Source organism: Ictidomys tridecemlineatus, unplaced genomic scaffold (assembly GCF_052094955.1).
Source record: "Ictidomys tridecemlineatus isolate mIctTri1 unplaced genomic scaffold, mIctTri1.hap1 Scaffold_143, whole genome shotgun sequence".
In the NCBI taxonomy this organism is placed as follows: domain Eukaryota; kingdom Metazoa; phylum Chordata; class Mammalia; order Rodentia; family Sciuridae; genus Ictidomys; species Ictidomys tridecemlineatus.
In genome coordinates, this window is record NW_027521268.1 from 601,622 (window position 1) to 673,710 (window position 72,089).

The 72,089-nt window shown below is 43.7% G+C and overlaps 1 long non-coding RNA gene across 1 annotated transcript; it reads right to left on the bottom strand.

Annotated features, from left to right (window-relative positions):
* Positions 1–49,690: 49,690 nt before the first annotated feature.
* Positions 49,691–60,134, bottom strand: LOC144372664 (uncharacterized). Its single transcript, XR_013432601.1, has 2 exons — positions 54,474–60,134; positions 49,691–54,071 (listed from the first exon to the last, which is right to left on the bottom strand). It is a non-coding gene; the product is annotated as an uncharacterized LOC144372664 (long non-coding RNA).
* Between the last annotated feature and the right edge of the window lie 11,955 nt (positions 60,135–72,089).

The following is a 72,089-nucleotide window of genomic DNA, read 5'->3' on the forward strand; positions in this document are numbered from 1 at the left end:
TCAGGAAGGGGGTTGGGGGGAGTTACTCCTAGCACAGTTTGGTGAGGATTGGGGACCAGGGGAATTCATTGACCTTTTACTCCTTTTCTTTTTTTAATAGAACAATCAAAATGGTGGTCCTTAAGGAATCTTAAAGGAAAAGTTGCTTTATACAGCAAAGTATCATTGTCACTCCCATGACTGGGAGTCACTGATGGAGCAGCTGTAAGAACATGGACTTAGGACTGGAGTTATGGCTCAGTGATAGAGTGCTCACCTAGCATGCATAAGGCCCTGGGTTCAATCCTCAGCAGCACATACAAATAAAATAAAGATATTGTGTCCACCTAAAGCTTACAAATAAACATTAAAAAAAAAAGATCATGGACTCAGGGAAGCCAGACCTGGGTTCAGATTCCTTGTAACCTTTTATCAGCTATGTAAGTTGACTCTATTGATGAGTTTCTTCTCTAAAGCAAACACGCCCAGCTCAGTGCAATGGTGCACACCTGGAACTCCAGCCACTTGGGAGACAGAGGCAAGAGAAACACAAGTTCAAGGCCAGCCTGGGTAACTTGGTGAGACCCTGTTTCAAAATAAAATTTTTAAATAGGGGCTGTGTTAGAGCACCCCTGGATTCAAATCCTGGTACCAGAAAATAAATAAACCAATACAAAATAAAACAAGCTGGAGATGTATCTCAGTGGTAGAGGGTTCTTGAACTCAATCCTTAGTACAAGAAAGGAAGGAAGGAAGGAAGAAAGGGATGAAGGAAGGGAAGAAGGAAAGGAGGGAGAAAGAGGGAGGGATGGAGGGAGAGGAAAGGAAAAGAAGAGTAAGAAAAACAAAAAAAAAGGAAGAAATAAGGAAAAATTTTAACATGCCCGGACCATAATCCTATTGAATAGTCAATAATGGCTCATTCTAGTTGTTTCTCACTAACTCTGTGCCACTGAAAATGGATAGCCTAGGGAGTGGGACAGGAAGAGAACTAATGCCTGATTTATCCTAGGTTTTAAATATTCATTCATTAACCCTTCTTGCCCCAGTGGGAGGTACTGTTAGGATTCCTGATGTTATCCTATCCTGGGGTGGGGGAGGGGAGAGTTTTGGAAGTTTGCATCCTGGGGCCAAGATGGCTGGTCAAGCTCCCCCAGCTGCCCCCTTTTCTCAGGGAGAAGTTGAACAGATAGACCATCTGGCTGCAGTGTTTCTTACCTAGAAGACAACTTTATGAAGCAGAACACTCTTAGGAGCAGCAGCAGAAATGTTAACTCTTATACAGATAACCCAGAGTCCTGTGCACACCTGGCAACAGGTATTTCTCAAGCTTCTTCGGCAGGGAAGCCTCCAAAAAATGCAACAGGGGGCGAGTTTCAGCTGAGTCTAAGTGAGAATTTTGCAGAAACTGGAACCCCATAATTTGGAAGGGAATGAGCTCCCCATCACTGTAGGTGTGTGAGCAGAGGCTGCTTCACCCAGAAAGCAAGCTAGGGAAGGAGATAAACCAGGAGTGGTGGTGCACACCTGGAATCCCAGCAACTCACGAGGCTGAAGCATGAGAGTCTCATGCCAGCCTCAGCAACTTAGCAAGGTCCCAAACAAGTGGGTGAGACCCTGTCTCAAAATTTAAAAAAAAAAATTGTCTCAAAATAAAAAAGAACTGGGAATGTGGCTCAGTGGTTAAGGTTTAATTCAAAAACCAAAACCAAAACAAACAAACAAAAACCTTCTGCCAGGGCAGGGTTGCTTAGCCTAGAGGGAGCCTGTGAAGGAGACTCATGAAGTGCAAGGCCTTCTTGAAATGGCACAAGACACTTGGAGTACTATGCACTTTTCTAGGAAGTGCACTCAATGGCATTGTTTAGGTTGTTCAGGGTGTGCAAACCCCAGCCTTACACAGGTAAGGCCAAGGAACTTTGGAAGGAGGAATACACTGGCTCCAAATTCTCAGCTTCCTAACCAGGGTGAGAAAGGAATTTGGAGGGGTACAATAAAAAGATAGAATCTCAAAATATAAGCTCCCTAGAGCCATTGGAATGCAGGAAATGCCTATGAACCTTTGAAATGCAAAATAAGCATCCATGAGCAACTGCACTCCTGTTCTTAGCGGGCAGCCTTGGCTCACACCCTTGACCCAAACCCTGGCCTGGGAAGAAAAGTAATTTAAGGGAAATATGTGAGTGCAGGGAAATCTGGTGTGAAATTGTGTCATTCTGTCCTGACACCACCTCTACTTCAGTGCCTAGTAACTGTCTCTCTGTAAATTTTAACACCCCAGACTAATAGGTTGTTGACTGTCCCTCTGGAGATGGCCCATATGCTCTCGTGAATGTGTCTCTGATTTCCTGAATCAATCTGTATCTCTGCCTGGTGCATGCTGAAATTCTTTTCTGTTATCTATGCCAAGGACCCCACTTGTCCTGAATCAGATTTCCCTTTCTGGGAACTTCTCCTATGACTCACCCAAACCTGTCACTATATATGCAAAATGTGATCCCCACCTAATGTAGGTGTCCCTTGATTTTCAGGACCCCTGATATGATGAGGCAATGTTATTGGTATTTTCCCGAGAAATATACGGGGGCACAGAGAAGAGAAGGGCCTTGCTAGGGTCACACCATCTGATAGAGGATAAGACAGGACTAGATCCCAGGCTTCTAATGATTGTTTTTTCTATACACCATTTTTTGTTCTTGCTTCTGGAAGGATAACTGGCAAAGTTCCCTCCAGTGGGATTTGATGGTCCTGCTCTGGCCTGCCAAAGGCCTCATGGTACCCCCCCCACCTTCTGTTTCCTTTAGGGTGAGGTTCATGCTAAATTTCCCAGGCTGACCTTGAACTTGCGATCCTCTTGCCTCTGTCTCCCAAGTAGCTGGAATTCTAGGTACACGTGTACACACACACACACACACACACACACACACACACACACACACACGACTGTGTTCTTCTCCCATTGTATCTTTGTGGAACTCAGAGAGAGGCAGATGCCCAAGGACATATGTCCTCTGCCTCTCCATCCCTGGCTGAGCAGTGAAGCAGCATGCTGCCAGCCTCTGACATTGGCAGCTATAAAGAGTGGAGCTTGGCAACCAGAAAGAAGCTGGCAGAGTGGGTCTTCTGTGCAGGGAGCAAGGCCAGTAGGTGGGATGGTGGGTCAGTAGCCAAGAGGCTCAAACAACAAGGGCAAGGGCAGTCCCTGGACACTCTGTGGCCAGTAGTATGGACCTGCATCTGTATGGGAACCCAGAGAAGACCTCAAAGACTAGGGCCCTGTCCACATGACAAGTAGGGCCATGGTCAAAGCAGACTGCTCAGTGAGGAAAGCTGTCTCCAGCTAGGCAGGGAGATGCTGCAAGCCAGCAGTGCCCTTTGATTCTTCTTAACAAGTTTTATCCCTGTGCACTTTGTTTCTGCTTACAAAACCCAAACATACTCCTAGTGGAGAAACTGGAAAATCACAATAAGGACAAAGAAGGAAAAACATTAACTGTGTGACCTGGAGCAAATCACTTTGTCTCTTTGCACCTCGGTCTCCTATATGTACAATGGGATAATGTGATATTTATTTTGCAGGGTGGTTGTAAAGAGTAAGTCTATATAAATGTATGTAAGGTGCTGAGAAGAGTGACTGGCCCATCATCAGTGCTGTACAAGTGTTAGCTTTCATTATCATAATTCACTAAAATCACACACATAGTCAGATGCCATGAGCAACTGGTTGATTTCCTTCTAGCCTTTCTATTTGAATATTTATAATTTTCCTAAAAAAAAAAACAATCAGGGCTGGGCATGGTGTCACACATCTATAATCCCAGTTACTCTTGGAGGCTGGGGTAGGAGGATTATAATGTTGAGATTAGCCAGGGCAATTGAGTAAGACTCTGTCTCAAAATAAAACTTTATAGAGGGCTAGGGGGTGAAGCTCAGTGGTGGAGTTCTTGCTTTGTATTGCAAGGTCCTCGGTTTCATCCCCACTACTGTACCAAAATCCATTAAGGATCATGCTGTATATGACTTGGTGTTCTGCCTACTTTTTTTTAGTTGTCAATGGACCTTTATTTTATTTATTTTTATGCATTGCTGAGGATCAAGTCCAGTGCCTGACATGCTAGGCAAGCACTCCACCACTGAGCCACAACCCCAGCCTGTATTCTTCCTGGGACATTTTAACTGACATTATAGCATGAGCATTTTCCACATCATTATACATCTTTCAAAACATGCTTACAAGCTGTACATATGTGGTTTATTTATTGTTTTCTAACGTTGAACATTTAAGTTATTACTTTAAAAATATTTTGTTTTTTAGCTGTAGTTGGACACAATACCTTGATTTTATTTTTATTTGGTGCTGAGGATCGAACCAGCACATGCTACGCAAGCTCTCTAAAGCTGAGCCACAACCCCGGCCTCTTAACTTAGTATTTTTTGATGAATAGCTTTTATGTTTGTGTTAATCCAGATTTGCAAATGTTACTTGAGTACAGATTCCTGTAACGATCATTATTGCATTAGAGTGTAGACCTGTTTTAAAGCTCTTGAAACTGCTCACTGAAAAGGTGACACCAATTGACACTCCCACCAGCAATGTGTCAGATGGTTTCTCTCTCTGCCACCTTGGCTATTATTTTCAATTTTTATTGCCAAATTTACAGACAAAAATTTCCATTGCCTATATTTCACTTGGCTGGGGTTAGCTATTCTAAGTGCACTTAGCCCTGTAGGTCACAGAGTGGCCTGGATGGACTTCCCCCCTGGGTAAGGAAGCAGCAGGGACAAGAAGAAAAGATGAGGTCATGTGGGGTCACCCTCAGAAACCAAGGAAATCCCATCTCAGAAATGAGGTCCAGCCAGATGATACTGCCAGTCCTTATAGTGGGCCCAAAGGCCTCCCCCAAATAGGTGTGGAGTCTCCCCGCCTGGCCAGACAGGATAATTATAATGGAAATTGGGCTTTGGAAATGCAAATGTAAACATCCAGCTGGCTGTTTTGACGTGGCTTCTGAATACTAGAGGCCTTGGGGTATGGCTCTCCAGGAAACCTGGCTGAAAAGGAGTCCCAGGAGCCTTAGGAGAAACAGAAGATGTGGCATCCATATGGCTCTGAGAGCAGCTGGGTAAGCCCTGGCACAAGGCACACCACTGGAAAAGAAAGTTGCTCCCGAAAGATGGAAGGCCATGGTGCTCGGACATAGGTGGCTTTTTGCTAGGGCAGGGCATGGCGACAGGCTTCCCAGAACTGTGCAGGAGCAAGCTGAGGCCTGTACCTCATTGTGCAGACTCCCAGCCTGGGCAGTTGGAAGGCCAAAGAGTCATGCTGTGGGTGGGTGCTTGGGGTATAGGAGTCTATGAGCAGAGCACCATCAAGATGCAGAGGAGAGTCTGGTGTAGGGTGACACCTGGAATCCCAGCAGTTTGGGAGGCTGGAGCAGAAGGATCACCAGTTCAAAGCCAGCCTCAGCAACTTAGTGAGGCTCTAAGCAATTTTGCTTGGCAACTAAGCAACTTGGCCCTAAACAACTCAGGGAAACCCTGCCTCTATATAAAATATAAAAAAGGGCTGGGGGTGTGGCTCAGTTGTTGAGCACCCCTGGTTTCCATCCCTGGTACCAGATTGGATTAGGGCTAGGGATGCATCTAAGTGGGAGAATGCTTGCTTAACATGGGTGTGGCCCTGGGTTCCACCAGGAGAAAAACAAAAATTGCAGATGAATGTTATCACTGGACTATACTTCTGTTTATTGAGCACCAACCTTTTGCTAGGCCCTGAGTAATACTTTCCATGGGGGGAACTGAAGCACAGGGAGTTATGTCCAGGGTATACAGACTTCTGCTAGAGCCATAACCTGACTCCAGGGTTCTTGTTCCCAGGTCCCTCTTACCTCCCTTGGGTAGAGTTGATGGTAAATTCTCCCCACTCTTGAGTATAAAAGCTTTGCTAGTAAGGGCCCCTGAAAAGAAGTTATCTGAAGGATTATGAGAAGTTGTTTGTATGAAAACCTAGAGGCAAGAAAACTACACAAAAATGAGTTTTAGGAGCTGGGGCTGTAGCTCAGTGTTGGGGCGCTTGCCTAGCATGTGTGAGGCACTAGGTTCAATCCTTAGCACCACATAAAAATAAATAAAATAAAGGCATTCTGTCCATTTACTTCTATAATTTTTTTCTTTAAAAAAGGAGTTTTAGATAGCAGCAAGAAGGATTTGGGATGGCATTAGGAAGAACTTCCTCAGAATAAGGCTTTTTAGGTACAATGGGTAACCAAGGGAGGTCCGAGTTAGTGCCTCTCTCTGATATTCTCAGCACTTGCCCTTTTCCTCTTGCAATATCCTATCACCCCCAAGGCATTCCTTCCTACCACTAGCAGGATCTGAAACATAAGGTCACCTGTGACCAACAGAATAATTGGGATCCAGCTCGAGCCAGGGATGGTCAGAACTTTTTCCACCTACACCTCTCTTTTGGTAAAGGAGGTACTGGGAATTGAACCCAGGCACACTTAAACACTGAGCTACATCCCCAGCCCTTTTTTTGTATCTTATTTAGAGACAGAGTCTCATTGAGTTGCCTCAGGCCTTGTTAACTTGCCGAGGCTGGTTTTGAACTCGTGATCTTCCTCCTGATCTGCTAGGATTTCAGGTGTGTACCACTGCACCTGGCTTCAACCTGCTTTCTGAGTTCCCTGCTTGATCAAATGTCCTCCCCATCAAGCCAGAGAGTGGTTTAGGAAGGCATCACAGAGAGTTAGACAGGAGTGGGAAAAGCAGATGGGTGTGTTGAAGCAAGAATGGATTTGTGTCACAGACCAAAAAAAAAAAAAAAAGATCCTAATTCTGACTGTCCCATTTTGTGCTGTGTGGATGCAGATGAGATTGTATATTTGGCTAATGACTGTAGCTAGACTACTTCTGCACTGCCAAGCACAGTGGTGGGCAACAGAAGGGCACACAGAGAAGTAGGAGACCCACTCCCTGATGCCAAAGCATTCCCAGCTCAGTAGTCCAGGGGGAGCTCTGGTGTGGAACTGCACTCCCAGCACCAGAGGTGGCCCAGAGCAGAGGCCCAGCAGTCCTGGGATCCTAGCTCTGTTTCACGCAAGTGCAGTATTTATGGTCCACGGAACACTTTCCATGCATCATGTCATGTCATATTCACAATAGCCTCAGACAGTCTGACACAGTAGTCCAGACCCTTCATGCTGCAGATGGGGAAATGGAGGCCCCCAAACATTCTATACCTTGCCCCAATTTGTATAGATGGTGAGTGGCAGGCTGCAGGCCCCTTGGTGCTCATGGGAGCTCTTTCCACTGAGGCCTTCCAATGCTCCCTACCCTCCATCAGTCCACTACACTCTCTGTATGTACAGTCCTGGACACTTCAGCCTTAGCTATGTCAATGGTCCCCCAAGACTCCCAGCCAGCCACCTGACCCCTCTCTGGTTCTATTTGTTTCTATACTGGGGATAGAACCCATGGACTACTAGAACCCACTGAGCTACATTCCCAGCCCTTTTTACATTTTACTTTGTGATAGAGTCTTGCTCATTGCCTAGGCTGGCCTCAAACTTGTGATCCTCCTGCCTCAACTCCCCAAATTGCTGAGATTACATGTGTGTGCCACTGTGCTAGACCTAGCTCCATTTTTTATAAATTCATCAAATTTTGCATGAGCTACAGGACAAAATGCCCCTCATGTCAGCAAGCTTAAAGGAAGAACCAATTCACAATAGACAAAATACCCTGTTTTTTGGGGGGAGGGGGGAGGGATGGGGAAGGCTGTACTGGGGATTGAAACCAGGGTGTTTAACCACTGAGCTATATACCCAGCCCTTTTTTAATTTTTATTTTGAGACAGGGCCTCCTTAAGTTGCTTAGGGCCTCACTAAATTGCTGAAGATGCCTTTAAGCTTGCGATCCTCTTGTTTCAGCCTCCTGAGTCAATGGAATTACAAGTGCACACACCACCATGCCCAGCTAAAGCACCCTTTCTTAGGACTCCTACTTGAATACATCTAGCATCTACACATATGTGATGAAATTTCTTAAGCTTTCTTAGTGGGATATACAGAGTGTATCTTTAAAAATCCCTGTATTGTGAAAATGTTGGAAGAGGGGATTATCTGAGTCCCTAGAGATATTTCCAGGCCTGTGGACAAGAGACTGTTGAGTTCATCTGAGCTATATGGTATGAATAAGGATCTATTTCAAAAAGATTCCATTAGAGCATCATAGCTGGAGGTGTAGAGTATGGAGGTTGAGAACAGAATGGAGTCAGCGACATGGGACAGTTATTTAATCCATCTGGGTCTCATTATCTTCATCTTAAAATTGGGATAATATGAATTGCCTATGTTATGTTATAGGATATTTTTGAGGTCAAAAGAATGAGTACATGAAAATTTCATACAGCTACATGAGGAAGCACCATATCATGGCATGTTTTAATTTTCAGGATCAGACATCAGCAACAATGATTGACCCTTAGGACCCCACCACTGCATTGATGTCCTCCTGTGTCTATAGATGCTAAATCAGCCAATAAATCAAGCCAGTGCTGCCACAGACTCTATGACATAAATGACCTCAGTCAAACACTCATCCTCAAACTTGTGTAAGTCCCTCCCTAAGAATTGTATTCCTGATCCCAATCCCGAACCCAGGGCAAGGCCTTTGTGTATAGAACTTCCCAAACTGGCACTTAGTGATGTCACGTTCAGAAGTTGAAGTCAGCCATCTTGGGAGTATTTATACCATAGTAATTGTCAAACACTGCAAATCGGGGCTTTTTATTCTCCCAGTGAGCAATTTACTAAATATTTACCAGCACACCATTGCTTAAACCAACTGATTCATACCTCCATGTGACACTCTAGGGCTCTTCCTTAGATAACCATTGCTTCATCAAGACACAAGATCCACCTGTAGCTGCCTTCCTGCCACAAGAGTGTCCTGTCTCATTTATATCTCTTTGTAAGCTCAGGCCCACTGTTGATTGGGTCCCTGCCCTTTGACACTAAACTTTGCGCACTAGGAAATGATCCTTCACTGCTTGCCAGGCCTACCCCCTAGCTGCAATCCTAAATGAGTATGGAGCCTTATGTCAGAACGCTGTCCTTTCTTCTTTGCCTGTTCAGTGTTGCCCCAAGAAGCCATCAGCCTCCTATGCAATTCCTAAGCAAGCCACAATGAGGCAGATGCAGTAGCTCTGTGGAGCAGAGTCTAATGTTTATCAAGTTCTGTTATTTGCTTTTCTAGGGAGTAGGTGGTTTGGAGGGGAAACCCAATCCAGGGCAATAATTACTCTCTCTCACCAGCTGAGTGGGCCCATTTATTTATTCATTATAATAACAGCTATATGAGGGCAGAATTCAACATCTATTTGGGTTTGGGTTGTGTTCCCAGCACTTGGAACATACTAAGTGTTCAATAAATCCACCTTGAATAAATGAATGAACAAAATTGCTCATTCCATCCATGTTCCCCTAAACCTTTGTTCTGTACCAGGCCATTTTGAATCCTGGTGATACAAAGAACAAGATATGGCCCCTGCTCTCAAGAAGCTTATAGTCCCATGGGCCAAGAAATTGGATGTTTGGAAGCATGAGAGCCACTACAGGATGGCTTATGAACCCTGGTGCTGATGGGAATGGGAAACAAAGGTTCACTGCTTCCAGGCTAAGATCGGGTGCTTTGTGGACCAGAGAAGCCCCGATATTTGTCTGCACTTGCTCAGTGGACTGTGCAGGCTGCAGACTGAGGTGACTTCCCAAGGTCCCTTGAATAGAACACAGCCTCACTCCCTCACTGGGCCCTACCCACCCACCAAGGAAGCTGATCCCATGGCCAAGAGAGAGGATTCAGGCAGGGAATCCCAGCCCCTCCCTGCCCTAGTCTGGGCCAGAAGGGCCTGGCATGCTTTTAATATCAAGCAGCAAATTTAATCCAGCAGATGAGAATTCCTATTATTTTAATATATTTAGAAGAGAGTTTAAGGTGGATTTTGTTCCATGCTGTATATTTTTACAACATGAGATCAGGCCACTTTGATAAATGCTGTAATGAAAGCAAGAGGGGGCCTTGGGAGAGGGGGAGGGAGAGAAAGAGGAGAAACAGAGACAGAAAGAAAGTCATAGAGATGGAGAGAGAGGCAGAGACAGTGGGAGGAAAGGAGAGAGAGTGAGAGAGAGGAGAAAGAGGAGAGAGAGAGAGAGAGCAAGAGAGAGAGAGAGAGGCTGTGCATCTATGGAACTATCTTGCACATATGTCTACAACTCCATGTGTGTTTCTGTGTCTGTTTGTTGTTTGAGTAGACACATCCATTTGGGGATAAATAGGATGGTTTTCCACCTGCAGGAAGCAAGGCAGCCAAAGGCTGATAGGAGCTGTTTTACTCTGCTGCTCTCAGAAGGCCTTGGGCTGGTTCTCAGGTTGCTCCTGAGGCCAGACCCTGGGCTCTGCTTAGAAATTGAGATGCAGGCTGGCTGCCAGAAAGGCAGGGGCAGTCCAAGGAGCCTTAAAGGCTCTCCTCTAAAGTGATCCTCAACAGGAGAGGGGACTTGCTCCCCAAAGGCCCTGCTGCCCAGCTGACTATACCAGGCAGCTCCTTGTTCCCCTTCTCTGGAACATCCTGACCCTGCACTCAGAAGCAGGCACACATGGCTTCAAGGGCCCAAGGCCAATGCCATGGTCACCCACTAAAATTTTTTGGAAACCAGAATGCCTGAGCTTGTTGGGAGGGATTTGTTAGCCTGGCTGGAGAAAAATGGCTTACAGCCTGGAGGCTGGGGAATGGATAAAGTGACTTTTGGAGAACTTCAAAGGCACAGGAACATTTGACTAAAAGCTTAGGGTACGAGAATGGGATGGGGTCACAGTTTCTGCAGAATTTTCCTTGGTTTAGAGTCCCAGGGAAGAACCTTAAGTTCTTGAAATTGGTGCTCCAAATCCCCTGCCATAGTCTGGACCTCACAGGTGACCTGGGTTGCCACCAAATCCATCCTCCTGCTTCCGGGCAGGTACACACCTTCAAAAAACCAGCTCATGTTCACCTACCCATTAAGACACTTCCCAGGGTTCAGGTGTTGTCTCCTGCAACTGCGACACCCTGGGGCCCTTGAAAAAGGGGACCAGCTTTTCCCCCTTTCCTCTAGGAGAGAGCAGGAGAGGGACTCTACCCACCACCTCTGCCTCCCTTCAGGGCCCCAGAGGAGAGCCAGTTCACAAGAAGGACAGGTCTGCCCTAATGCTCTCTGTGGCCTAGCTTGGTGGCTGATTTTTTTTTCTTTTTCTTTTTTTCTCTGTTTTTGGAGGAAGGCCAGGAAATGTCCACATAAAGAGCTAGCGGCCAGGGAAAGTGAGAATGAGAGAGAGAGGAGAGAGACAAAGGCCACATTGTCACCTCTCTCAAAAGAATGTCTGACAATTCAAAGCAAGATAATGGGCTGGGCTTGTGGTTGCCTCTACCTATGAGTATAACCTTGGGCTGGAGTTGTCAACCAAAAAACAGAGTGTCAGTGTTGGAGAGGTTCTGCCTTTTCTCCTACTGCTCAACAGGAGATGACCAGCTGTTCTGTGGCTCGTTCCTTCCTTGTGCTCTCCAACCTGACCTCATCCTCTGGATCTGGCCTAACAACTACTTCTCTGAGGGATGCCAGGCCAGGTCATGGTGGGGGGTGTTCTTGGACCCCAGGGAAACTTCTGATTAAGGATTCGAGGTCCTAGGATCAGGAGCTCCTCAGTCTTATCAATTTCTGTTATAGCATCAACAAGTTTCCATGGAGTGTGTATTGCATGCATTGGGATATCAGGAAGGGGGTGCTGTCCTAGGGGGAACAAAGTGCTTTACAACTAGAACATATGAGGGAAATCTCTCCAGACAGAGAAAGGACCCAGGTGGTAAGCTGAGGTCTGAAGCCAAATCAGAGCAAGACAAGGACCACACAAGATTCTGTGTGGCCGCAGCAGAGTGCTTGTGGCATAAATCACAAAGCTTCATCTAGGAACCAATGAAATGGCTCAGAAAATGAATCATTGTGGCAGGAACCATTGTGGGGGACAGCAGAAGAAGCTGGGATACTCCTTAGCCTGGCCTGCTGTGAGGCAGGTAGGAAGTTTCCTCTCACTTTCCACTATTGTGGCATGAATGGGAGAAATGCTATCTAGGCTGTCAGGTCAGTGTGGGTGGGGGAGGCTGTGCAGTTGGGCCCAGGCCAAGACATTGGGACCCTGCCTGAGAATGGCCCAGAGGCTTTCCAGGTTCTTACCCCAGCAGCCTGGGCCATTGATTTGCAGAGAGTGTGAAGTATGTATATATTTGAGGGGCAGCACTGGCCATGTGTGTACCAAATTCATGTCCATGCACCAAAGTGGGGTAGGGCAGCAATCCTTTGCCTGCAGCTCCCATGTCTGTTAAAGATGAGGAGAACGTGTAGGTGCCACCCCCTGCCCATTCAGCCCAAGGCCAAGCTTATCTCTTCTGAGAAATCTTTTTTTTTTTTTTGTACCAGGAATTGAACCCAAGGGCTCTCAACCACTGAGCCACATCCCCAGCCCTTTCTGTTTTATTTTGAGACAGTGTCTCGCTGAGTGGCTTAGGGCCTCACTAAGTTGTTGAGGCTGATTTTGAACTGGTGATCCACCTGCCTCAGCCTCTCAAGTTGCTGGGATTACAGGAGTGAGCCACCATGCCTGGCTCTTCTCAGAAACTTTTTCTCTAAAGATGGTCACCAAGGAATAAGTCTCCTAAGAAGGTCTCTCTCACCTTACTAACCTCTGAGAAAACCAGAATCTTTCTGTCTGAATCTCTAGGTCAAATTCTGGACTTCAGACCAGAATGTGCTCCCTGGAGACCTGGCCTGCCATGGTTCATTCTTTTGACACCCTGAGATAAGTAGCATTCTTCCCAAGGCTCCTAATATTCTTTTCCTCCCCAACCCTCCACTTTTCTGCTGTCTCCTGTCTTTTCCAGCTAATAGCCATTCCCAGAAGCCCTTCCACCCTCAGCCAAGGTCCTGCAATCTTCTAGTTTGGCACCCCAGTTTCTCTAAGTGGGTTCCACCACTTTCTTTCAGCCTCTTCAAAATTATCTCTTGGCCTTCACTTTTGCCAAATTCAATTCCTCAAAGATCGCCAAAGTCTAATTGCTCTGGCAATGACAGTGACTGCAGTTAGTTCTCAGTCCTATCTCCAGAAAAGGAGGGAAGAAATGACTTCTCTCCAGGTGGTGACAGATGCATCCCAAGTTATCTTCATCTCTCTTGTTATGTCCTCCCTGTAGAAGGTGGAGCTTTGTGCTAGCAAGTCCTGAACCAGGAGATAAAGGCTCAGCTCTGTCACTCCATCCCTGTGTCTTATCTCCGAATTCTCTGCTTCCTCAGAGGTCAACATATTGGTACTAGGCTCAAGCATTTGCCAGGGTCCTTCCTGCTCTGAGACCGTCTTAGTATGTGTGTGCATGGAGGGAGGATGTGCTGGTCTTGCTGTGGCCCCAGACTTGACGGTTACTGACAGTGGTACATCTAAGTCTGGCTGGCTTAATTCCTATGGAAAGACCCCATGTGATGGTTTGGATGTGAGATGTCCTTCAAAAGCTTATGAGTGAGACAATGCAAGGAAGTTCAAAGAAGAAATGATTGGGTTGTGAGAGCTTTAACCCAATCAGTGATTAATACCCTGATGGGATTCCCTGAGTGGTATCAGGAGGTGGGGAGGCATGGCAGGTGTGGCTTTGGGGTACATATTGTATTGGGCAGGTAGAGTCAGCTTCCTGAACATCATGGTAGCTGCTTCCCTCCACCATACTCTTCCACCATGATGTTGCTGGCTGTATGTGGACTGAGACCTCAAACTGTGAGCCTCAAGATAAACTTTTCCTCTCTACAGTTGTTCTGGTTGGGTCCTTTTAGTCACAGCAGTGAAAAAGCTGCCTGAAACACGCCCCCTCTACCCCTTTGTAAATGCTGAGACCTGTTTAGGGATGGGAGGGCTCTTTCCCCTCCTGAAGTCACTGCTTTCTGGTGTTTCACAGCCAGGAATTCCTTTGGAAACAGAACCTGGCAATGCTCCCATCTTTTGGGAATTGCTGACCCCAACCCTGTCTTCCCAGCTATGGATCCCAGGCCTGCAGCAGGTGTGTGTCAGTGTCCTGGCTCTGGAGATCTCTAACCTGTGGCAGGAGGGAGTGCTATCTTTGGAAGCATTTCTTCTGTCCTCAAATGAAAACCTGTGGCCAGGGGAGCAAACAAGTAGGGAGAAAGCCACAGACCTCAATGGCCCCTGTCCCCACTGCCAGCCACTCTATTTCCCCCTGACCAGTATACCTGCTCCTTCTCCACAGAGGGCATATCACTCATTCTTTTTAATCTCTCTTCCCCTCTCTGGGTCCTGCCCTTTCTGTCATTAAAATGTCTTGTGTGTCTCCACCATCTCCCTTCACTCTCTGTTCCTGAGCAGCCTGTCACCCACAGTGTCACCACAGCGACCTTCCTGAAAGGCAGATCAGATTACACCACTCCCCTACTCAAGGGCCCTTATGGGCTCCCTGTGGCCTGCTGAATCAAATCCTAACTAATTCACTTGTTATTCAAGGCTCCAGCTTCCTTTCCAGAAACATCTCCCACTATGGAAATGCAGGAATCCCACACTCAGGGCACACAGGGCTCTCCTTGTTCACCAAAATGGGAGCCTTTCTGGATGGCCCACAAGCACCTTGACTTCTCCACATCCACGACAAAACACCCCATTCCACCCACCTTTCCCTCCTCCACAGTGCTCCAGAGCCAGCATTTATGTCTTCCTTGCTGAGCGCCTCACTTTCTCTCACACCTGACATCCATTTGGGGACCAGATTCTATCAAACTGTCATCTGTGCCATCTCCTGACACCACTCTATCTCCACTGCCACCCTTCCAGAACAGAACCAGCTCATCTCTTGTTGCCTGACCTTCAGAAGCCTCTGCCTTCCAGCCTTGACTTGCAAGGCTCTCCTTGAACTCCTCATTACTCTGAGCTCCCTACGATCTTAGGACCTGACTTTCAATGCCCTGTTCCCTGGTGATGGCTTTTCCTCTTGCCTTCACCTGGAATGTTCTCTCCCAGATCTCTGCCTGGTCCAGCTGCCTGCAAGGCTTATCACAAGGGCTGCTTCCTCCAGCAAGCTTCCACTGAGTTTCCTGCTGGAAAGAATAGGTTTCTCCTCCAAACATTCTGCCAGCTTTCCTGGCCGGGGGTTTTGGTTTATTTGTTTTGTTTTCTTTTTGCAATAGTGGGGGTGCAACATTAACCTATATCCCTAGCCCCCTTGATTTTCTTTTGAGAACAGTCTCACTACATTGCTGATGCTGGCCTCAAATATGCAATGCTCCTGTCTCAACCTCCTGAGCATCTCAGAATACAAGCCTGTGCCACCAGGCCTAGCTCCCATCAGGTCGAATGTAGTGGTTTAGGGCATAGGCTCTGGAGGGAGCCTCCCTGGGTGCAGAATCCCAGATGGAACATTATCCAGTTCCTAGGGAAAGTTACAGAATACCTTTGAGCAAGAACCCCAGTTTCCTTGCCTGTAAATTGAAGATAAGTATAATTCCTACCCCATAGAGCCCTTGTGAAAATGAAAAGATTAATCTGTGTACAATACTTAGGATAGTGTCTGCCATGGGGAAAGTACCATATTGCTCTTATCAGTGCTGTTATTACTAATATGGCCTCTTTTATGGATTCATTTTCTGTTGCTATAACAGAACACTTGAGACTGGGTAATTTGTAAAGAAAAGAGTTTTATTTTGGCTCATGGTTTTGGAGGCTAGGAAGTGTAAGAGCATGGCACCCATGAGGGTCTTGTGCTGTTTCAGCTCATGGCAGAAAGTGAAAGGGCAAGCAGGCACACGACAGACGGGGAGAATACAAGAAGCAGGCTTCTTTATAACAACCCCCGTTGTGATAACTAATCTAGACCAGCGAAAGTGAGAAGTCCTCCCTCCCACGAGACCCCATTCTTCTGTTCATGACAGCTCTGTCCCATGGACCCAAACACCTCCCCCTGGGTTCCCCTCCCAATACTGCCATATTAGGGGCAACACATGAATTTTGAGGAACACATTGGAACCATAGCAACCGGTCTGACAAATCCTCCCGGGCAGGAACCAAGTCCGACCCCTTTCATCACCCACCCTGGAGATGTCCAGACACATTTGCTGATGGAGCCTAAGGCTACCCACCCCCTGACACCTCCTGGCCCTACAGAACCCAGAAGAAAGGAGGGAGGCTGAGAAAGAAAAAAATGTCCTCCCCTCCTTGATATCTATCAGGAGCAAGCCAGCTCATTGCCATCCCCATGCCTCCTGCCTGTCTTCCCACCCCCATGCCTCCTGCCTGTCTTCTGAGGTCCAGGTCACAGTGCAGCTGAACGTCGCTGGGCATGGGAGTGATGGACACAAACTGGAGAGAATTCAGAGGAGCCAAGTCCCTGAGCCCTTGAGAAGGGCAGGCTTAGCTGAGGAGGGAGATGGAAGCAGTTCCATGTGTGTGGCTTGGCTGAAGGACAGCGCTGGGTGTGGTGGAGACATAGTGACTGGAGACAGGGATTCCAGCCGTGCAGACAAGCTGAAGAGGGGGAGACCTTGAGCTCCAGGGTGGGGGAGCTCTCCTGAGGCTGTTGGGCTCTGGGGATACAGACCTGGAGCTCCCTGGACACGGAGACAGGCCTGCCACCCCTCCGCTCACTGGCCTGAACAGAGGGCTCTTGGCCTGGCTTCCTGGGGGTGCTGACACTTTGGTGCAGGCCTGACCCTGAAGGCAGAGGGAACCAGGCCAGTGTTTATCCCATGTATCCACAGCTGTCGAGGCTGGGCCTGGGGTGGGCCCAGCTGGGGAGCTGAGGCCGATTAGGGAGCACAGCCCCCCTGGGGTGTGTTGCACTACCTGCAAGTCCACCACAGAGCTGTGGGCTCTGAGTTCTCTCTCCCCCTTCATCCCTGCACCCCTCCAGTTTCAAGTCATGGTTTTCAGACCATAGACCTCTGCCCTCTCCTCCCAGGCACCAAGGGGCAACTCAGGGGCATGGAGAGGCCGGGAGGAAGTATTGGAAATGGTCGCACCATCCTCCCCTCCAATCCAGGCTTCGTCGTCCTTGGGCCAAGATAAATAAAGCAAGTGAGGGAGAGGCCTCTGCATGCTCTGAGCTGATGTCTGAAGCGGCCCCTGTTGGTGGTGGGAGTGGCATGCTGAGTATCCGTCTGCCCAAGGCTGCAGTGGGTGCTGTGCCACCCTCCTCTCAGAGGAACATGGAAGGGAGGGTGCCTGGGCCAAGTGCCCAGGAACCAGTAGCATGAGAAAAATGTTGAATCCCTCCTCAGTGTCTCCTTTCTTGGGTGCTCTGGAGGGACTGCTAGGGAACCTAGGAGGAGGGAGGAGTATGGAGATGAGGGGAGTGGTAGGAGACTCTCCCCATCCCTATCCCCCAGCTCCCCAATTTTTCATCTCTGGTCTGCTGGGCTCCTGGGTCCACTTCCTGAGGTCAGAGAATCTGAAGGCCCCTGGAGTAAGAAACCTAGATGACCAAAGGTCCAGAACTCCCTAAACTGAGGGTGACATGGGTGCTGCTGCTGGGCACCTTCCGTGGTGACCTCTGTGCCAGAAGACCTCATGTCTAGATCCAACTCCTCAATTCACTCCTCATGGACTGTTTTCAAGTCCTCTTTGGACCTCTGTTTTCCAGTCTCTAAAATGGACTTTTAAATTCTTGCACCTTGGGGCTACTGGGAAGTGCACAAAAATTCATGGCAATAGGGTCCTAGAAAGAATGTTTCAGCTTGAGGACCTGAAATTTAATGTTTTGGCAGCGTTCAGTTCTGCATCAACACAGGACACACCGAATGTTCAGGCACCCCAGTTCCAATTGCTGTCACTTAGCTTTATCCATTTGGTGAGACACCAAGATATCCCAACTCTTTTCTGTTTCCAATTCTCTGTGAGAGAAAACTGCCCCATGGGAGCTGAATCTCCAGTTTGGAAATGCTTTGTGTCTAGCCCAGGTCCTTCTGCTGAGGTTCCTACTCAGATGTGTACCAACTTGCCACGCCCTAACCAGTCTCCTCTTTCCTCTTCTCCCTCACCTCCTGCCCTGTCCTCAGAGAAAAGAGGGGCAGAGGGCAAAGAGTGGCCTTTCACTTGGACAGATGGAACAGAATAGCGGGAGCATTATACTTCCAGAAGCCGTCAGCTGTCCCACACCCTCAGCCTCACTCTCATCACTTGCAGGCCTCACCACCCTAGCTGGAATAGTGTGGTCTCTCACTGTGCACTGCCACCTAGGTGCCAGCCCTGACTCTAGTCTCCCCTGGCAGCTCTGTGACATCGACAAGCCCAGTATTTCTTTTAATTATATGAGATAAGGTAGAAATGAAAAAATTAGAACACAGCCAATATAATGGGTAAATTAGGTTTTCTGTGCCTTTTTACTTAGTACTGTATTTTCAGTTATGTGTGTATTTGTGAGTATGTGTCTATATCAGGAAGTACCCTATATATTGTACACTATATGGGCTCATTGGCAGATACAAAATGAATGCCTGAAAGTTACAGTTCATTCCAAGTGTTATTTTAATTGGGAGACTGTTTCTTTCGTGAGATACTGTGTTTTAAAGGTTTGGTCTAGCATGTTCCCCCAGAGTCCAGTGTTTAGTAGACATACAGTAGTCCCCTCTTATCCATGGTTCTGTTTTTCTCTTTTTCAGTTACTTGCGGGCAACTAAGTCCAAAAATATTAAGTGGGAAATTCCAGAAATAAGCCATTTGCAAGTTTCAAATTACTTTTATCAGTATATAATGATAAATACTCTATTTTATTACTAGCTATTGTTGTTTATCTCTTGCTGTGACTTATTTATAAATGAAGTCTTATCATAGGTATGTATGTAGAGGAGAAAGCAGTACATCCTAGATTTCAGGCACCTGTGGGATATTTTGGAACGTGTCTCCATGGGTGAGTAGGACTCCGGGTTATACTGTTGGTGGGGTGTTCCTCACATTTTTGCTTGGATGAGTGGTTCATATCTAGATTCCATCTTGGCTCCATGAAAGGGATCTGAGGGCCAGGTGAGACTGGCCACTTTCCCTCCTTTGACCAGGCAGTTTAAACCACGTGCCTTCTCTAGGAGGAAAGAGGGTTGATTGACAGTATTTAAAACATAGCAACACAGATTGACAAATGGGGATATAATAAGATAGTGGAACAGGAAAGGACACAGGGCAAAGAAAGCAGAATAGGTGAGGAGGGGAGGGGTCAGAGTCCACCTTCAATTGACACGCAAGAAGAACAGGAATGCTCAGATCTGTTTTTCTTGATTTTACATATAGGATTTCAAATTATCAAGATCATAATCAAAGAAAAGACTAATTTTTCCAGAACACTTAAGATCCTGCATTCTATGTCCCTCTTTACAGTTTTATATTGTTTCCTGCTTACCCAAGGACTTTCATTTGGAGACAGAATTCCTAGAAAGTTTGAAGTCATGGATGGAAAGAAATGAGTATTTATTTACTTTTTTTGGAAGAGGCATAGAAATTTGGGTGGAATTTGTAATGAGGAAAAATGCAATTTTTTATATTGCTTATTAGAGGACCAAACTCTTTGTTAGCTTGAGAAATGAACATGCATCATGCATTACCTGGTTTGCTTGTTAAATTAGCTTTTGCTATATTTAGAAATGTAAAAGTGTGGGAAAGGTTGATTTTTCTGTTTTTTTTTTTTTTTGAGAATGAGCAAGGACCTCCCCCCCAATCCAAAAACTCACCCTTCCCATTTATAGTCCCAATAGGAAGGTAGGAGGATCACAGATACATGCACCCCACACATATTCCTCTCCCACCTGCCCCCACTCACATGTACATACTTACCTTTCTCCCCCACCAAAGCCCAAAGCTTTTTGCTCCTTTCTTTTAGAGCTGTGTGCCCTGCCTGCTTTGGGTCCTGCTGTCAGAGATGAGAGGCAGAAGAACAAGACAGATCAAAAGGGGCGGGAGCCTGCAGTGGCTGGCCTGGTTTATGACAGGCACTGGCAAATCTAGAGTTTATAGAACAAGCTGGAGAATGTGAATCTGGGGGAAGGAGGACAGGAAGTGTGCTGGGAGTCGCTGGGTCCCTGGACGGGCATCTGTGCCTGAAATCCAGACAGAAAAGGGAGCAAAGTGCAAAGTGCAGAGTGCATATGTGAGAATAAGCGGACAAACAGCATCCAAAGCTAACTGCTCCCTGCACATGCAAGGGACTGTCAACCCAGGGTCAGGGCTGCCTGCCACTTACATTCAGCATCTCAGACACAGCTGTCTCAAGAAGCATACCATGAGGGCTTTCTGGAGAAAATTATTCCAAGAAGTACTGTAGATAGTAAAAACTGATCAAATTTTAAAAACTTGAATACGAAAAGGACATATAATGGTCATGAACAACCAGAACAATAGCGTTTAGAGCCATCTAATTATAGTAAATGTATTAACAAAGCTGAATGCAAATGTCAAGTATCTTAGGCTAGGGATATGTTGAGTAAGGTGATCATGTAGTCTTTCTTACTACTCTGCATAGTTCATACAGTAGGTTTTAAAAAAGTATTTGTTGAGTGAATAACATTAAAAAAAGAAATTGGTAATGATAATCCAAAACTGAAAAATCCAGATCATTTTGATAGAACCAGGTTTGTAGAGAGAGCAAGTAAATTTTGTTAAATCTCTTATCTCATGCAAAGAAAATCAGTGGACACTATTTTATACTTAACTTATACTTAACTTGTGTACTTATAGTTGTAAGTGATATCCATTTAAAGTTAAAATTAAAGTAATGCAGAAAATAAGCTCTGGAGAAGAATGAAAGAACAAAGAAATAAAAATGATGTTGCAAAAGATAAGGGGTCTCTTTCAGTATAGTTAAATTTGGGCTGGAATTAGAACTCTGATCCTTGGGACTCAGACAGGCACTAGATTTCCTAGACCCTTTGTCTCTTCATCTGAGAAGAGATGGGAAATAAAAATCTAGAGATTCCCTTGACTCCTTTCATCTGTGGGACTGCAGAATGGGCAAAGAACTTGACCCTCTGGGGATGTTGACAAGTTCTCTTGATTTTTCTGTCCAGATATGAAAAGGACTCAATTTATTATGCTTGATAGGTTAGGTGTAGGCTATCAAATGGGGACTGTCTGAGGCCATAGCTAAACCCAAGGACAGCTTAATGGTAAGAATTTAAAGCATGAGGTCACCCAGGATAGGGAGGCAATTTGGAGATAGTCAACTTCAACCATGTGCCATGGGCATCTCTTCTTGCTCCCATGTAGGGGCAGGGCTGGGTTTGAGAACAGCATAGAGCTTTGTCAGGAACAGCATGAAATTTGATGTAAAGAGATTCTGGTTCAAATTATGCCTATCCCTTCCTGCTTGTCCCACTTCAGGGAAACAAAATTGCTAAACTGACCATGTGGAAAATGGGTCCAATCATATTCATTTCATAGGTTTCAGGGAGAGTGAATGGTAAAATGTATACACATGGATTACAATAATGCAAACATAATAGACACAGGAAAAAACAAGAAAATGCTGAGAGTGTAAACTCACTAGAGTGCGAATACTTATTTTCTTTTCTCTGTCAATAGATTTTTCTGACATTCAGGGCTAGTATGTTTGCAATTGAAGCAGTTTGTGTAAGATGCATAAGCACACATGTACCGGGAAGCTCCTGGTCAACCATGGTGCACTGTCAAACATCCATGTCGTTGTCAGGAGTGAAATTACAGAGCTTGCTTCAGGTGCTAGTGCCTGAGACTGCTCCTGACTCTGGGACCCCACCCAGAGCCTGACTCACAAACCCAGTTCTCTGCCTGTCCTGAATAAAAATTCACACCCTGAACTTGACTTCTGCCATGCTGAATCTCTTGTATATATTGAATAGGAGATTAAAAAATAGCCTGGGAAGTCCCATCACTGTGGATTATGTGGGGTTGTCTAATAGCTTCCTCTCGGCATAGCCATTAGAACCTTGAGGGCCTCCTCAGACCTAGGCTTCCAAAGTTCTGCTGTCAGCAGCAGGTCATTCCTAGAAGCACAATTATGCTGCATTCTGAAGCTCTCGACCATTTGCCATCTCCTCTTGAAGCCCTGAAAAGCAAATCTAAGAGGAGCTTTGATACTACCAGTCCCCGAAGCCAGTGAATCACACACCATTCTGTCTGCCAGCCCCCTCTATGAATCACTCATCCCTAAATGGTCTTTACTCTAATCCCCCTTTCTTCCTTGATGACATGGTCCACAGTATTGCAGGAGACCCTGCTGAAGACCTGCAGAGCATCTGTAGAACTCCCTAAGATTCCCCTCCTGGGGTTATTCTAGGACTTAACAGAGGACTTGGCATGGAATTCAATATTTATAAATAGTGTGGAAAGACGGAAAACCACATTCATGAAAAAATAATTAAACTCCTTTTGATTTTAAACTCAAATAAGACACATGCTGCCCATCAGAGCCCCTGGTCAGCATGAAATAAGCTAGGTTACTGTTCTAAGATGGTACAATTCCAGTCCAATGTGAAGACGTGACACTGAGGTCACTTAACGCAGCTAATACCAGGTGAATACAGAACTTGACCTGGACTCCTAAGAGGCCAGTTCAGTGCACAGCTGGAAGAAGCCCTTCCCACTCTGCCTGTGGCTGGAGGACCTGGCTCAGCCCTCATGGTTCCCCCACCATGAAGCTGTCATACCAATTCTGTGACAGAGTTCCTATATTTGGCCTCCAATATCCTTGCCAAGGAGAGCTCTATTCAAACCATTTGGGCATCCATTAGCTGCTTATCCCTCAAAAATAGTCTGTGTGGGCCTGGGCACATCCTGAGAGTCCTATTTGGGCATTTCTTAGAGTGACAAGAACAGTGCGACTCACTGTGCCACGTGGGCTGTCAGAGCATCTGGGAGGCAGTGTGCATGCTGGGGGTGGCGGCACCAGGTGGTGCCTGATCACTCAGCACTCTCCCCTGCCTGCTCCTGTTACTAACCGACTTATAGAAAGCCGGGGAGCATGGTTCTGCTGATGCTCCCTGTGGCGTCCTGTCTGCATGCTCACCTTTGGATGCTGCTCTGCTGGCCTCAGAGTGGGCTGTTCCTCTCATCCTGTTTGAATGGGTGAAGGGGCCAGTGTGAAGGAGAAATGTGCCAACGCTGGAGTCCAGATGCTTGGGCTCCTGACCTTTCTCTGCCAGCAACTTGCTGTGTGACCTCAGGACCTCTGTCCCCAGGAGGAAGTCACTAGCATTTCTGATGGGATATTTTTCCTGCGTGGAATTGTGTGCAATGCAGGACATTTAGCCTACCTGGGCCTGATGTATCTCATCATGTGCTCATCACAAAGTCTCTCCTTTTTCCCAGAATTGAGACAGCTCCTCCGGGAGAGTTCCCTGTTTTGTGATCATGCATCTGTTTAGTGATTTCCTCACCTCTGACATTGTGGTGTTCAAGGGAAATTGCGGGTACTGATATTTTCACTTTAGGCATCTTCTCCTCCCCACCATCCCACCATGAGATACCTCTCATCAACATCTTCCCTGATTCTAGGGCTTCCCCAGCAGCCAAGCCCTCCCCCATTCAAAACTTACCCCTCTGTGTCTGAGGCCTCGTGGCTGACTCTCTGCTTGGTGGGATGATCCCTCACCAATTTATGTACTGGAGCTTGAGCTGGGGGAAGTGTATGGATGAGTCTGTAGTTGGGAAAGCAGTGCTGGGTGGGACACAAATGACAGCCCAGGTGGGTCCCCAGCCTGCCTGTACAAAACATTGCCAGCCTTCCCCTCCTAATCTTTTCCCCAAGCTGACACTGCTGCTGAATCTCCTTGTGCTTGTACTTGAACCTGCGCACAGAGAAGGTTTCCTGATGGAACACACACAGACTCAAATCCCAACTCTGCTTCTTACTGTCTGTGTGACTTGGTGTCCTTTACCCAACTGTGCAGAGCTTCCATTTCCTCATTATCAAAAATAAATTGAGATATGCCTTTGCTTTTCCTTGTACAAAGTAGATGCTGAAGAAATGGCAGCCGTTGTTATTGCTGTCCCCATAAGCCTCACCACTTCCCTTCTCCTCTCATTCAAAGAACACCAAAGCCTTTCTAACTGAATACAAGGTACAGACTCCTTCGCTGGTGTGGAGGCCTCTGTGATTTCCCTGTCCCATTCTAGCGTTCAGTCCCAATGTACCCTGCATCAACCCAGTGGGTCCCCTCTGTTCTGAATAAACCCAGTCCACCACTCATTCCACTGTCAAGATGCAAAGTCATTTCACCATTCTAGGCATTTCACCTAAATGGCATGATGGCCCCTCGTCACCTGGGGTAAGGTCGCACTGGCATCTGGGCCAGCTGAAGCTGAAGTCGTCTCCTACCTGCTGTGCTGATGTATGCCCAGGCCCACAGGGGTCACTTGACTGACCAGTGGTGTTCCTACAAAGTGCATTGGAGCATGCGCTAGGCTGTGTTTTGCTGTGGTATGACATGGCATGAATGTTGAACCACCTGTGCAAGATGACACTTAGGTCACACCAGCAGGCTGAGTGCTGAGGAGGCTGCTGTCCTGGCTCCACTGACCACTGATGCCAGAGGCTAACCAGGGTGCCACCAGGCTCCTCTCAGGCTGGGTGCTCCTTGGCACTGCTGATCTCTCCAGAGGTCTTGCCTACCCTCTGCCCCCGTATCTTCTGGTCCTTCCCCAGAGCATTCCATGCAGAGCAGATCTTTCAGATCTTGGCTGCAACAGAAATGGTGTAGCACTTAGCATGAGGGTTTTTAAGGGTCCCATGTACCCTGAGATTCTTGTACACAGATGCTCTTGAGGAACAAATCAGACCATGTACAAATGCTGGTTGCTGAGATAAGGTGGAAGAATCATGACTTTGGCTCATGGTTTTGTTATTTACTGAGGGTACTGGTTTCCTAGGGCTGGAGCACCTCACCATAAAACAGTGGTGAGGATTTCAAACTCTAGGTGCCAGCAGGGTATGCTTGCTCCAGAGTTGCAGAAAAGATCCTTCCCTGCCTCTTCCAGCTTTTGGTCACCTTGGGCATTCCTTGGCTTGAGGTTTCTTCACTCCAATCTCTGCTTCCATTTTTGTATGGCTTATCTGTGTGTCACTCATAGCGACTTGCCATTGAACTTAAGGCCCACTTGGGTAATCAGAGATGATCTCATTTTGGAATCTTTAATGACATCCAAGGAAATCTTTTTTTTCCCCTAATAAGACCACATTCACAGTCATTAAAATTAAGATGTGGATGAATCTTACTCAACTCACTCTACTGAATGAAAATGTCACTTGGCCTCTCTGACCCTCAGTTTCTTCATTCATGAAATGCAGATAGTATTGCTACATCACAACACAGTTATGAAAACTAAAGTAAAAGAGTGTTTACATTGCAAATATTCTGTGAGTACCAATTTTATCATGCAGATTCTGATCCCATGGTCATCACCAATTCCTTGACCATGCACACTGTTGCTCAGCTCTGTGACATCTCCTGTTCCCTCCTTGGTCTTCCTCCTCTGGCTCCTGACATTCTCTATGTTCCCCAAACTCCTAGCACAGTAGCTTCCATGTAGAATGTTCTTAAATACATGGCACATTTTAAAATTAATCCATAGCCCTAGGCCATGGCTTGAGTTCTTAGGACCATGGAGGAAGCAGTAGTGAGAATCTAGTTTCTCCCCTGGCCACTAGGGAGGAACTTAAAAGTCACAAGATGGGGATGCTTGACTTGGCTCTGCCACCTCAGAACTTTGTGACCTTAGTCTAGCATCTTAACTTTTTTGAGCCCCAGGTCCCTCATCTGAAAATGAAGCTGATGATGTCTCTCTTGTGGGCCTAGCTCTGGCTCAGTGAAGCTCAGCTGGGATGCTGTGGGTGTGAAGTGCTCCTTGAGCACAGCCTCATCCTCATTCTGGCTTTGGCCAAGGGCTACATCCTTTGACTCCAAGTACTTGCCCCTGCTCAGATCCCCTTCTTTTTTCAGGTGGGCTTCTCTGCCTCCTCTTCCATTTCTGATCCATCACCCAGGTTAAGGTCCAAGGCCGCTGCCTCTCCTGGCAAGAGCTTCCTCACTCAGCCCATTGCCTTCAGATAGCCCGGCCCTGAGCAGATTGTGCAGGCTGCAGACTCATGACTGGGGATTTTACATCCAGGCACTAGGCCTGCCTCCCTGCTCGGGTCCCGCTGGCACCATCAGGAACAGCCTGATACCAGAGAAAGAAGGTCCATTGTGTGACTCAGGAGAGGCCTGGCAGGGGCCTCTGGACCCAGCACATTGAGGAGAAAGGAGACCGAGACTGTGTGGGCAGCTAGAGCTAGGTCAAGTCTGTGCGCTCTCTAGTCACACAGACCCTCTGAGCCTCATTCTCCTCACTTGTGAATGGAGACGACACTCCTAGCAGGGCTGAGGGGAGGACCACACTGACACAGAGGAAAGGACCCTGACATTCATGACGCATTCTTTGTGCTGGTGCAGGGCAGAAGCTTTTCTCATCTAATTGGTACATCTCTGTGCAGAAGGTCAGAAAAGCAAGGTTCGGACATGTGACATGACTAGCCAAGAGTTGACATCTACAATCACACTTCACTGGTCTAGCTCTTACCCCAGAGCTGGCCCCACTACGCTCGGACCCTGGCTCCTAGTGGGAAGGCACCATGGCTCTTGGAGGAAAGGGGCTCCAGTTTGGCCTCAGTGTCAGCCACATGAGGATGTGAGAAGGCAGCCTGCTGGCTCGTACCACCTTCCACTGGCAGAGTGACCAGTGGTCAAAGATGGAGCGGCCTGGGTGACAAGCACTCTCCAGAGCCAGCCCTTCCTGTCTTCAGTGAGCTCCAGGCAGTGCCTTCGCTGCTCCTCCTACCTCCTAACTAGCTCAAGGGAGCCCTGAGGACACTGAGCTTTTTCACCCTGACCCTGGCCTGAGCAGTTCCCTGGCAGAATGACCTTTTCACCAGATTCTGACCTGTCTCTTATGCTCTGACAGGGGTCCCTCCCTGGCTCCCCTGGCCTCATGCTGAGTAGGGAGCCCATCTCTGGCTCCCACAAAGCCCTGATATGTCCATTTGTGTCTATGAATCAACCAGGTGTGATGACACTGGGCCTTGATTCTTCTCTTTTTGTGGTCCAGGGTTGTTCTTAGTGGGGTCAGGGAGGGCCTGGGCCAGTGGTTCTTGGAGGGCGGGCAAGAGAGAGGCCATCTTGAAAAAGTTTTAACATCTCTGTCCAACTCTCTCTCACCCCATGTCAGAGCTGGCTGGAGACACGTGGGGTGTGGAGACAGAAGTTCAGAGGGGTGGTTATTTTTAAAAATATCTCTAGGCAATTCCTACTGGAGACTGGCCTCTCACTAGCATCCTTGCCTTGGGAAGGCCACTGAGCTGCCCAGGGAGACAGAGGAACACCCCTTGTTCATAGGGGTTTGGGAAACTCAAGTTCACATTCAGGCCTCGAGACAAGGAAGCCAACAGCAACATTGGCATTAGTGCCTGAACTTGACCCGGTTAAGTGGAAGGGTGTGAGTATTTGGGGTAGTGAGTGCTGGTGGAAAGAGGACCTAGGGGTGAGGGCAAGTGCAGTACCCCAAGGTTCCTCTGCAGTTGTATAGAGACCCTCCTTAGGCTGAAAATCTATCAGTGGTAAACTATTTCTTTTTTTGTTTCAGAGTTTGACCATGTCCTGAGCTGGTGAGAGACGCCTTTTGTGACTTTCAGTCAGATCAGCCACCAGATCCCAGCAAACATGACCCTCGCAGGTAGGTCCCCACATGGCATGGAAGCATGGGCTATTTCTCTACACATAATGATTTATGGACGCACAGAGACATGTCTACTTGCAGGGCCAAGTAGAACCTGACCCCAAAGTTAAGCAGAAAAGGAGACACACATAATATGAAAACAGGCCTTCAATTTTGGAAAAGCAATGCAGGCCAACATCATCATCTAAACTTGGCTGTCAGATAACCCACAACCACACTAGTGGGAAACTAGTGCCATCTCCCAAATTAGTGATTTTTAAATTTTTTTTTTTGTGTGTGTGTAGTATTGAAGATTGAACTCAGGGTGCCATGTCACTGCTACATATCTAGCCCCTTTTTAATATTCTATTTTGAGGCAAGGTCGCACAAATTTGCCAAGGGTGGCCTTGAACTTGTGATTTTCTGGCCCTAGCTTCTGAAGTCGCAGGAATTACTGAACATGCGCCAGTACACCTGGCCCCAAAGTAATGATTTTGAAAGTGAATAAAAATAAGTGCAATTAGAGTTTTTTGACCACCCTCTCTCCCCCCAGTAACAATTTCTTCTTGTGCAAACATTCTGCCTCTGTGCTTTTAGCAGGTCTAACCACAGGCCTGGGAAGAGAGCACAGGGGTAGAGCATGGAGATATCTCCCAGGAGGAGGAAGGGCTTTTATTCTTGTCCCAGCCTTTGTCCCACCATGGTGACTCCTGACCATCTCAGTCCCTGGGTGGTGGGTGGGACTATAACTGAAGTTTTTCTTCCTTTTGCTCATTGGTGTATTTTTTCTTTTAAAGTTTTTTAAATGCCCATGCAGTATTTCTGCAGTCACTTATGTTTTCTTAGCTTCACCTTTGTTCATTTCTTGAACAAACAACACCAAGGGGACCCAGGCAGAGAGTCCACCCTCAGGAACAAACCAGAAAGGAAGAGGGGACACGGCGTGGTTGAGGGGTCTCCTAGGGAAAGAGGAGATGCTCCAAGAGTCTGGAGATGGGAAGAGGGCTTCCTGCCTGAGCTGTGGTGGCTGTACTGCTCGGGGCCAGTGTCAGAGATGGTTCCTAGACACTGCATGTCCAGGTTCTCCTGCTGGGTGTGGGGGACAGGTCACCTCCTATTTCCTGTTGAGAAGAAGGGGTGTGGTTGTCCTGGCAGTAGGTGACGGTGGGTTTGGATGACCTGGGATTGTCTTTTCTGTTTAGGCTGGTGTGGGAAACCGTGTAGGAGGAAAGATCAAAGCTAGATGAAAGACAGTGCTGAATGGACAGAAAGAAGAGAACAGGGTAGGAGCAGTCAGTGTCCACAGGCCACACAGTCAGTGGGTAGCAGGACGAGGAGGGGCCTGGGTGGGCAGTGGGTAAAATGCACCACTGTCTGACACCAGCAAGGACAATGGGTGAAAGAGCTAATCCTCGGAGGAGGCTGGTGGTAGAGGCAGAAGCCAAGGCAGCTGCTGTTGCTGTGGCTGGTGTCAGACATCACATGTCCCCAGGGCCCTAATTGAGGAGCCTGGGGCCTTACTGTGGCTATGGACCTGGGGCTCTATCAGCCCTCTGACCTTAGGTAGCAGTGCTCAGGACAGAACCAGGCCCAAGGCCACTGGTTTGTCACAGGGACCCAGCTCTCCTGGCCCATGTGCATGTTTTAGGGAGGCCCAGCTATTCTTCAGCAGGTAAGCAGTCCTCGCTCTCATCATGCAGCAGACACAATGGACATGAACTGGTGCGTCATCTTGGACATGGAAGTCATTGAACTGAACAAATGCACCTCGGGCTAGTCCTTCAAAGTCATCCTAAAGCCACCTTCCTTTGATGGGATGCCCGAGTTCAATGCCTATTTTCACTGGCGGCAAGACCCATCACTGGAAGAGATCGAGAAGAAACTAGAAGTGGCTGAGAAACAAAGGGAGGTAAGTGCTTCCCTTTTTTTTTTTTTTTCGCTCCCTCTTAGCATGGGCAGGAGGGAGCTAGAGAAGATGGTTTCTTCTCCAGGTATCTGTACGTTGTGCAGGCCCTGGCTCTGGTCAGCACGTGCCAGCCCCTCACTCTGATGCTATCCTTTGAGGGGCACCAAGGCCTCTACCAAGTACCCTGTGGGCGGGAAGCAATCTGGGTCTGATTTCAGGCTTCCCCAATTAATAAGGGATGACTCGAGACAAACTCTTGAAAAAAAAAATCTACAGTCACAATAGGAGGGGGCATGGGCTCAGAGGCCAAGTCCAAAACACATAATTGAGGCTGGTCTGGTGATAGAGAGTTTGAAAGACTATTTGCAAACACTTCTGTCTCATTATACTACTGCCTCACAAGTCCATGGTGGTAAGCAGAACAGGCATTAACCTTGATGTAGATGATCAAACCAGTCAGAGAGTCAGATGACTTGTGCTGGATGACATAGCTAACATGGGCAGAGTTGGGACTAGAAACCAGTGCTTCAGCTCTGCGTCCAGGTGGCTCTTTGCTTGCCTTTGTTAGAGAGAAAAGCCCACCATTGTGTCACTAGGCTTTCATCACTGAAAGGGCCTTTGGAGACAAGGAAAGGGGGGCTGGAAACCCAGGGCCCAGGAGCTCACCTGAGAAGCAATTGGAAAGGTTCACACTGGGGAACATGAGCTGTGGAGGTAGGGTAGACTCCAGGCAGCAAGGTGCCAGCATAGACATTTGAGAGGGCATCTTTCTCTGGAACCTTGATCCTACTCACCTTTACTCACTGGAGGAGACAGCAGGTGGGGTGGGAACACCTTCTGGGCCAGTCTTTGGGTCACCAGTGGTCTACACCAGAATTATTTGGTACAAAGTTTAAAACTACACATACTTGGACCCTGCCACACATCTACTACCATGGCTTTCTAGGGTTGGTCTCTGGGGATCATAGAGGCTCCCAGGTGATGCTGACACATGGTGGAGTTTGAGAACTACTGCTTGATCTACACTGTTGTCTGCCTCCAACCCATGGGAAGTTCCAGGTCCTCTGTAGGGACAGAGCTCTAGATTAAGGTCTAGCTTGGGAGCCTGGGTTGTCTCAATGGGTCTACTTCAAGTCAATTCTGCCATTTGAACATGATTATACCAGGGACTGGAAGGCGGGTCATTTACCCAGCACCTGCCAAATGCAAGGTGCCATTGTGGGAAATACAAACTAGAAGACAAGAGGATCTGGAAGTTTTCACAGTGAGCAGTAGCATGAGGCAGGCAGGATGCAGCACTGCAGGTGGACACTGCCTTCACAGAGCTCAGGAGGTGCCAGAGCCGCCCTCCAGGCCCAGCCCTGATCAGAGAACGTGGCCCACCTTGAGGAGTCGGCTGAGGCCATGCAGCTGGCCATGTAGCTGGCCATGCAGCTGGCGGGCCACAGAGGGCGGGGCCTGCCTTTGGGCTGAATTACAAATGAAGGATCTCTTACCATAAGAAAGCAGGTGAAGGAGGCGGAGGGGGGTGAGCAATAAGCAATAAGGGGAATGGACCAGGAATTCAGGCAGATGTCGCAGACTGGTGACTTGTAGGCGGGGCTTGCAGTGGTCCTGCTCTCCTAGGGGCTCCTCCCGCACAAGCTACCCCAGCAGCTCCCTATAATAAGTCAAGCCAAGCTGCCAGTCCAGCTGTCACAGTAGCCAGATAAGGGGGAAAGAGGCTGGGGGCCCTGCGGGAGGCTGGGCCCCACCTGTCCCTGGGCTCACTCACCTGCCGCATTCTGCCACTCCCAGGACGCCTTGGCCGACACTGCTCCGCTGTTCCTGATAGCCATCCTGTGCTGCCCTTCTCTCACTCCTCTGCCTTCCTTTAGGCCCCGGGAAGCCTGTGTGACCTGCCCTGTCCCTCCCTTTCTTCCCAGGACAAGCATGCGGAAGAGGTGTGGAAAAACAAGGAGCTGAAGGAAGAGGCCTCCAGGTAAAGCCAAGAGGCCAAAAAAGTTTCCAGGAAAGCTGTATAGTCCCGCAGCCCCGGTCCCAGCAGCCTCCCCATCGACTGCTCTCCCAGCGCTGGGTTTGGGGAGGAGGGGGGGCCTAGGGGCGTTTCCTCTGCTTTTGGTGTTTGTACATGTAAAGAATTGACCAGTGAAGCCATCCTGTTTGTTTCTGGGGTGGGAGAGGGGAAAGAAGGAGAGTTTGGAAAGGAGAAGAAGTCACGGACATTGCGACACTACCCACTGCAGAATCAGGTGACCAAGGCCTCTAATTTTCACGGCTCTGCCTGGAAGAGCAGCCTCCAGGCACCCTGTTGAGGGAAGATGAGAACAAGGGGGCAGTGGAAGTTCAGGGTGAATGATGGGCAGAGTCCTGAGGAGCCGTGGCTGCAGGGCCCACAGGATAAGAAGCCCAGCCAGAGCAGTGCAAGGCAGACATGTCACTCTGCCTAGCAGCAGGAGGAATGAGGTGTGTGTGTGTGTGTGTGTGTGTGTGTGTGTGTGTGTGTGTTAACCATCATCTTTTGATCATCATGACCAATGAAACGTTTACTACAAATCTCCAGTGCTTTTTTTCCTGAATTTGTTTTTTGGGTGACTGGTAGAAAGTTCTAGAAATGTATCCGCCTCCCATCTGATAGCAGGTGCCTCTTAATTTTGCCATCCATGTATCTGAGGTGCTGCTGGGAGAGGTTGGTTAAATTATGCTGGCCTTTGGAATAATTGAAAGGTTTGCTTTTCCCTTCTTTTAAACCTTCCCTGTGGGTTGTTCCTGCCCTGTCCCTCCCTTTATTCCCAGGACAATCAAGTGGATTGAGTGTAATGAATTGATAAGAAAAGAAACCCAATCTTTCTTACTATGGACTAACATTCTAATATGGTCCCCAGGATTCATTGTAAGAAAGAAGTTGCCTTTATGTGTTAGGCTGCTATAACAAAATACCTTATTCTGGGTCATTTATAAAGGAAAGAGATTTATTGCTCTCACTTCTAGAGTCTGGGAGGTCCAAGATCATCTGGTCAAAGCTGCTCTCCACTCAGTCCTCATATGGCAAAACGGTAAAATGAGGGTAAAGCCCTCATGAGCTCATCACCTCCTGAAGGTCCTACCTCTTAACACTATTGCATGGGGGGTAGGTTTCAACATAAGAATTTGGGGGGAACCTCAATAGTCAGACCCTGGCAGAAGCCTTTCTCACCCTGGAAGCTTTGGGATTCTCAGTGCATCAAACTGTGATCAAGAAAATAAAATGTTTGCTAGTGGAAGGCAGAAAGAGCCATTCAGTGCCAGAACTCATGTTCTCCAGGACCAGTACCATGGCTGGAAACAGAAGCCCCTCCCACTCCTCCCCTGCAAACAGGAGCAGGAGGGCAGTCTGCCTGTCCAGGGGCCCAGAGAATTGCTACACCCTGCCCTGCACACTGTGGAGTTTTGTACAGCTTTGCAAATAAACTCTTTGATATTGCCTTTTGTTTTTTCCACCAGTGGTATTGCAATTTAGCCTTGGTTTAGGAAAGGATAACTGGAGGATCAACATTGATGGTGGTGATGAAGAAGAAGGAGGCGGCGGCAGCTAATGCTTTGAACATTCTTACTAGATGCCTGGAAATTTTCTGAACTTATATATTACCTCACCTAATTCTCACACCAGCTGGAGGAGAAACTTATTCTTATTATCCTATTATATAGGAAAAGAAATTGAGGTATAGAAAGCATAACTCTTGCCCAAATTCACAAAGATAGTTAAGTGGGAGAACAGCGACTTGAATTTGGCAGCTTGCTCCCAGGGTCTGTATTTTTAGCCACTTCACTGTGCTGCTTCTTTTTAAAAAACTTTTTATTTGTTCAGTATAATAATACAGAACGTTGGAATCCATTCTCATATACATACATGCACACAATATAACACTGTAATTTGGCCAACATCCTTACCCTTTCCCTCCCTATCTCCCCCCTTCCTCTACTCTACTGGCCTCCTTCTATTTTCTGTGCTGCTTCTTGACACTTCCAAACTAGGCTGTGAGTCCTAGATCAGTGTTTCTGAAGCTGTGAGATATGACTCATTGGATTGTGAGCTCAGCTTTATTGGCCCTACCCAATCTTCCTTCCTTCAGAATAGAACAGAAAACATTAAAATGAATTCCAGGTAATAAGTACTTTTTCCACAGAAATTGTATCTCAATTTTAGATTTTGTGTATGTATTTCTAGCATGCTGCATAAAACATATACATATATATGCACATATATATGCATATATAAATATATGTTTTTAAATTGGGGGTGGCAATCAGACCCTTTTGAATGAGCATGGAGACAGGATGTCCACTAAGCCCCAGCACCTGACCCTGAAATTTCAAATTATGTGCTCTGAATGGCGCACCTTCAAAGCATTAGGAAACAAATCCTGCCTTAAAAGTGTTTACAAATGGGGCAGGAAGCTAAGTGGCAAGGCCATGGTTTTTAAATTTCCAATTTACATCAAAATCTCTCTGAGAGCTTGATAAAATGTGGATTTCTTTGCTAAGTTTGTAAATGAAAATAATTGACTAGGCTTATTGAAATAGGGTCTTTTGAGGATTCCATCTGCCCTGGAACCTACAATTTAGCAATCAATTTCCAATTTTTTCCTTTTAAAAAATGGTTTAGTAAGATTAAATCTTATTTTAAGTTTTTTTTTTCTGGTAATTGGCAGGATTTATACTAAGTTGGTATTCACCAAGATGGGCAAACTCGTTGTTGACAGCTTTTACCTGTCCTCATCTGCCAGTGTCCCTCTGTTTGGCTGCATATGGGGCCCTTCCAGCTGCACAGCCCCTTTCCTGGGATTCTCTGGGACTCCCCACAGTCCAGGAGCTGAAGAGTTTTGGCACTGCAGGGGGCCTCTGAAGACTGTCACTTAAGCCTGACAGCTGCCATCTATTCTTATTGGTTGCTAAGTACAGTATTTACTTATTTTTAATTAACAGATAAAATTATATGATTCTTCATGAACAATGTGATGGTCACAGTTTGAACCATTCTGAACAACAGAAAACTAAGCCATAGGCAATGCATCCAATGGTAAGAGGATGACGGGTCTCTGTCAACTGGAGTGGGAGAAGCCTTCCTGGAGAAGAGGGAGCCTGGGAGCACAAGGACACTTCCAATAGGCAGAGCGGAAGAGGCCGGCTGGGGCAGAGTGGGTGCTGTGCTGGGCACTGGGGCAGGAGCTGACCCCCTAGAAGGGAACCCATCCATCATCAGGCAGCAAGAGTGTGTGCAAGAAGGGTGCCTGGGGTCCCCATTATGATGCAGCAGAAGGAGGAACTGGGGCTGAGAAAGGGAGGACTGAAGCAGAGGTGTGTTTTAAATCCTGCTGCCCTAAATCAATGACCTTTGATGGAGCTATAGCACTCCTGACAGGGGAAGGTTGGAAATGTGGCAGCAATTTTGGTTAGGACAGGAGAAGGTGCAGGTGGAGGCCTGGGATTCCATGTGAGCACCAGACAGTGTCTCCAGTCTCCCTTGACCTCAAATTGTAAATGAGAGACCTGTTCAGGATGATCCAAGTCCAGGACTTACAGGACCTAGCTTAGTTCTGCATAAGAACAGTGCCCAACCCTAGCCTTTCTAGCTCTGCTAATCCTGGGTTTTTCCCATGATGGGGTAATGGCCTTGAGTGTAGATTGAGGAGTGGGATAGCTGGGTTAAATTGTGGTTCCATTCCAAGTTTTCCAAGGAATCTCCATACTGCTTTCCAAATTGGTTTCTCCAATCTGCAGTCCCACCAGCAATGTATGAGTGTGCCTTTTCCCTACTTCCTCACCAACACTTACTTTGTTTGTATTCTTTTTTTTCAACTGTTCCCAGCTGTTGCTTCATAAAGGAGAAGGAATTTTAAACTAGGCAGTTGAAGAAACACTAACATCTCAAACTAACCCATTTTATATCCTTTTTTGAAAATTTTCTGAACATGAAAACTTTGCTTTAAAACATTATTTTATTTTATTGATTTTTAAAAAATAAATGACAGTGGAATGCATTATAATTCATATTACACATATAGAGCACAATTTTTATATCTCTGGTTGTATATGAAGTGTATTCACACCAATTTGTGTCTTCTTACATGTACTTTGAATAATGATGTCCATCATATTCCACCATCATTGCTAACCCTCTGCCCTCTCCCTTCCTCTCCCACCCCTTTCCCCTATCTAGAGTTCTTCTATTCCTCCTATGCTCTCCCTCCCTATTACACTATGAGTCAGTCACCTTATATCAGAGAAAACATTCAGCATTGTTTCTTTGGGATTAGCTATGTTGTTTGTATTCTTGATAACTGCCATTCTGACTGAGATGGAATGGATGGTGTTAAAGAATATCATGCTAAGTGAAGTAAGCCAATCCCCCCAAACCTGAATGTTCTCTCTGATAAGTGGATGCCGGTCCATAATGGAGGAAGGCTTGGGAAAAATGGAGGAGCTTTGATTGGGCAAAGGGTAGGAAAGTGAGGGAAGGAAAGAAAAGATGGTGAAATGAGATGGATATCATTACCCTAGATACACATGTGTGAATGCACATAATGTGCAATGCTATGTCTTGTACAACCAGAGAAATGAAAAGTTGTGCTGCAATATCACAGCAGAATGCATTACAACTTATATTATACATATATAACACAATGTTTCATATCTTTTGTTGTATACAAAGTATATTCACACCATTCATGTTTTCATACATGTATTTAGGGTAATGATGACCATAACATTCCACCATCTTTTTTACCCCAATACCTTCTCTCTTTGCCTACCACCTCTTTGCCTATCTAGACTTCCTCTAATTCTCCCATGCTCCCCTCCCAAACCCACCATGAATCAGCCTCATTATATCAGAGAAAACATTCAGCACTTTTTTTTTATTTTAGGAGGGGATTGGCTAACTTCACTTAGCATTACATTCTCCAACTCCATCCATTTACCTGCAAATGTCATGATGTTATTCTCTTTTAATGCTGAGTAATATTCCATTGTGTATATATGCCACATTTTCTTTATCCATTCATCTACTGATAGGCATCTAGGTTGGTTCCACAGTTTAGCTATTGTGAATTGTGCTGCTATAATCATTAATTATGATTAATGTGGCTGTGTCCCTGTAGTATGCTGTTTTTAAGTCCTTTGGGTATAAACCAAGGAGTGGGATAGCTGGGTCAAATGGGTTCCATTACCAGTTTTCCAAGGCATCTCCATACTGCTTCCATATTAGCTGCACCAATTTGCAATCCCACCAGCAATGTATGAGTGTGCCTTTTTCCCCACATTCTCACCAACACTTATTGTTGTTTGTCTTCATAATAACTGCCATTCTGACAGGAGTGAGATGAAATCTTGAGTAGTTTTGATTTACATTTCTCTGATTGCTAGAGATGATGAGCATTTTTTCATATATTTGTTGATTGATTGTATATCTCCTTCTGAGAGATATCTGTTCAATTCCTTGGCCCATTTATTGGTGGGGTTTTTTTTTTTTGGGGGGGGGGGCATTTGGCTTTTTGAGTTCTTTATATACCCTAGAGACTACAGCTCCATTTGATGTGCAAGTGGTAAAAATTTTCTCCCATTCTATAAGCTCTCTATTCACCTCACAGATTGTTTCATTTGCTGAAAAGAAGCTCTTTATTTTGAATCAATCCCATTTATTGATTCTGGATTTTTAAAAAAATCTCAAAGGAAGAAACAAGGATTGTTTCTGTTGGAGATCAGTATCTTTCCTGCTTTCCTTCTCATCCGATGGGTGAGGTTGCTCGTTGTTAGCTGGTATCTCTGCCCTCAGAATGGCAAAGGTAACCAGGGAGGAAGGATTGGTCCTGGGTAGAGGGTACCTGGAAGTGGGGTATGGGACCTCTCTGTCCCCAAAGGGAGATTGCACCTCAAGGATCTCATTTTGGGCATGCTCGTGTGATGTGAGTGCCTGGTCTTATCTTTATCTCATCTGAAGACCTTCTAGTTCCTGGTCTCTGTGTTCGCCTGTAAACTGTATCACACTCACCATCTCCCTTACTGCTTTATAATAAGAGTCCTTTGTCTATGGGGCTCTTATATGCTGCGTACCTGCCATGCTAAGAGCTTTTTTGCATTGGGCAGTCACTGTGCCAGGTTAGAGACTGCTGGGGAGATGGGGGAGTTAGTAACTGGTACCTGACAAGCCTGAGTTCCAATGTGGGAGTTGCCCCCACTAAAGGTGGTGATGAAGGTGACCCAAGATGGAGGCGATTGCTTTCAGTGATGGGGTGTCAGTTGGGTGGGGAGAGCCAGGTGATGGCATTGAACGATGAGTTCAGAGACTAGCTTCACCATCCTGAGGGCAGAGATACCAGTGTGTGGCTATCAGCTGTCTTCAGAGCCTGGATAAAGTTCCCAGGTACAGGCAGGCTACCACACATTGGGGACTATCTTCACTGCTGCAGAGTCCCAGATGGAGGAGACAGGGGGGCTCCACGTTGGTATATGGGGGCCCACATGGGAGTGGAGGCCAGAGTTCCTGCATATGGGTAGCAGCCAGGTGTCCTGCAGGGGGGGCTGAATCTGGGATTTGTGCTTGGGTGGGTGGCCAAAAGTTCTGGCAGGTGCTGATGCCAATGGTCCCACTCAGGCACCCATTAGTCCTGCATGAGCAAGTAGTTGGGAGACCTACTCAGACACTGAGGCCTGGGGCCCTGCATGGGCAGGGTGGCCATGATTCCTGCACAGGAAATAGTAATATTGCTTGCAGAAAGCAGTATTCTCACTACTTGAATCCCAGGTCACATAGTGATACAGAATGTTGCCTCCCTCTGGCCTGCCATCTTGGATTACCCCAATCTTAATTTTTAATATCTTAAACACTTCATATATATGTCTTATACATTATATATATAATTCATGTGATGTTAGTGCCTGGTCTTATCTCTTTATCTCATCTGTTCTCTTTAGTCTCCATTTTTCTTCAGCAATATACCTTATTGGGAATAATTGATTAAATTTCAGTATCCATTCTTTAACTTGTATTTGGCTAGGGTCACTTTGATCAATTTATCTTTTGATCATGATAATGGAAAATCCCATGAGAAAACTGAATGTGACTGAAAATATGATTAAGGACATTTCATTGTTTTGCTAATGTCTCAATTCAGGTTCTGTACTTGCAGCTTCCTCAACCTGGATGTGGTTTTTGCAGATTTTGCCTTTGAATAACCTAAAACACTGAGGTTCCAGGCTGTTTCCCACAGAAACAACTTGGTCAGGTAGGGAGCAGTCCCAGCTGGTCAGGATAAAAACTCTTCAATTTGGACAAAATGGGGAATTGGTGTTTTCTGAGCGACCTACTCCACTACAGTGGTTTACTTATATAAACAAGGTGTGGATTTCTTCTATCTTGGCACTTGTACTCAAAATAGAGTAACTTATAGCAAAGTGCTTCTAACATGGAATAACTCAGGGTTAAACACAGCCTGAAAATTACTGTTTTATGTATCACAGAATCACACAGAGTGGGGCACAACCTGCTCCTCACCAGTACAAAACAAAACAAGTCAAAACAAAATAACAAAACCTAGGCCCCAATGTGAAATTCAAAATATCTGACATCCAATACAAATCTATCAAATTTACAAGGAGGCAGGATAGAATTACATGTACTTATGAGGATATAATATCCATGGAAGCAAACATAGAAACAACCAATGGAATTGGTAGACACACATTAAACTAGTCACCAGAAACACACGTCCTGTGTTGAAGAAAGTAGAGGAAAGAAAAATGGAAGGAGACAGAAAAATATTTGAAGAAGTAAGGGCTTATATATTTATAATTTCCTAGAGTGCAAAAGTATCAGATTTAAAATTTCAACAAGCTCTAAGAAGAAAAAATACAGAATAAAAATTCTGGAAGAAACATCTTGAGCAAATTCTTGAAAAACAGTGGCAAACAAAATATTCAAAGAAACTATGGTGGTGTAGCTTGGTGGTAGAGTACCTGCCCAGCATGCACAAAGCTCTGGGTTCAATTCCCAATACAGGAAAACAAAACAAAACAAACAAACAAAACATTACACACATAGGCTCAAAGCTAATCATAGTACATTTCTTGTTGCAAAACGATTCTCATGTCTGAATATATACCTCCCAAATTCGTGTGTTGAAGTTCTAAACACAAAATACTTAAGAAAGCATAGAGACCTTAGAGGGAATTAAGTTAAAATAAAGCCATTAGGTTGGGTCCTACTCCATATGACTAGTCTCCTCATAGGAAGAGAATAGAACCCAGTAACACAGAGGGAATACCACATGGAGACTGGGAGACGATGGCCTTTCACAAGCCAAGGAGAGATCTCAGAAGAAACTCACTCTAGTAACACCTTGATCTGGAACTTGTCGTCTCCAAAACTGTGAGAAGATAAATTTCTGTGGAGCTTTGTATGGCAACCTGAAAAATTCTGTGTAATAATAGAGCACAATCTTTAAAGGGCTGAAAAAAAAATCCTGACAATATTGAACTCCATCTCCAACAAAAATGTCTTTCAAGAATGCAGGTGAAGACATTTCAAGGCTGGAGTTGTGGTACTAAGTTCAAGGCCAACCTGGGCAACTTAGTTTGACTCTTTCTCAAAAAAAAAAAAAAGTGGAGTGGGGAAGGAGTTCAGTTGTAGAGTAGCCAGAATTCAATCCACAGTACTCTAAAAAATATTTTTTAGGCATCAATATCTAAGAGAATTTACTGCCGGCAGACCTAAACTAAAATAAATGATGACAAAAGTTTTTTAAGCAGAAGAAAAAATGCTATTAGATTTGTACAAAAAGCTAAAGAGAATCATAAATCATAAATATACAAATACAAATGCATAAGAATTATTTTTTTCCATTTTTAAGTGTTAAAAGCAACATTAATAAAAGTTCACTGTGGGATTTACAATATAAAACTAAAATGAACTACAGTAAGGCACAAAGGATGGGATGGGCAACCAGTGATGTAGAACTTCCATCTACTGTACACACATGCATATAACTTTTTTAGATATACTGTTGTAAAGTTTCACACTATAGGTGAAGTGGTATTTTATTTTTTGTAGGTTGACTAAAATAAATTGAATATGTATGTTACAAAACTTAGAGCAACAGCTAAAACAACAATGAGAAGGATTTCAACAGAAACAAAGAGGTACAGATAACAAGCCATTTTAACTTGAGATAAAATGGAATACTAGAAATATGGCAAACCCCAAACAAGGCAAGTGAAGAAGAGAAAAGGAATAAAGAACAGTGTATAAAGCAGGAAACAGGAAGCAAGCTGACATTTAATGATGATTTCATTAAATTTAAGTAGTCTAAATACTCCAGTTAAAAGACATAGACCATCTCAATGGGTCAGGAAGCAAGACTGAGCTATTTGCTAGATTTCAAGTTACACACTTTACATATAAATAGGATGATTGTTTAAAGTAACAGGATGAACAAAGATGTATCATGTAACCACTAATGAAAAGAAAGCTTAGTGGCCACGTTAATATTAGACAAAAGATTTCAGAGCAAGAATTATTATCAAGGATAATGAAGGATTATATCTAATCATGAAAATGAATTCATCAAGACAACATAATTCTAATATATTAACAATTAATTATAGAGATTTAAAATACATGAAGCAAACCTGATAGAATTAAAAGGAGAAGTAGTTAACAAAGTAGAATGTTTGTATAATTTTTCAAATTAATATAGAATAGCCATTAGAAAAGACCATAATGTAGACCATAAAACCACTGTCAAAAGTTTAAGAGGATGAAAATCATATAAATTAAGTTCTTTGATCATGATGGAATTAAGAAATTAGTAGCAGAAATATAACTGAAAAATCCCAAATATTTGAGAATTAAATAATACACTCTAAATAATACATAGATGAAGCATAGATCACATGAATGGTTATAAATCTTTTGAAATGAATTGGAATAAAAATGCAGTGTATCTAAATTTATGGGATGTAGCCAAAAATGCTTAGAGAGGAACGGATATCTTTAAATGCCTTCTTGCGGAAGGCAAGTTTCTGTTTCTTGGGAACAGAGATGGGCAAGTCTTTATCTCTCAATGAGAGAACAAGACCAAAGACTGGCAAGTTTCTACCTCAAGTATGGGCAAGTTTCTATTTCTTGAGGATAAGAACAGTATTCATAAAGTGGGGGTGGGGAAAGGAGGATGACTTTAGTCATGCCAACAGCTTCCTTTTGGTTTTAATATTGGGGTTTAGGGTGGCTTATGGATGGAGGTTTCTTCTTCTTTGGCTACTTCCTGCTGGCATGGGGGTGGGTGATGGGGCAGAGGCAGGTCCTAGAGGGGTTTCTTCTGTCAAGAGAGTATATTCCCTCAGAAGTGTCTCATTGACCACTTGGTTGGTCAAGGTCTTAGTTCTTTTCATGATGGCTTCCTGTAAACACTTAAAAACACATGATAACAAAAACATCAGGCAGAGAAATGGCAGAGAGAGATCCCAGAGGTGTAAGCCCCAAGTAAGGATGGGTTCCCTAGACTGGGAAGAGAGGAAGCAGGGAGTGGCCAGAGAACGTGAGTTTGAGCATAGCTGTTAGATTCTGTAAGGTTTCTATGTTTTGTTCCACTTTTCCTGATTGGTTGACATAGTAACAACATTGTTCTCCAAGGAAAAGGCCAGTGCCTCCATTTTCAGCTATTATTAGGTCTATTGCCCTCCTGTTTTGTAGGGTGACTTCTGCCAGGGAGAGGAGCTGAGCCTGTAGGAGGCAGATCGCCTCAGTTGAAGTGTCCGTGGATTAGACTACTTCCTCGCCAAGTTGGTCAAGTTGGGAGGCCAAGTTAAGGCTATGTCCAAGAGCTCTCTCTTCTGTCCCCAGGGTTACCAGTGAGGATGTTAGACTGATGACTATGAGGACTGGAAGGACGACTGCCCACTTAGATTGTGTTGTCACGATGGAGGGGAAAATGAATACAGCCATCTCTGCTGAAGTATAGAGAGTGAGCTGGGAGAAAGGACAATCAAGATGCAAAGGCCTGGGGTGGAAGTATTGATGCATATTGTGAGGGAACTATTTTGGCATAAGAAGTGAGTTCCTGGGGGGCTCATGGAAGAGTCTGACCCCATGATGATATGGTGTAGAGAGCAAGGGAGCTGGTGTGGGTGTTAGTTGGGGTGTTCCAGCAAGACCTGTTTAGCCCTGCTGTATGAAATGACAGCTGTCAGTGAATTTTTGTAAAATGGGGATACAAGAGTTGATGGGTAGGGCCACATTGGATAGAAGAATGGCTGATATAGGTTGATCATCCATTGGGCCACATATGGAGCAGTCTTGTTTATAAAGGGACTGATTTACCATATGGTGTAAGACGGAGAGAGAATAATACATGATTTAGAGCTAGGAAGTTTGAGGGCGTCTCTTTTGTAAGTTTTGGGAGATTTCATGGGAGCTGTCCTTTACAATATCAATGACCTATATCTAATGGGGTGTGTGGTATTTGGTCATAGGTTCAGATTATCTGGATGGATCCATGAGGGTCTGAGTTTCTTACATAAAGGTCTATGGAGCCAGTTACTCCTTTTTCCCATTTTGTGTCTCAAGGATCATCAATCCTGAAAGTAAGTAAAGGCAGGACCCTATCATAGGGGTTTGGAGAAGTAGGGGGTTTGTCTGTTGAAAAGCAAAGGTCTGTTGGAAAGAGCCATATCTACTATCCATATAATGGTCATTGCAGGACCATTTGGAACATCCCTTCCAATCCATGTAGTTGCATGTATTGGAGTTATCAGAAGTTAACCAGAGATAGAAATGGTGATAGGAAAAGCTTGTTTGGGTGTATTTGGCCCAGTAAAACATTTGGTGATGCAGATCTGTGCAAGTTGAATGTGACAGCCCTTAATGGGACAGAAGGTAGTGATGATTGAAAGTGGAGGTTTTCTGCCCATTGCATATATCTTAAACTGCCAAGCATAACGAGTGCCAGGAGGATTCTGGGAGCCGTGAGAAGGAAGCAGAGAAGGAGGTGTAATAGGATGATCATGGCATATGGAAGAAGGAAAGGACATAGAGGAGAGAGTGAGGAAAGAGGTTAGTTTCAGTTGGGATAAAGTCAATGAAGGATCCCTGAAAATATAAGTCCTGAAGGAGCTGGAAGTGAGAGGACTTGAAGTCCTGGGTCAGAGGCCAGATCTGTCCATAGGATGAAAAGAAATTGATAGTAACAAGAAGGGGAGAGGTCCTGGAGGAATTTGGTATGGTTAGTGGGTGAGGGTTAGAGATTGTATGGGAAAGTCCCTTAGAAAAGACAGGTTAGGGGAAAGTAAGTGGTGTAGATAGTGAGGATGTAATGGGTACCTTGGGTAGTTTTGGGGATGTAGATGTCATTTGGACAGTGTCTGGGGGTGTAGAAAGAAAAATGGTGTTGGATTCTTTGTTGGGGAGGTAGAATAGAGCTGCCTGCTGGACCATTTGGTCTGGCAGGCTGTTGCCGGCTGTCATAATAGAATTATCTGTCTGATATGCTTTGCAGTGTACTCTGCCAATAGGAGAGGAAGGAGGGAGCCTTTAGGATGACAATGATGTATGAAACATTGGAGATAGAGGAGTCTTTGGTAGTCATGGGCCCCCGTTCTTTCCATATTGCTGTGTGAGCTAATAATATATGAAAGGCATATTTAGCATCTGTATAAATGTTAGAGACATACTCTTTGCTAGGATAAAGGCTTAGGTTGGAGCTATTAGTTCTGCTTGTTGATTGGTGGTGTTAGGGGGTAGGGGGTTAGCCTCTATAACTTCTATTTTTTTTTTACATAAAGGCCTGCTATTCTAAGGCCTTTATATAAAAAGGGACTCCCATCCATGAACCAGGTATATGAGGGAGTTGGCAAGAGTCCTTCCTGAGTATGGGAGGGATGGGGAGCAATTGTTCTAAGGTCTCTGTACAGGAATGGAGAGGTTGATGTGGATTGGAGTCACTAGGAGGAGGAATCAGAGTTGAGGGATGGGCAAGTTTTGAAGGTTGGAGCAGGGTCTTCAATCATTGAGATCTGAAGGGAAAGAATGTGGGAAGGGGGCAGGGTCTCAAGACCCTTACAGGAGAGTAATCCAGTTAAGGGGTGGGGAAGAGGACAGTTAGAGGTGACCCAAATGTTAGTTTCTTTGACTCCTGGATCAGGATGTCTGAGGAGGCCAGTACCCAGAGGTAAGGTGCCCGTCCCCATATTGCTGGGTCAAGACGCTCCGAGAGAAATGCTACTGCTGCACAGGATGGTCCCACCTGGTGGCCTCGAGCTCCTGGGCGAATCCTTGTTTTCTGTTACATACAGAAAAAGGGGTGAGACGGATCAGGCAAGTGAAGGCCTGAGGCCTGCAGGAAGGCTTGCTGGAGGCCGAGGGAAGTGTTGATGGGTGTGATGAGAGGCTCCACGAGGGGGCCCTTTGTGCTGACATAAAGGGGTTGAGCCATCAAAGAGTTATTGGGTATCCATGCCTGAAAGTCTTCTGTTAATTCCAGGAATGAGAGATCTTCAGCCTTGGTAGTGGGAACGGGAAGGTGAGAAATGAGTTTTTTTTCAATCCATCGTAATGGCCTTGTGGGACAGGATTAGTTGGAAGCCCAAATAAATGACTGCAGTAAGAGAGAGCTGAACCTTAGAGACGGAGACACAATATCCTTGCAAGGCCAAGAAGTTCAGTAATTTGGCTGTGTGGGTTTTACTTTGATATAGGGAGGGACTGCAGAGAAGAAGGTCATCCACATATTGGAGGAGGAATGATGGTAACAAGTATAGACAGGTGGGATTATCTCTAAATCCCTGAGGAAGGACTGTCCATGCAAGTTTAGTGGACACCTGGATGTCTGGGTCAGGCCAGGTAAGAACAAAGGGGTCTTGAGAATCTTTGTGCAAGAGAATGGAGAAGGAGGCATCCTTAAGGTCTAGAATTAAATAGTGTGCTGTGCAGGTGGTGATGGAGGACAAGAGAGTACATGGACTTGGAGCAATGGGGTTTACCTGACCACTGCTGAGTTGGTGAGGCAGAGGTCTTGGTCCGAACAGAAGGTGCCTGAGGGTTACTTGACATGGAGAATGGATGTGTTATAAGGGGCATCTGTACAAAGCGAAAGCAATAGGCCTTTGGCTAGGAGGTCATAAATTATGGGTCTGAGTCTCCTGAGCCTCTTTAGAGGTAGGGGGTATTGGGATTGGGATGAGAAAAGAGAAGGGTTTTGGGGTGTGATGAGGATGGGATCTTGGTGTGTGGCTACAGAGGGGCTGTGTATGTCCCATAACTGGGATTGACCAAGGATGGGGGCCAGGATATTGATGAGGGGGTGGTGGTAGGTGCTAGAAGGAGGAGGAGTTGGAGTGGAGGAGAGTCTGGGAGAGAGCCCCTCCTGGGAAAAGTGGAAGATCCAAATTTACTTAGGAGATGTCAACCTAGAAAGGGAATGGTGCTTGGGGAATAATGAGGAAAAAGTGGGAGAAAGGGATCTCGTGAATGGAGCATGTGAGAGGTGGGGTTAATAATAGTTGATATGGTTTGCCTTCTACCCCAACAGTGGAGGTTATGGAGGTAGAAGTGGGTCCCAAATTGGACAAGTACTGAGAATATAGCCCAGGTGTCCAAGAGGAAAGAGATGAGCCTACCTGCTACCACAATGGTTACCCTGGGTGCCTGTGATGGTAGTCTTTGGGTGCTGGGATCCTGGACCCTGTTAGTTGTCTGTAGCCAGTCCCAGAAGGTCTGCCTGTGGTGAGGTGGGGCTGTGTGACCTCCTATCTCTCTGGGCAAGAGGGCAATCAACAATGGTCCACCTGGGATATTTAGGACAGGGAGTGGGAAGTTAGCGAGAATTAGAGCAAAATTTTGCCCAGTTGCCCAACTGACCATACCTATAGAATGTTCTGGAGTGTTTTCTGTGGGTTGAAGGGGCAGTATCAGCAGCAGGAGATTGCAGAAATGCTTTGGTTAGCATTTGATATTCAACTTTGTGGGACTTTCCATCTCTGCCATTGAAGGCTTCCTCAAGTACTTGAGCCTGTGGGGTGAGGGGATCTTGCTCCAGCTTTTAAGTCTGGTTTTAATGTCAGGGAAGCTATAGGAGAAGTACGTCATGAGTAAGTTTGGACCATCAGGTGAGTTGGGATCTAAGTTGGTATATTGGAGTAAGGCTTCAGTCAGGTGGTTTAAATAGGAGGAAGTGTTTTCATTTTTATCTTGAATTACCTCTTAGAGATGATCATAACTGATTGCTTTATGAGTTCCGTGTCAGTAGGCAGGTGATGAATTGGTCCCTTCTTGTCTGACCCTCTGGAGAATTATAATCCCAATTGGTATTTTGGTTAGGGACCTACTCAGTGCTCATGGGAAGGTGTAGTTTGGTGGACTTAATCAGCATAGTTGAGGGCTTGTTTCCAGACTCATCTTTGCTCCTCTGGGAGGAGGGTGTTGGATAGGAGCATGTGCATATCATGAAAGGTGAGGTTGTAGGCTGGTGTTATGGATTGTAACTCCTTGGTATATATGTGGCAGGGTTGAAGGTCAAGGACCCTACTGCTGAGAATGAGGGTTGAATCTCACTCATCCTTGTCACAGATCCCGGGGTATGCTAGGATTTTAATATGTTTATTGAATGAAAGAATGAGTAGGTTTTCCAAACTAAATATTATTAATGTCCCTTTGGCTACAAAAACATTGATTTATTTTTTTCATATGGTTAATATTTGCCCTGTTTTATTTGCTGCATTTTCTTCAATCCTTTGATCAAATCTTTACAACCTTCCCAAGAAACTGGTTAAACATTCTTAATATAGCTTTCCAGGTGGCAGCTCTGCGGGGAGTCTGGGGGTGCCTCCCCTCTCTTGGCTTTGCTCTTGAAATTGTCTGGAGGGGTTTCTCTTCAGGATTACCACACCCTGCTGTTCTCACCTTGAAATTCTTTGCTTTTTTCTGGAAAAAAATGTATTGAATACCCTGCTTCCTGGTATTATGATTTTTTTCTCTCTTAATGGTGTACTTTGCTAGGGAATCATGAGAAATATTTTTGAGTCTTCACCAGCCTGAAAATGCTTTGATATAAAGCTAACAGCTCAGTAGTAGTCTTATTGAATATAGTTTTAGTCATTTTCACTTTTTGAAGGCGTTTCTTTATTGTTATTTATTTACATACTGTTGTTTTTAAAGAATTCCCTTTTGACATATATTTTTGTTTGTTTTCTCTCTGAAAGTTTCTAGGGTCATCTCTTTATTACTGATATTCTGAAGTTTCATTTGTCTTGGGTGGAACTTGAAAAAATTCATTTTGCAGGGCACTGTGTAATGTAAACCTTTTAATCTGGAGACAAATCCTGATTTTTCTTTTTCTTATATTATTTCTGTGGTATGTTCCTACTTTCAATTTTTTCTTCTGTAATTTGAAATCATATGAATCAGATGTTGAGCTTTTTAAATTGATCTTTTTTTATCATTTATTCTCTTTCAACTTTTTTTGTCTTTTTCTCCTACTTTCTGGATAATATCCTTAATTTATTGTTTGCATTTTGAAGTAACATTTTTGTTTCAGTAATTATATCTTTAAAAGTTAAGGAAAACATTTTTTCATACTTTCTTATTTCTAAATGTTACATTTTATTTTTATAATATTTTGATGTTGACCCTGCCAACTCTTTCAGGAGATTATTATTATTTTTTTTTTACTTTATTGTTGGTCGTTCAAAACATTACACAGTTCTTAATACATCATCTTTCACAGTTTGATTCAAGTGGGTTATGAACTCCCATCTTTACCCTGTATCAGGAGATTATTTATGGTTTTCTGAAGTTATCTTTTTCCCCATTCATTGTGTCTTTTTTTTTTCTTTTGATTTGCTGTGCTCCCTTACTTCTCTGTTAGAGATTCTCATTAGATGTGTTGACTTTTGGCCACAGATTCATATTTAAAATGAGTTCATAAAACAGTGACTGAAAGCTCTGTTTGTTGGCTAGTAACTTTCATGGTAGAGCAGTATAAAACAAACTTCACACATGCACCAAAACGTGTGGTTTTCCTTGCAATATTTGAAATGTCGCCACTGTGCTTGGACGTATGAGAAAACCCCCACCCCTGTCTCCCTCATAGCCTAGGCTTCCCTTCTGCATGTCCTGTGTTAGTATTTATTGCTTTATGCTGACAGGCACCCAGAGCCGCCATAGACTGGGGCCATGCCCTGCTTGCTGGCCCCTCCTGGTGCCCACGGCTATGGCTGTGTGTGCTGTGAATGGATGCTGCCATCCAAGAGGTGGTGCTCAGGTCTGTGTCTTGTTAGGGTGAATGTGTGAGTCCTCCCCTCACCTGTGTTGTGTGCCTCAAGGGAAGAAAACTTTGGAATTACCAAAAAAAATAATAATAATAAAATAGCAATATTAAAACATGTTACTATAAATACATTTTATAAATAAAACATATTATAAATATAAGACATTTACAAATAAAACATGTTTTATAAATAAAACAGAATAGGATTGGTGATTAAAAAGAATAATAAGAATCACAAAGGATGTGAAAGTTCTTTTATAAGTCAGGTTATTCAAAAAAACGGAACAAATGTTTGATCACCTGGGGACAAAAGAGTAACTTATATTTCTATTTCATGGCTTATTCCAAAATAAATTCCAGAGAAATTAAAATTCATTATAAATAAATGAAACAGCAAACCTACCATAATATAATATTAAATATTTGTGTGATCTGTGGCAAGACAATACTTTTTAAGAGTTGCATATCTGGTACCAAAGGCAGAAACCATGAAGGAGATTACTAATGTGTTTAGCATAAAAATGCATATGATGTAAATATCTTTAAAACTAACATTTAAAAGTTAAAGGCATGATCTTCAAAGGTGTCAGAAGTCACCTTTGTGAGAGGGAGTGACTGAGAACCACACAGATTTTAATAGACCAAGGAGACATGAGGTCTAAGTGCCATGTGTTATCCTGAACTGGATTTGGTATTAAAACAAAAAAAAGAGACATTTATGGAAAATGAATAAAATTCAAGCACTGCTATTTATTTAATAGAATTCCAACAAATTTAATATTTTAGTTTTCATCATTATTTTGTGGGTTATATAAGATGTTAACACAATGAGAAGCTGGATATACAGTAGACAGGAGTTTTCTAGATTGTTTTTCCATCTTCTATAAATCCAAAGTAAATCTTCAAATAAAACTGGAAAAAAAGAAAGATAACAAGGTGGAAAGTTATTTTTAAGTTATGACTCATGAAAGATCAATATCCTTAATTTTTGAAGATCTCCTTCAAGTCCTTATAAAAATAATGCTCTAATGAAGAAAGGATTGAGTGATACCAATAGAAATCACACACAAAAAAACAACCATAAATGGATAAAGATATATTAAAATGTTCAGTCTTAATCAAAAAACGCAAATTACTTAATTTAAAGCTTTTTTCATCTAAGAAGTTGGCAAAGATTTCTTCAAAACATTTAGTATAATCTTAGGATATGAGAAAGTGTAAACATAAAATCTAATCATCTCAATATTTTTAGTAATGTATCCAAGTTTCAATCATCTCAGTGATTTATCCTAAGGCTTTTAACTCTCAGCAGACACAAAGTTTTAGCCACAATGGAGCAGGACTAATAGTAAGAACAAACATTGTAAATAGTTTCTAAATAGATTCTAACATGAGACAGATAAAGTAAATTATAATTGTTCCATTAGTGGAATAGTATGCAATCATTTTTAAATGACATTACATGAATAGCCCAGCACAGAAGGATTTTTATATGAAAAGACCAGCACAGAGGAATTTTTAGGGCAGGGATTCTTCTCTACATGATACTGCAGTGGTGGTGTAGGTCATGCACATTTGCCCGGACCCAAGGCACATACAGAGCAATAGAAAACGCTAAGGTAAACCTTGAACTTTAGGTGATCACTGTGTGTTAATATGGATTCAGTGATTATAACAACTACACCATTCTAATGGGGCACTAGGGGAGGCTAAGCATGAGAAATACAGGGGGAAGGTGTGCCGTCTTTGTAATCTCTGCTCATTTTTTTTTCTGTGAATTTAAATCCGTTTCAAAAACTAAAATCTAGTTTTTAAAAATATCATTACAAAGAAAAAAATAGTGATAGGAAACACAATAATATTTTTGAAATGCACAAATTCTAACAGAAACCTTTTCCCTTGACTGTGTCATGCTTTTCTGTAAAAAGAAATAAGTTTTTAATTTTAGGTTTAAAATAAATAGAATGCTGTGGCAAGGAGGGCAAGAGGACACAGAAATCATAGGCAAACCAAGTTGGAAAGTGGAAATAAAACAGAAGAATGCATTCCAGGTGAGTTAAAAAAAAGACAGAATGAAGGTAGAAAGTAATTGGTTAGAGATTCAGGACTGAGTCATAACTGGAGAGTATCCACCCGAGATCCGTTGGCTCGATAAGTGATGTATATGATTTGAAACTCAGCTGAAGGATGAGTTATGCAGAGAAGAAATTAAAGGGAACTTCAGTCCAATTGTAGATTTCCCTAAGATCTCTTCATTCAGTTGACTGCAATTATTACAGAATATGAGGTCAACATTAAAATATTACTAGTATATCCATTTTACAGACGTTTAGCAAATTTCATGCAATGTAATTTATGAAGTGCTTAGCACAGTGCTTCACATAAAGTGACCAAAAATAATGAATATATTTTTTATTTATCACCTTATCATTCTTAGGATGATTATTATCAAATTGAGGCTCAAATAAGTTAACTGAATTGGGCAAGGGCACCCAACTAGAAAAGAATCTCTGCTCAGACTTGTATTCTAATCTATATAACTCTGAGAGCCATTTCTCTCTTGCCTGTTTTGAAAATTGTATGGGTGTATTATGCCAGTATTGGGATATAAAAAAAATGAAGTATTGCAACTCTACCCAGCATAGGAATGTAAAATTGCTATTCCAATGCATTTTTGTATCAATTCCATAGATGTTTAATTCTGAGAATGAAGACTCAAGGAAAGGGTGGCCAATAGAAGTGTCTTCCATTGAGTAATCATAGGTTTTAGTTAGTATTTTTTTTATTTAAAATGCTGTTAGCTTATAATATCACTAATCTGCCCAAGAAGATATATCCCACACTTATCATTTGTTCATTCAACTAATAAATGTTTTGCATCAGCATATACCGTGGTCTAGACTCTCACATTACCAAAATAAATTAGACCCATGATCCCTCCCATTACATCAATTAACCAACTAATATTCACCTTTTTCTTCTTGTCCCTCTTTCCTATGTCTACTTGCTTAGTCAAGCAATTATTCATTGCTGCAGTCCGGCTGCAGCAAAGTAACTGGGTGGTGACGAATAACTTGTGTAGATTGATACAGCAGGAGTGGGAGCCCTTTATTGTAGGACAACAGAGGTATTTATACATTCCACACAGCTTATCTTAATTAACATAAACTAGATACAGCAGTCAACCAATAAGAAATCTCCACACTTAATGGCTCGCTGGCTCCACCTCATAAACCACTCCCCCTGGCAAAATGCCAGGCACCATCCTGACTTGTTTACAGACTCCAACAATTCATTACCTGTGTGTTTAGGATTGTCACAATGCTCTTACATTATTTATAGTTAAGTTTTTATTCCTGAATTTGATAATATAAACATATTTCAATTATTTTTAAATGATGGAGGCATTCTCTTGACCATGATGTACTATTTATACAATAATTTCTCTTTCTCCTAATCAGATACACCAGTAGAGTTGGTTATCTCTGTGATGTAGGGGTGCTTAGAACTTCTGGCTTTATCAAAAGTCTTTAGAGTGTAAACCAACACTAGAACAAAGAGTGTCATTATACCATTCTGTTGAATAGATAAGGCTTATTCTCTGGTAATAAGAAAATGATGTTCATGTTCAGGAACAAAACTGACAGGAGGCTTACATTGCATTGCATGTGATTGACAGTGCATAAACACATAAATATGTGGTGATAAGTGTTCCAAAATTAAAAGAAAATAAAAGAACCCTAAGTATTGATTAAAGAACAATATAGGGAGAGAGCTTGCTCTTTAAATTGAGTGGTTTGTCAAAGCCACTTTGAAAATATATTTGAACAGAAATCTTTAGTAAAGTGAGGGGGAAAATCTGATGATAACTTGAGGCCTTCCTAGAAGAACAAAATGCATGAGCTAATAGCAGACCTGGTGTGTCCAAGAAGCATCAGGGAAACCAGAGGTCTCACTGAGTAGCCTAGAAAAGAAGTTGTAATAAAAGATGATTTAGAGCAAAGGTGGGAGAACAGGTGAAGCAGAGCCTGTAAATCTGGCTCTGAGGAAGACAAGGCCTTAGAATGCTATGAGCAGGAACAGTGGCATGATCTCAGGTTTTTAAATTGTCACAATATTTGTACATACATATATTGTATGCATAGTTGACCCATGCATATGATATGTAATAATAAAATCAGTGCAATTAGCACTTCCAGATACTTAAACATTTATAATTTCTGTGAATTGGGAAAATTCAGATTCCTCTGGTTGTTTTGAAATATATAATAAATTGTTATAGACTGCAGAAATTCTTCTGTGCTATAGAATACAAAACTAGCTCCTCTTATGTGGTTGTACTGTAGTACTCATTATCAAATCTCTCTTGATCCCCTCTCTCCTCTTCTTCTTAGCCTCTAGTGGTCACTCCACTCTTCTTCTATGAGATTCGACTTTTCATCTTTTGTGAAAGAATGAGAACTTGCAATATTTTTCTTTGCCTTGCTAATTGTATCTAATAAAAGACCCTCCAGTTCCATCCATGTTTCCATGATGACAAGATTTCATCTATTTTATGGTTAAATAATATTCCTTTTAAATGACTGCCCTAATTGCTGTCTTAAAAAATAGCCTCAAAAGGAAAAGTTCTTTAGCAGGAAGATCCAGCTAGAAGTGCTGCTATAATCTAGGAAAGAGATGACAGATTTAGAAGCCACTGAAGAAGCCATGGGAAAGTGCTGGATATAATTTAGGATGTGTTTATAGATACTGTAGGAGGCTGAATAACATTTATCTAAAATATCAGCTCTTAATCCTTGAAACATGCTATATTATTTGAAAAAAAGGATCTTTTGCAGATCTGGTTGAAAATTTTGAGGAAAAAAAGATTATCTTGCTTTATTGGTGTGGGCCCTAAATGCCATCACAGTGTGATAAGAAAGGTACAGGGAGCCTCAACATGAAAACAGAAAAAGTGAAGGCAATGCCACCACCGAAGTAGAAGTTGATTCTAAGTCAGAAGTCAAGGAATGCAAGGACTCACCCGAAGAGACAAGGAACAGATTCTCCTCCAGATCCTCTGGCACCTTAATTGGTCTGTTAAACTAATTTTGGACTTCTAGACTCCAGAACTGTTAGAGAATAAATTTTAAGGCAGTAATCTTTTGAGATACCTGGTAACAGCAGGCTCACAAAACTAACAAAGGCTTGATGTCACATGTGAAAGGAAAAGAAGAGCCAGAGAAAACTGGAGGCAATTTTGTTTAAGTGAAGACATGGTGTTTCCAATTCCTGAGATGAAGACCTTTGGGACAGTAACAACGTTAGAGGAGAAAAATAAAATTATAGTTTAGACATGTTATGTTTAAGATTATTATCAGCATTTAAAGGTAGCAAATCAGAAGACTGTGAGTCTGGAATTGAAAGGACGATTCAGGGCTGGAGGTGGAGATTAGAGTTATTAACAACATCAAAAAAAGAGTCATTAGCAGTGTATAAGTGGTAATTAATGACATAGTACAGAACGAGCTCACTTAGGAAGCACTGGAGACAGGGAATGTGTTCAATGACGTAGTTCAGAAACTTCCTCATTCAGACATCAAGAAAATCAGGAGGACCTAGCAAAAGACATGGAGAGTAAACTGTGATTAATCTGTGAAAAGAACCAAGAGAAGATGGTGATCTAAATTCCAAATAAAGATGATTTATCACAATGCTGGGAGCAATTCTGTCAAATGCTGTGGAAAGAATATAGGATGGGGAAGTTTAGACAGCTAATAGAAATTTTGGGGGAGTGGAGCTATAAGTGAAAGGAAATAGGGAAAATAACAGAGTATCAGGTAGGAGTATGTTTTTAAGATGAAAATTGTCCTAGCAATAACATATGGTCTTAACAGGGTCAATGATCAGAGGATGATGAGCATATGAGCTGAGTCAAAGAGGATTATGAACATAATGTTGGGAATGTATTCTGCAATAGGGAGAATCTAGTCTTTGAAATCTAAGAAGATAAATCAAGTCTTGACATGAAAACAAGAATATATATATATATGCATATGAACACAATATCTTTATATTCTTTATTTATTTTTATGTGGTTCTGAGGATTGAACCCAGTGCCTCACACATGCAAGGCAAGCTTTCTACTCATGAGCCACAGCCACAGCCCCTAAAAGAAGTTTTTTAAAAATATATATATATTTGAGAAGGATGACATGATAACCGGTTTAACAACAATAAAAATAAAGTTAAGAAAATATATGTTTATATAATAATTTAATTTGTAAGGTCTTTCCTATGCATTATCTTTTTCTGTTCTTACAACTTCCATGTGATGTTAAGTGGTAGTAACTACATTTGATAGAAGAGTGAACTGGTTGAAGTGATTTGCACAAGACCTAGGAAGCTAGTAAGCCATGACATGAAAATGTTTAAAGAAAAACAGTTTTGAGTTAATGTAGCACATAGGTCATTAGGAGAGAATAATAAATAGAAAAAGGAAAAGAGAACGTAATAATCCAAATAGAATATATTAAAGATCCAATAAAGACAGTGGGTGCCAAAATGAGCAGAGTGTGTTTATGCATATATGTGTGCAAGTGCATGCACTTATTTTTATAGTCTCGGGCCATGGTATATTACTGGAGTGTGATTTTGCATCACCACCATCACAATAATAAACTCCCTTTCAATCTACATTTTGTTCCAAACTTCTTTCATATTTATTACTTCATTTTACAATTGTATCTAAAATGAGCTGTAGATCACTGATATCTTATTGATATGAGAATCCAATTTTCACAATGTACAACTTGACCAAAATTATGAGACTGGAATATAAATGAAAAGTTACTCAAAATTCAAATTTATAACTCTAGACCCAACCTAATGTGTTTTCTTAAAAGAGGAAAATAGAAGAAGGAAGAGAAGAATTAAATTAGACTGGAGAGGTCCAGGAGAATTACACAATAATGAATCTGGGATCATCCTTACCAATTAGGTCAAAATATTATTGGAAATAATATCCTTAAGTAGCAACTAGATGTACTTAAGTAGATCTATCCCAGAGAAAATTCCTGGATTTTTGACATATATATCCACTGTACGTGAAATGCACTGTAGCATCTTGAAATCAGCATGCCCTAAATTCCCTTCCCAATCATGCTTATCTTTTTGAATTCCCCATTGGGATAAATGTTAATCCAACAGAAGTCTGACACAGAAATCTTAGAGTTATCCCCAGCTTTCCTTTCCTTACTCTCTGTATCTAATCAATTATGAACACCTATGAAATGTATACCTCCATTTCTCTTGTCTGAATCCTCATTGCTACTCTTTATTTATAACATCTGTCTTTCTCGCTTCCTTTCTGCAGTTTCCTCCAATTTGTTCTCTTTGCTGCTGGTCTTTTTATATTACAGTAAAATCTCCACATTGATATACTTGTAATTCTAAATTGAAAATAATATCATATCACTCTCTCAACTTAAACTTTTCAGAATATTTTTTACAATCTATAGTTCAAGCTCAAACCCATCACACAATATACATAAACTTGTCATCTTACTGCTATCTACACTTCATCTCCTTTCAATTAATGTAAACATTGCATAATGTTCAAATCAGGTTAAATATATTATCACCTCATTCATCATTTCTTTATGGTAAAAAAATTCAAGTCTTTCTTCTAGTTTTTGAAATATACAGTACATTTTTGTTATCTATAGTTGCACTACTGTGCAAAAACAGCATACTAGAATTTCTTACCCTTAAGTAACTTCAACTTGGTACCCATTGATCAACCTTTCCCAAACTTCTGCTTTCCCCAGCCTCTTACAACCACCATTCTACTCTCAACTTCTATGAGATCAACTTTTAAAAAGTCTGCATATGAGTGAGATTGTGTGGTACTTGGCTTTCTGTGCATCGCTTATTTCACTTAACATGATTATCTTCAGTTCCACTTGTATTGCTTCAAATAAAAGGATTTCATTCTTTTTATGAATACTATTCCACTGTATATATACACCACCTTTTCTTTATCTATTCATCAGATGATGTTTAGATTTTTTTCATTTCTTGGCTATTGCAAACAGTGCTGTAATAATCATGGGAGCACAGGTGTCTCTTTAACATACAGATTTCATTTCATTTGATATAAGTACCCAGTGGTGGGATTATAGCTCTACTTACAATTTTTTGAGACACCCTAAGCTGTCTTTGATAAGGTTTGTACTAATTTACATTCTCACCAACAATGTACAAGAGTTCCCTTTTCTCCACCAGTTCTCATCACTACTTGCTATCTTTAGTGTTTTTGATGAAAGCCATTTTTACCAGAGTAAGGTAATATCTTATTGTGGTTTTTATTTGTAGTTCCCTGATGATTAGTTCCCTGATGATTAGGTGTTTTTTTTTTTAATATATACATGGCCTTTTTTATATCTTCTTTTGAGAAATGTCTATTTAGGTTTATTGCTCACTTAAATTTTTTTTTTTTGGCATCGAGTTTTTGTAATTCCTTATACTTTGCAGATGTCAACCATCGTCAGATATAATCCCATTTGCTTAAATATAGCAACTTTTTAAATGTTCTGTTGGGTTTGCAGTTATTGTTTTTTCTTCACCATGTTATTAAACTCCTTTAGTTCAAAGGTTCTCTTATATATCTCTCTTTGTATCTCCAGTAGGCTTGGCACACTGTATGTCCTAAAAAACTAACTGATAAAGAATGGAAAATGATATATTAATGGAATGCATTGCCTGAAGAACTGAAACTCAGAAGAATGAGATCAACTCAACTTACAGCATAAATCTGCATATCTTTCTTTTATTTTTAGACCTTGGTTTTCCTATCTTTAAAATCATGCCTCTTGACTAAATACTCTCAGAGGCCCCTTCAGCTCTCCAATGTTCCAAGCATGTCTGTTTGAAATTGGGTTATGTTAATGTAGTTCTATGTTTTCTGCAAAGTCCCAAAGCATGCCAAACCCTCTAGCTACCTGAGAAAGTCAATTGTTTTCCAAACAGTGAACAATTTATTTCCTAACCATTGGCTGAAACACTGCAATCTTTTATAAAAAAAGAAATCTTCCAGTAATATAAACATAATAGTTTGAACCCAGAGATTGAGATTTTGGAAAATATGAACAGCTCTCTCATCTCCTTTGGAAGATGAATATGATTTTGAGAGGTTTCATCTGAAGTCAGCTTGTACATGAAAATCACACTTTGGATGTAAATGGCACTTATGCTTGGATTCATTCTACTTAATCTCTAAAGTCCTTTGCTAAGTTAAAAAATATTTAGCAAAGTAAGGATTTTTTGACAGAATCTGTGTTTCTCTAATGGCATTTGGAACTAAAAATTGTTCTTGCTTATGCTTATGATACCCTGGGTGCTGTGGCTGTGTGGGGAGCTTCCCCGCAACACACAGGTTTGAGAGGCCTGCCCACTAGAGGGGGGAGTGCCCCTCTACCCTGGGTGCTTTGGCCATGTGGGGAACTCCCCAGACACCCAGGGGAGAGGGGCCTCGCCACTTGAGGGGGGAGTGCCCCTCTACCCTGGGTAAGCTGGTGGTGTGGGAAGCTACCACCAAAACCCAGGTGAGAAGGGCCTCCCCCTGCGAGGGGGAAGTGCCCCTCGACCCTGGGTGTGGTGGCAGTGTTGGTAGCTCCCCACCTACAACCAGGTGAGAGAGGCCCCCCCCTGGAGGGGGGAGTGCCCCTCTACCCTGGATGTGGTGGCAGTGTGGGGAGCTCCCCCTCATCCCTAGGTTAGAGGGACCTTTCCCTGGAGGGGGTAGTGCTCCTCTACACTGGTGCGGTGGCGGTGTGGGGAGCTCTACCCCACCACACCCAGGTTAGAGGGGCCTCCCCGCTAGATGGGGGAGTGCCCTCTACCCTGGGTGCAGTAGTGCGGTGGGGAACTCCCCACACACACCCAGGGTAGAGGGGACCCACCCTAGAGGGAGAAGAGGCCCCCTACACTGGATGCAGAGGGGAGATCCCCCAAACACTCAGGGTAGAGGTGCCTGGACTCATAGTGGGGGGGAGTGCTCCTGTACCCGGATCGCGGTGGGGAGGTCCTCCCTGACACCCAGGGTAGAGGGGCCTGAGCCCTAGAGAGGGGAGTACCCTCCTACCCTGGGTGCAGTGAGTTGTCCCCCCCCAGACACCCAGGGTAGAGGGGCCTGCCACTTAGAGGGGGGAGTGCCCCCTACCCTGAGTGCTGTGGGGAGCTCCTCCAACACCCAGGGTAGAGAGGCCTCTCCCCTAGTTAGGGGAGTGCTCCTTTAACCTGGGTGCTGTGGCGGTGTGGGGAGCTCCTCCCCTCAAACCCCGGTTAGAGGGGCCTCCCCCTAGAGGGGGGGAAAGTTCCTCTTCCCTGGGTGTGGTGGCGGTGTGGGGAGCCCCCCCCCACATATTCAGGTGAGAGGGGCTTCCACTCTGAAGGGGGGAGTGCCCCTATACCAGGGGTGCAGTGGCGGTGTGGCAGTGTGGGAAGCTCCCCCCATCACCCAGGATAGAGGGGCCTCCTCCCTGGAGGAGGGATTGCCCTTCTACCCTGGGTGCAGTGGAGGTGTGGGGAGCTCCACCCCTCCACACCCAGGTTAGAGGGGCCTCCCCCCTCGAAGGGGGAGTGCCCTTCTACGCTGGGTGTGGTGGTGGTGTGGGGAGCGCCTCCCACACACACCCAGGTTTGAGAGGCCTACCCCCTCCACCAGGGAGTGCCCTCTACCCTGGGTGCAGTAGTTCTGTGGGGAGCTCTTCCCCACACCCTGGGTGTGGCGTCGGTGTGGGGAGCTCCCCCCTGACAACCAGGTGAGAGGGGCCTCTCCCTGGAGGGGGGAGTCCCCCTCGATCCTGGGTGTACTGGCGGTATGGAGAGCCCCCCGCCATGCTCAGGTGAGAGCGGCCTCCCCCTGGAGCGGGGAGTGCCCCTCTACCCTGGGTGAGATGGTGGTGTGGGGAGCTACCCCCAGACACCCAGGATAGAGGGGCCTCACCCCTCAAGCTCCACCCTGACACCCAGGTTAGAGGACCTTCCCCCCTAGAGGGGGGAGTGCACTCTACCCTGGGTGAGGAAGTGAGGTGGGGAGCTCCCCCCAACATCCAGGTTAGAGGGGCCTCCCTCATACAGCAGGGAGTGCCCTCTACCCTGCGTGAGATGGCGGTGTGGGGAGCTCCCCCTTGACACCCAGGTGAGAGGGGCCTCCCCCATAGAGGGGGGAGTGTGCCTCTTTCCTGGGTGCTGTGGTGGTGCAGGGAGCTCCCCCCACACACACACCCAGGTTCGGTTCGAGGGGCATCCCTCTGGAGGGAAAGTGCTGTTACCTGGGTACAGTGGTGGTGTGGGGAGCTTCCCCGGACACCTGGTTAAGGTTAAAGGGGCCTCCCCACTCGAGGGGAGAGTGCCCCTCCACCATGGGTGTGGTGGGAATCTCCCCATGCCACCCAGGTACGAGGGGCCTAGGGGCGAGTGCCCCTCTGCCTTGGATGCTGCGGTGAGCTCTACCAGACACCCAGGTTCGAAAGGGCCTCCCCTCTGGATGGGGGAGTGTCCCTCTGCCCTGGGTCCGGTGGGGAGCTCTACCCAACACCCAGGTTTGAGGGGCCTCACCACTGTAGGGTGGAGTGCCCCTCTACCCTGGGTGCATTGGGGAGCTCCATCCTATACCCAGGTTGGAGGGGCATCCCCCCTAGAGGGGGGAGTGCCCTTCTGCCTTAGGTGCTTTTTGGAGCTCCTCTGGACACCTTGGTTGGAGGCTTCTCCCCGCTGGAGGCGGGAGTGCCCCCTGCCCTGCTTCCCCCTCGAGGGGGAAGACCCATCAAACCTGGGTGTTGGGGGGAGATCCCCACACCACCACTGTACCCAGGGTAGAGAGGCACTCCCCCCTCGAAGTGGGAGGCACCTCCAACCTGGGTGTCAGGGGGAGCTCCCCACAGCACCCAGGGCAGAGGGGCAGTCCCTCCTCCTTGGGGGAGGCTCATCTAACCTGGGTGTCGGGGGTGAGGAGCTCCCCACACCATCCCCCCTCCAGGGGCAGGTCCCCTCTGACATGGGTGTATTGGGGGGAGCTCCCCACATCACTACCACAAGGAAGGTAGAGGGTAGTCCCTTGCCAGTACAGAGGCCCCTGTAACCTGGGTGTCCAGAGGGAGCTCCCCACACAAGTACTGCACCCAGGCTAGAGGCCACTCCCTGCTGGGGGGGATCTCCTCTAACCTGGGTGTCAGGGGAGAGCTCCCTACCCTACTATGGCACCCCGGGTAGAGGCCACTACCCCATCTAGTGGGGAGGCCCCTCTAACCCGTGTGTGGATGGGGAGTTCCCCACACCAATAGCTCACCCATGGTAGAGACTACTCTTTCCTCTGAGGGGGGGGAGGCCCCTCTAACCTGGGTGTGGTGGGGAGATTCCCACACCACTATCCCACCCAGGGTTGAGGACACTCCCCCCTCCCCCTCGAGGGGGTAGGTCTCTCTAACCTTGGTGTTGGGGGAATCTCCACACACCAATACTGCACCAAGTGTAGAGGCCACTCGCCAGTCTAGTGGGGAGCCCCTCTAACTAGTGTGTGTGTGGGGGAATTACCCACACTAATACTGCACCCATGGTAGAGACTACTCCTTCCTCCAGGGGGAGGCCTCTCTAACCTGGGTGTGGCTGGGAGCTCCCCATCCCACTATGACACAGAGGTTAGAGGCCACTCCCCAATTAGGGGGAGGCCCCTCTAACCTGGGTGTATGGAGGAGAGCTCCCTACAAAACTAGTGCACACAGGATAGAGGCCACTCCCCCCTCCAGGGAGGGGAGCTCCCCATTCCACTACTGCACCCAGGATAGAGGACATTCCCCCCTCCAGGGGGGGCACCCCTCTAACGACTACTGCACCCAGGGTAGAGGCCACTCCCCTTCCACAGCGCAGGCCCCTCTAACCTGGATGCTGTAGGGGAGCTCCCCACAACACTACTGCATCCAGGGTAGAGAACACTCCCCGCTCCAGGAGGGAGGCCCCTCTAACCTGTGTGTCAGGGGGAGGTTCACATATTGCTACTGCACCCAGGGTAGAGGCCACTACCCGCTACAGGGGGAGGCCCCTCTAATCTGGGCACTGGTGGGGAGCTCTCCACCTCACCCAGGACAGAGGGGGAGTCCCCCCTCCTGGGGGGAGGCTCATCTAACCTTGGTGTCCAGGGAGCTCCCCACACCACTATCACAACCAGGGTAGAGGCCACTCCCCCCTCCAGGGGTGAGGCCCCTCTAAACTGGGTGTCAGTGGGGAGTTCCCCACACCAATACTGCACCCAGGGTAGGGGACACTCTCCTCTCCAGGGTTGAGGCCCCTCTAACATGGGTGTTGGTGGGGAGATCCCCAAACCCCTAAAGCACTCATGCTTTTGGCCACTCCCCCTCAAGGAGAGAGGACCCTCTAACCTAGATGTGGAGTGGAAGCTCCCCACACCACTACCTCACCCATGATAGAGACCTCTCCCCCCTCCAGGGGGGAGACCCCTCTAACTTGGCTGTCCAGGGGGAGCTCCCCACAGAACTACCACACCCAGGATAGAGGCCACTCTCCCGTCCATGTGGGAGGCCCCTCTAACCTTGGTGTTGTGGGGGAGCTCCCCACACCACTACTGCACCAAGGGTAGAGGCCCCTATAACCTGAGTATCAGGATGAATTCCCCCAACCACTACTGCACCCAGGGTTGAGGCCACTCCCCGCTCCAGGGGTAGGCCCCTCTAACCTGGGTGTCCAGAGAGAGCTCCCCACACCACTAAGACACCCAAGGTAGACACCACTACCCCCTCCAGGGAGATGACCCCTCTAACCTGGGTCTTGGGGTGGGGAGGAGCTCCCAACATCACTACCACAACCAGTGTAGAGGGTAGTCTTCCTGCCAGTAGAGAGCCCCTCTAACCTGGGTGTCCAGGGGAAGCTTCCCACACCACTAATGCACCCAGGGTAGAGGGCACTCCCTCCTCCGGGGGAGGCCCCTCCTAACCTGGTTGTGAAGTGGGAGTTCCCTGTACCAATACCACACCCAGGGTAGAGACCACTCCTCACTAAAGGGGAGAGGCCCCTCTAACCTGGGTGTCGGGGAGGAGCTCCCCAAACCACGACCTCACACAGGGTAGAGGACACTCCCACCTCCAGGGGGGAAGTGGAATCTTTTCTATGATGGAAGGCAAGTTTGACATTTAAAATCAATCAATTTAATCACATAAGCAAGCTAAATATGAATATCAAGTGATTACATAAAGTGAAACAGAAGGAGAATTTGATAAAATCCAACAATAATTCACGACTAAAACTCTTCATACATGTAAACAAATTGGGCTAGTTCATTAATTAAAGCATACCTACAATTATACTTAGTATCCCAGCTAATACCCTATCTAAAGCTGAGAGATTGTATACTTTCCCTTCAAGTATTGTTTTCACTACTCTGTTCACCTAGAAGTTCTAGGCCTTGCAGTAAAAGTAGGGAAAGAAATGCAAGGCATTATCAATTGGAAAGTAAAAATAAAATTATCCTCATTTACATATATGATATAATTGTCTATATGAAAAATCTTAAGGAGTCTATTTTCACAAAGACAGAATTTCCTTCTTTTTAAAGGCTATGTAGTTTTCATTGTACACACACACATATCACATTTAAAAAATGTTTATGCATTAATTGTATGCTTTAATGGGGTTCAGTGTCATATTTTAACACCTGTATACCAGAAAAACTGATCAAATCTACTTTTCTTTATCTATGCTACCCCTACAACCTTCCCAGTCTCTCATGATTACTATTGTATTTTTAAAAATCATAAAACTGTTAAGTGAGTTCAACAAAATTTCAGGGTTTACAAATAAATTACAAAAATCAACTACACTTTTATGTACTAGAAATAAAATTTGAGACACAATTAACAATAGCTTAAAAAACATAAAAGGAAACATTATTAAGCAAAAGTCTAATATAACAGAGGATTTGCATCCTACAAATTACAAAATGAGATTGGAAGAAATAGAGAACCTATATAAAGGAAGAGGCATAGAATGTTTATGGGGTATAGAACTCAATATAATAAAGATGTCAATTTTTCTCTGAATTGTTCTCTAGGTTTAATGCATCTCTTTAAAACAAAATGTGCATTGAAGATATACTTGACATTTAGGCAGTGTTAAGGTTTATATATAAAGTGTTCTCCCCAAAGCTCCTGTGTTAATACAGGAGTGCTTGGAGGTGAAATGATTGGATTGGGGGAGCTGTAACCTAATCAGTTTATCCTAGTTTGAATGGACTGACTGGGTGATAACTGAAGGCAAGTGGGGTGTCGCTGGAGGAGGTGAGTCACTGGGGGTGTGCCCTAGAATGATGCATCTTTCCCATGTGCAAGCTTCCCCTCTCTCCAGTTTTCTCTCCCCCTCTCCCTCCCCCACCCCTCTACCTCTCTTTCCTGACCTTGCCTTGTGTTGAGCAGCATTTCTCTGCTGGGCGTCTTCCCCCATGATGTACTGCCTCATCTTGGGTCCAGAGCAATGGTCAGCTACCAATGGACTGAGATCTCTGAAACCCTGAGTCCCAAATAAACTTTTCCTCCTCTAAGTTGTTCTTATCAGGTGTTTTGGTCACAGATGAAAAAGCTGAATAAAACAGACCAGCTTATATGCTGCACTTGCATTATAGAGAGTGATAAGTACTTACCTAAGTTTTCATGGTTTAGCCTTATTACCATTTAGTAAACTTCTTTATACATCTCACACAAGTTATATCTAAAAAATTTACTTTTTCTTAAATTCAAGGTTTTAATATAAATCGTCATTTGAGTTAAAGTGTTTTTTTTTTCATTTTTGATTGATTTCCAACTTATTGAATTTCTAAAAATGTTATTTAACAATACTTTTCATGTTGTAGATTCTGATATTTATTTCTTCAGCTTTTATTTAACAATATATGACAAACAAATGGCAGAAAGCAGTGATCAATGAATGAGAGGTCTTTGGCTAGGTAAGTTGGGAAGGGTCCTTGTCTCATTCTTCTCTCCTGATAGTAGATCTGGAGTTTATTGCCTTGCGATTTTTTTCCAACAAATGGAAAAAGCATTTATCTTTAAATGTTTGGAATGACCTAGTCTTCATCTGACCTTCAACATTTATATTAAGAAATCTAGGTCTTTGAAATAAAATATGTCCAAAAAGCTGCCAACAGTAAAAGATGAAATCTGAATTTAGTTTATTTGGATTATATCTCTTTACTGGATGACTATCGTCTTTAAAATTTCCCTCTATTTAAATTTAAAATACTACTAACTTTTTGGCTTGCATGAGAAAATGGTTCCTATTTACTTAACTCAATTTATTCTTACTAATGTTCTGGAATGTGAGATAATCAGTTAAGTGAGGTAATCAATTAAAGTAACATAGCAACGTTATTACTATAATAAATTTATGTGTATTATTTTTCCAAGTCCCTGAGTTCTTGAGGGCATAAATTACATGTGAGCTAATGTCTCATTTTGTGACTCAGTAAATCAGGAGATGATTTCATATTCAAGCCCATTCCAAAAAGAAAAGGAAGTTCATTATTTCACATAAGTGTTAATTCCAGGGATCTCTATGGCTTCAGGGAATATTGAATGAATGATGCCAACAGAAGTTCATCGCAGCTCTGTTGTCTTCTGTGCTGGTTCTCTACCCTAGGAAAGTTTCACCACACCTCAGCCTCTGGCAACACTGAGTTTATATTCTATAGCTCTGCAGGCCTGACAGAGAGATTGCTCCTCTTATCAAATTAATCCAGTAAAATTTCTAGGATTGAATATTAATAATGGTGCCATTTAATGATCCCTAATCCATTTACTATAAACAGAGTATGTGGCACCCTGATAAGATATACATGTATTACCCCCACCTAAATTCCTAGATGGAGTGTGATATTAGGGCAAGGGAAATGGAGAATGTATTATTTAAAAATAAAAAAGTGTTAGGCTGGCCCAGAAAAGAGGTATCCACTGCAACCTTGCAAACATAACACTTTCAATACAAATATGTTAAATGAAATAATTAAAACAAATTATTTTAAAATTAATTAGAAAACACTGGGGTTGTATTTAAAAAATCAGTATAGGTGTTACAGTTCTGCCATGTTTAAGCCCTATAGACTTCAGTGAATGACAATATCTGTGAACTTTATTTTCTGCGTTTTTAAAATTATTTTTTAAGAATGAGCAAAAATTTTATGAGCTACTGTTGAGATAATTGTGCACAAATAAAAATCCAAACATATTTTTACAAATTAGAATTTATGTAAAAGTTCCGCAAGTTATTGGGATTTATCCAAGACAATAAAATTAAACAAAACTTTATGCTTTAGCAAGAGTTCAAGACTGGATTTTGGAAAGCATTTCATCTAAAATAACATTATTGATATCAAGCATGTAGGAATAAAACTCCCATTAGTGTGTATAAAACCTACCGACAAAGTCAGGTTTATTGGTTATAATTCAAATATGATAGAATTATTTTTTTTCTGAGTTCAGTTCTATAATTTTTAAGACATGCACACAGCCATACAAGAACTGTCAAAATTAAGAGAATGAAACTTTAAAATTTATATTTTTCGTTATACATGAATCCATTTTGGCATAATTATGAAAGCATGGAATATATCTTGTTCTAATTCAGTCCCCAGTGTCTCTCCTTCCCCATCCCTCCTCCCACCCCTGTTCCCTTCCCTCTTCTGATCTTTCTGCCACTTACCCATAGTGATTTTTTTTTAAATTAATTTCTTGTGGATGTATACATAGTGAGATTCACCATGGTATTTTTCACTTATGTACATGGGAATGTTATGTCAGATTCATTCCACTTTTTCCTTTTCCCATCTCCCCTCCCTTCTCTCATTCCCCTTTGTCTACTCAACTGAATTCTATTCTTTTTTATCCCTCTACTTTTATTGTGGGTTAGCTTCCGCATATGAGAGAAAACAGAGAATGAATATTCATATCACCCCACAAATTACCACATGGTCTTTTGTAGTCAATCTACTTCCTTCACATTTAGTCCTTTGGCTAAACTGTTTTCTTATAGTTGTAACTTTTCCAGGACATAACATGAATGGAATAATACAATTTGTAGCCTTTTGAATCAGTCTTATTTTACTTAGCATGATGAATGTGCAGTTCGTCCATGAAACTGCATGAATTAGTAATTACTTGTGTTACTGCTAAACAGCATTCCAATGCATGTATTCCATAGTTTATCTAGTCAACAGTTTTTTGGCATTTGAGTTGTTTCGAGATTTTAGCCATTATAAATAAAGCTGCAATAAACTTTGCCACCCAAGTTTTTTTTAAATAAATACATACTTCATTTCTCCACTTATATCAAATTATCAACAAAATTGCAAATAACCAAACTGATTTCTTAAATGTCTATCAATTTGTATTCCATTAATAACATATCCATATTCTAGTTGCTCTACACGCTCACAGGTACTTGATATTATCAGTCATTTTACTTTTAGCTATTTTAATAAATGCATAATGATAGCTCATTTGTTGATAATACATTACACACTCATTCACATACACTGCTAGATTATGTTTGCTTAACTTATTCAATATAGTTACATTTATGTAGACAAAACAAAGTTATTCTATAATTTTCTTACATTGTCCTTATTTCTTTTTAATATCAAGTTATACTAGACTTATAAAGTAAGCCAAACATTTTCCTCTATTTTGCTTCTCTGAAATATTCTGTCTAAATGATAGCAAATAATTTGATTGTATCAATTTATACTTTTATCTTTATAATATCCTTTCTTCTGTGTACTTTACAAAATAACTCTATGTGCATGCAGAAATACACCACAATGAATTCCAGCTATATGTATATCTATGAATCCTCATTAAAAATAAATAAGTGAGTGGAAGGTAGATCAGTAGAATAGAGGAAGGGGAGGGAGAAGGGGATAGAAAGGAGAAGCAAGCATAGGGGACAGAAATGGAGTAAAGTCAATTTCATGCATGTATGATCATATCAAAATGAACCCAACTATTATGCACAACTACAATGCACTAATAAAAGCAAAGAATAAAAATTTTAAAAAGTAATAGCAAAGATTGGAAGCAAAATGTCTATTTAAAACACTGTATGAAAAAAATATAATTTATTTCCAAAATTAGAGATAGAGTGCTAAACAATAGTTAAGCTTAATTATAGATACCGTAAATATAATGTTGAATATAGAAATTTCCTTTTTTAAAAGGAAATGCATAGAGCAAAATAATTAAAATTTAAAACAGAGTAAACTATATTATATATTCTCAAAAGAAACATGTATATCTGGCTAAAAGGATGAAAAATTTGCCAAGTTATGATGATGTTTACTTCTGGAAGAGTAGGGAAGAGGTAAATTGTGCTGTGGTAAAAACAGAAAGGATTCTGATTTTTCCATAATCTTTAATTTTACTTTAAAAATCCATATTATGCATATGTGGGGAGCATTGATGATAATTTTATAAATTGTACAATTATAGATTATAATTTTAATTATATTTATATTATAAATTTATATTTGCATTATAAATTAGAATCTTATATAATCCTGTGCATTTACCTGTGATTTTAAAGATTTTGAACTAAAACAATATTTTCCATTTTTGTTAAGATCAAGGTAACCTAATAAAGTTAAAACTCTTCATAAAATTGCATGCATACTAAAAACATTACAACCCTTATTCGATCAAAGTTTAAACTAATGTCATGCACCCATCTCCCACAAATGGTGGCTTGATAAATGAATGAGCTTTTAAAATGCTTCAAATTTTTTCATCATGTGTCATGTCGTTGGTAATTATTAAGTGAATAACAAGCCAATGACCAACTTCAAAGTGCCAAGAAACATGACAATACTAAAATGAAGGAACCAGATGGAGGTGGGAGGGGGAATGTGCAGAAATGAATGCCTTTCCAATATTCCACACCAGGCTTAGCACACTGTCAATATTCAATAAATGTTAAACAACAATTGTAATGATGAGTACCATCTGCATGCCAAATTTAGAGTGGTAGAAACATACAGGATTGACAGCCCAAAGGCCAGACTCCACTTTCTGAATAGGCCCAGTGTGTACAACATTTTTCTTAGTGCAGTTAATAGCACAAATATTCTTTCAGTCACTCAGAAAAATAGTTCCAATTATCCCTAACTCTGCTCTCTGCATTTTCATTCACAAACCCTTTTTCAAAAATAACTGTCTTCATTTTGTCCCTCCTAAGTCATGCTTAACATTTCTGTCAATTGTTTCTATAAAAATTTCAAGTCTATGTATTATTTCATACTCAGAAAACTCTGACCATGCTATTTTATCTACAATGACAAAAACTTAATTTTTTAGTCCTATTTGTAAAATTTTGGAAGGCTTTAATTCATGTTAGCAACATAATGTTACATGATGTAAGAACTCCATTTATCTATCTATCTATCTATCTATCTGTCTGTCTTATGTCTGAACAAGGAAAAATGACAATCATATTTTTTTTTCAGTCTTTGGTTCCCATGAATAGAGACTAAATAGGCCTTGGAATTCTCTAGTTACAAGCTGTTTTCCCCATGAGAATGATTAATAGCCATTTTGTGTTTCCTATCTGCAAGCTGAAGGTTGAAACTGCTCTAAAGATATTCTCAAGATGCACAAGTTCTTTGGAAGCCTAAGATCTTTGAGAATGTAAGGACAAATTATCCAGAAGGAAACCCTGGGGACTGTACAAAAAGAAGGTAGCCCTAGAATCTGGTTTGGTGTGCTTTTCCTCAAAACTAAAAAGAGCAACCATATGGAGGGGTGACATCAGCAAGACTGCTGATTAGAGATGTCTGGTGCACTTCCCTCCAAAGCAGAAGAAAAAAACACAAATAAAAATAACACATATTCCACTGAAGCATTTGAAGGAGAGTGCCAGAGTACACTAGGAATGTGACAGAAATGCTATGGAGAACAGAGACCCAGGATAGCCTTGTAAAGAAGGGAACAAACCCAGAACATCTACCATCTTAACTGCCTAGTTGAGATAAACCCCCAAATACAAGAGATTTAATACGGGAATCCGTAATCAGGAGGTCCCCAGCAGCCTTCACTAACATAATGAGCAACTGACATATTTGCCGCTAGAGAGACCTAAAGTCCTCACAGCTCCTGCGTTCAAGTTGGGGTGCTTCTAAGGAATTCAAGCTGCTACATTACCCAAGAGAAAGGGGTCAACCTATCCTCTCCCACTAAGTTCCTGCTACATGAACAATTTTGGAATTCTACCAACACATGGTCCCAAGAAGCAGGCCAACCTGCCCCCCTATACATGGACCTAAAATGTACTGAGGGGGCTTTCTTTGAGTATCACAGCCCACAGAGGCCCTGAAAACTAGAAAACAGCCTGAATTACCTACTCACAACTGAAGGAATAACCAAGAGACCTGTGAGTGGCATAACCAAAGGCAATCAGCAAAAACAAAGGCAATCAACACAGTCCTCTGACACTGACAGGCTCCTTCTGAGCACACTGGTGAGGTTGGGTCCCTACACTGTCCTCTGACAAAGACAAATACACCATCCCCACTGTTGGGGGCACTGTTTCATGCTACCCAGGGCCATGAGAGTGATCTGGCTCCATGCAGTCCTCAGAAATCGGTGGGTACCCCATGCCCTACTACTATACACATAGTGCCAAACCCACCTGGGCCTTCCAGAACAGCCCCTCACCCATGGGTTTATTAGTAATTGACAATTTCTTGCTTCTGTTGTCACACCAGCCACATGGCACATGCCTAGGCCTACTAGAGTTGCCCCATTCCTACATGACCTACAGAAACTACAAGTACCTTTCACCTACGGCTGCAGATACTGTATCCAGAGCCACCAGAAAACCTGCCCTTCATAAGAAAGCTGAATCCCAGATCACAAAGCAATTCTGTAAACCACCCACACATCCACAAGTATCACTAGCCTGATTCTAGCTGGAAACACTACATAGAGACCAAACTGCTGTGCCCACCTAGAATTAAAGTGACAAAAAATATGAAAAACCAACATAATGTTATGCTTCTAAAGGATAAAATAATTCTAATGACAGATCTCAGGGAAAGGGAAATTAATAAATTACCTGAAAAATAAATTACCTGAAAAAATTTGAAATGGTGACTTAAAGGAAACTCAATGAGAATCAACACAAACTAGACATCTTAACAAAACTAGAAAATCAGCTCATGCTTTCAGTAAGAAAATTCAGCAGAGGTCAGAACCAAACAAAAATCTTAGAACTAAAGCAGTCAAGAAATTGCATTCAAAAATGTAGTCAAATGCCTCAACAATAGACTAGATCAAGCAGAATAACAACAACAACAAATTCTCAGCTTCAAGACACTTCTTTGAAATGTCTTCAAATATCTTTTGAAATATCTTTTTTTACTCAGATGAACAAGTTTAAAAAATAAGTAAAAAGGAATAAGGAAAGACTATGACACTTATGGGATAATACTAAGCAAATACTTGCATTATTATGTTCCAGACGAAGAGAAGAAGAAATAGTTATAGAAAGCCTACTTAACATAATAATAACTGAAATCATCAAAATTTTAAGAAAAATGTGAAAATCTAAGCCCATGTAGTCCAAAAAACCCAAACAGATTTTCCAAAATAAAAGTCTTCTTTGAGGCATAATATAGTCAAAGTGTTAGAAGTCTAGGAGAGAATTTTAAAAGCAGAAAGAGAAAAGCATCAGGACGTATATAAATGAAAAGCTGTATTCTCAGAAGAAACTGTAAAGATAAGGAAAGATTGGGATAAGGTATTTAAAGTCAAAACATAAGGAAGGGAAGAAGGCAGGCAGGCAGGCATACTAACATTTAGAATTAAAAGATAAATCTTTTCCAAGATAAGCAAAAATTGAGAAAACTTGCCACCAGACCAGTCTTAAAAGAAATGCTTACCACAATGTGGAGATTCCTTTGAAAACTTGGAATGAAACCACCATTTGACCCAGCTATTCCACTCCTTGGTCTATACCCAAAGGACTTAAAATCAGCATACTTTGTTGACACGGCCACATCAATGTTTATTTATAGCAGCTCAACTCACAATAGCTAAATT